Source organism: Aplidium turbinatum, chromosome 6 (genome assembly GCF_918807975.1).
Source record: "Aplidium turbinatum chromosome 6, kaAplTurb1.1, whole genome shotgun sequence".
NCBI classification, from domain to species: Eukaryota; Metazoa; Chordata; class Ascidiacea; order Aplousobranchia; family Polyclinidae; genus Aplidium; species Aplidium turbinatum.
Window position 1 is genome coordinate 10,358,381 of NC_137477.1, and position 72,089 is coordinate 10,430,469.

A 72,089-nucleotide genomic window follows, 5' to 3' on the forward strand; every position below is an offset into this window, starting at 1 on the left:
GCCATCAAATTCTATGTAAACAATTGCATTGGAAAATTATGTTGGGTTTGTTTGAGTTGGTTGGGTTAGTTTCGGAAATAATTTTATTTGGTTTAATCGTTGTTTTATGTTTCAGTGAATAAAAACTTCAGAAAAGCGAAAATAGATGTTTAATACATTTTTGTTGAGGTAAACTGTTGGTTATATAAATATAAAGTTGATGCTTTGCACTTAGTGTAAGCTCAGGATTCCACCGACACTTCCTGCAATCACTCACCTCATTCGATCTACATCTCTTTAGCTGGCCACGTGATCGGCATGCTGCGAGGCTTGGAGCATTTTCACACGTCCAGCACATCAAAGCTATAAAATATTAAATCTTAATGTTCTGTATAATCAATTCAGTTTACTTAAATCTAACATTTAGACCTGATAAATCTTATCGAACGTTTGCAGGAAATCACTACACTGCTGGGATAACATTTGTATAAAATATGTTATTATTTCCCTTAAGGAAAAACGACTTGTTGGTTGCACAAGAGGCATTGACAGACTTGTAAACTTGTTTGGTAGGCTGAGTTTTCTGGCAAACATTTTTGGGTGACCAATGAAAATGAATTTAAATTGAAATTGTTTAGTTGATGAAGGTTTTCCGAAAAAATTAAAATTTATTTTTTTATAGTTGAAAACTTTGTTCTGTATTTTTGTCCGTCGTTCTTATCCCATAGAAACAAAAAGAATCATAGTTTTTAGCACAAACTTAGTTAAAAAAAATCGAAGTAAAGGTTTATTGGAACAAGATGTTATTTTTGGCTAATGCTGTTTAAAAAACTACAAACCTTTCAAAAATGAATATTGAGCAATCACGATAACCAGGCTTTTTAGAAAATTGCAAGAATAAAGAGTTCTTACCATCAGTGGCCACAAGGGCACTTGCAAGAATGACACATGACAGAAAGAACTTCATCTTTTGCTTCTTGTTGTTTCACTTCGTGTTGACGAATTGTGAATACTGTAATCTTTGCATGGGCTTTTATAGAATTTTCATCTGAATTTTACGGATATGCTGATCACGATATCGCTCGAAGGAGTTGTTTAGGTTTATATTTTCCCAATTTCAAAGCTTCAACGTTTTTGTTGTTGTTGTTGTTGATTGTTGTAAATGATTTGATTCAATTCTGCGACAGGAAATCGACATCATGGTTGCAATAAGTAACGAAGCTGCCTTGATGAATCAGGAAAAAGCTTATTTCACATAAAGTTAATAATTTTCAGTTAATACTTTGTCAATATACACAGAGGTGAGGGGCTTTGCCACTCGTTTAAAAAAAATCAGTTTATAAACATTGGCCAGGAGCACAAAAACGAGATGGAATTTCATACAGATTACTGCTGTTCTGTAGTCGAATGTCTAACAAAGATATTGGAGAAACCAGTAGCGAATTCGTATCTTCAGTGAATATGACAAAGAACCAATTCAAAGAACCGGCAAGATCAACAGTAGCCACTCTGTCCAAACACTACAGCCTTACCAGGATTAGAGCTACTACGAAATAGCATAAGTGAAGTCTGACTGCATTGCGTTGGAGCAAAGCATAGCCTACTTTACTGATCGATTGAATGAATGTGAAAATCTTTGTCCTCTTAGTGAAAAAGCTTTATAAGAGCTTAATACTGACAATTTTGCATACTTATAGAGGCTTTAAACCTCCGGCGTGTGAATCACCAAGGTTAAGAATAATATGTTTCAATAGGCCTGGCCGAATCTCCACGATGATTGAGAAGATTACTGCAACATTGCTCGTCATGCAACATTACTGCCTATTTTATTGACGTCACGGCAGGCATACTTTGATTTCTCATAGCGCGGTAGCAACATAGACCAGCGCTTGAATGGAATGACGTGACTAGTGCCATGTGGAAGCAAATTTTGAACTTGGACAAGTAGATGAACGAACAGTGACCTAGCTAGAAAGAATATTGTAAAGGGGACAAAAGCAAGTGTTGCGGTGGCAAACTAAGCACTTATGAAACGTCATTCAACATGTAATACAATGTCATTAAAACGTTGTAATAACAATAAAAACCCATTTTTTTGGGGGGGGGCGATTGTTCCCCAAGTCCCCTGGTTACGCTCTTGTAAAAAGAAGTTGCATGATTTTTGCATTGCTTAATAAAGCGTATAGTTTAGAAATAAAATAAGTCTTATGCTGCACCGTACCTTCACAAATTAAACCAAAACCTAAGTCATCGTCCTTTCAGTGCACACTCAGAAACAACGCAAGAAAGGTTGCACTATGAAAGATTTTTATTTTTTCAATTCCACTTAGGTCATGTCTGAAAGACTAGTTCATCTCTTGAAACACATTCATGTTTAAAAATAAATATCTTACGATTCTTTATTCAGATTTTTAAATTTTCCCCGACAATTTTAATCTACAAATATTGAGAAAATTTGATATTTGAAAAAGATGTTTACAAAAAGTGATGGATCTCGTCCGCAACATCCACTTGGCACATCCGGCGCGTGCACACCTGATCATATCACGCTGATATTCCTGTGCACTTAAACTCATAATATTTATATTTCCGATATCGTCCAGTAAACCAGTTCACAGTCACCTTCATGATTTCTTCCGTCATATCCTTGTGTATGTTGCAAGATTAATGAAGTCCTGATCGGCCGGACAAATTTGCTCCGCTAGTCTGATTCATCTCACGTAGCAAAGCATTGATTTTATTTGTTTAAGGGTGCAGCTAAATGCAGTCTGACTCTGAGCTCTAGATCAAGAAATCAGTGTGAAAGTATTTGGGCAGCAGCCTGAATTGCACTTCGACAGATGTATTTTAAAGCTTCTTAACGTGTTTAGGGTAGTACTAGTGACTACAAACTTTCCTTATAGACATTCTGCAAAGGTTACTTTAGCGGCTCTACTTTCTTGGACTTTGTATCATATTTATTGTATGACTAAGTGGTTACTCCTCTTATTCTCATTGCTTTATATAAGAAGCAGCAGAGTGCGTTCCAGTTTGGTAAATTTCATCTGTGACCAGACCTAGATTATATCCGAGGCCGACCAATATTGACAATTTTGCATACTTATAGAGGCTTTAAACCTCCGGCGTGTGAATCACCAAGGTTAAAGTTTAGAATAATATGTTTCAATGGCCTGGCCGAATCTCCACGGTGTACATTATACTGCCTATTTTATTGACGTCAAGGCAGGCATACTTTGGTTTCTTATAGCGCGGTAGCAACATAGACCAGCGCTTGAATGGAATGACATGACTAGTGCCATGTGGAAGAAAATTTTGAACTTGGGCAAGTAGATGAAAGAACAGTGACTTAACTAGAAAGAATATTGCAAGGGGACAAAAGCAACCGTTGGGGGGCAGACTAAGCACTTATGAAACGTCATTCAACATGTAATACAGTGTCATTAAAACGTTGTAATAACATTAAAAACCCATTTTTTTTGGGGGGGGGCGATTGTTCCCCAAGTCCCCTGGCTACGCTCCTGTAAAAAGAGGTTACATGATTTTTGCATTGTTTAATTGAGCGTAGTTTAGAAAAAAAATAAGTCTTATGCTGCACAGTACCTTCATAAATTAAACCAAAACATCACTCATCGTCTTGTCAGTGAACACTCAGAAAGGTTGCACTATGAAAGATTTTTATTTTTCCAATTCCACTTAGGTCATCTCTTGAAACACATTCATGTATAAAAAAAATATCTTACGATTCTTTATTCAGTATTTAAAATTTACTCTGACAATGTTTTAATCAACAAATTTTGAGAAAATCTGATATTTGAAAAAGATGTTTACAAAAAGTGATGGATCTCGTCCGCAACATCCACTTGGCACATCCGGCGCGTGCACACCTGATCATATCACGCTGATATTCTTGTGCACTTAAACTCATAATATTTATATTTCCGATATCGTCCAGCAAACCAGTTTACAGTCACCTTCATGATTTTTTCCGTCATATCCTTGTGTATATTGCAAGATTATCGAAGTCCTGATCGGCCGGACAAATTTACTCCGCTAGTCTGATTCATCTCACGTGGCAAAGCATTGATTTTATTTGTTTAAGGGTGCAACTAAATGCAGTCTGACTCTGAACTCTAGATCAAGAAATCAGTGTGAAAGTATTTGGGCAGCAGCCTGAATTGCACTTCGACAGATGTATTTTAAAGCTTTTTAACGTATTTAGGGTAGTGACTACAAACTTTCCTTATAGGCATTCTGTAAAGGTTATTTTAAGGGCTTTACTTTCTTGATCATATTTACTGTATGACTAAGTGGTTACTCCTCCTATTCTCATTGCTTTAAACAAGAAGCAGTAGAGTGCGTTCCAGTTTGGAAATTTCATCTGTGACCCAGTGGCGCCGGCAGGGGGGGGCAGGCGGGGCAGCTGCCCCCCAATGTTTTGAGCATCATCTTCTTTTTTTTATTAATACGTATTAATATTATTTTTTTAATATTTGGATCCCAACCTCAAGTAAGTCAACTCAAGTTGCAAGGGGGGGGGGGGGGGGGGGGGGGAGGTAAAAGCTCTCTCTTTAAAAAAAGTATAGAAAACCTTGATGACTAAATTGTACAGTAGATAAAAAGATTTTCTACAGAAGCATAGATATAGACTTTTTAAAGTTTTAACTAAACTAACGTCACATTGATGTAGAAAAATAAGAACCTGTTAAATTTTTGATACCTCACACTCCCATGACTTCTTCCGCGCGCATTTTGGCATTGTTTGCTTGCAGTGAACGTTTTGTTTCAGCAGTTTTGAGTTGTTCGATTCTTAAGTTGTAAAGGAGACTCAATTTCTCCAATATTTATCATTTATGTTTCTTCTTTAATCTCAGCAGAGTATAAAACTTGGAAAAAGTTTTTCATCCATACGACGTCATGAATGAAATTATATCTCAAATCGGCGTAATGACGTGCATCATTTAAACATTTTACCGAATAATAAATTAACAAATTCGATCGTCAAAAGCGGTTTGGTGGCGGTAAATATTACGTAATGAAAAAAATGTGATAAGGTTGGAAGACATTACGTCATGTCTTTTCAATACAAATATGAAGTTTAAAATTTATTCTTTTGTTCATAGTCGTAATCCACCTTCAAAGCGGTACTACAAAGAACAATTTTCGATAAGGGGGGCATCAAGAATAAGTCGACATGACTTTTAACCCTTAGAAGGTTGGGCTCCTGGAATCTTGCTCAGTTTGGGGGAGGGGCTGTCAATTCTTCTTATGCTTTAGGAGTCATATCTCTGTCATTTTGGCACGGTTTCAAAATTTGGGATTCACTTTGTAAAATTATTCACGCTGAGCATATCCGAAAATTAAAACTATGTGAATTTTAGAACTGCTCATATACGTTGAAATGTAGAGGTCACTTATGAGTGTAATTTGTAGCGTGAGTTTATACATTATTTTTTGGTAGAGTAATGAAGAACGTGCATAGTAATGTTGTGATTAATTTTTTTTTACGTTATTTTACATACAGCCAATGCCCTTCACGCTGTGAAACAGTTAGGATTAACGAGACATGGGCCAAATTAATTACTTTCATCCAGCTGGTTGGAAAATGTTTCACAATAGAATATGAAATATTTCAGAGGATGTGCTGAGAAATGCCTTATATCTCTCAATTTATAACCTTTATTCGCTCAAAATTTCAGCTCAATAGAGGTGAATAAAAGTTAGGAAAAGTCAAGAAATCTCGTTGTCGCAGCCTCAGTGGTTTTAGAGATACAACTGTTGATACAAAAAAGTTGAATTGACAGCCCCCCCCCAACCTTCAAAGGGTTTGCATTGAGTCAACAGATCCATGCCTTAAGGTTTACGTCAGCTCCGGAGATCAGTAAAATATAAGGTTGTCATCTTCAGTGCAACAACACCATTGATTGATTGGTTTAGTGAGGATTCGTTGTCCCATTGCTTTCATTTTGAGTGATCATACTGATTTTCAATTTATTCCTACAAGACGTTACGTAATGAAAAAATATATAACTAAGGTTGGAAGACATTACGTCATGTCTTTTCCATTCAAAATGAAGTTTAAAATGTATTCTTTTGTTCATAGTCGTAATCCTCCTTCAAAGCGGTAATACAAAGAACAATTTTCGATAAGGGGGGCATCAAGAATATGTCGACATGACTTTTAAGGTTTACGTCAGCTCCGGAGATCAATAAAATATAAGGTTCTCATTATCGTGATTGTAAGCCGCGGGAAATTTTTTCTCTAAAAAAACAGATTCCCGGGAAGCTAAACGTTTTTTCCAGCCCTGGTAGAAAACAAGAGAAATTAAATAATATACCACTGTCTTGCATGTCTTGCACGAGTGGCGTAGCCAAGGGAGGGGTTCGGGGTTTCAACCTTTCAAATTGAATTTACGGATGTTAATACATTGTTTACAAGAAAAGTTTTAGCCTATGATGTTGACTGTCTATGACTGTCTTGCATGTCTTGCACCAGTGGCGTAGCCAAGGGAGGGGGGTTCGGGGTTTCAATCTTTTAAAATGAATTTACGGATGTTAATACATTGTTTACAAGAAAAGTTTTAGCCTATGATGTAATTTCTTGTCAAACTGTGCAAGGATGCAAGCCATTTGCAACTGCTGAGATCGCTTGTTCGATCTAGATTAACATCTAAACAGCTATTCGTTATACAAAACTTGAATATGCCAATATCAGAAATAGCCTAAAGTAACTTCATTGTCTCAAAGCTTTTTGTTTGACACTCATCAAGATGTATGACCTCTATGACGTTACATTTTCTAAACTTTGGGTTGACTTCAGAGCATAAAAGTTAGTGACTTACCGGAATAAGATCGTTTTTTGAATCAACCAAGGAGAAAATTGATAAAAAATAAAACTGTAATAATCTCGCAAAAAAAAGCAATCAACCTATATCTCTAAAACAAAGTTTGCCTAATTTTAAACGAAACTGCATTAAAAGAGCGAGTTTTGCCAATACCAAACATTCAAATATCTCAGTCTGGAATTAGCAACAAGAAAACATAGAGACTTAGCTTTATTTCCGAAAAATGCCGAAGAAAACATGATCTTATCCTTTTGCTATGCCACCGGACAGCACGATTTTACAGAAATATTCATACCCACAATTTTGTTGAAAATGCTCTCAGAATGCACCAAACTGAAAGTAATTTTTCAAAAATTTCTGGGAGAGGCCCCCCAGACCCCCCGCCGCTAAGTGTCGCCTTCGGCGAACACGCCATCGGGCTTCGCCCGCCGGCTGTCAACACCCCCCTTTCAAAATTTTTGACTATGCTACTGTCTTGCACTGTCAATATTTTGCCCCCCCAATGTTGAAGGTCTGGCGGCGCCACTGCTGTGACCAGACCTAGGCTTTAGGCTATATCCGAGGCCGACAAGACCAGACAGAAAAACTCCAACTGTTGCGTTAGTCAGCTGGTATTAGGCATGTACTTCTATAGAAGTACATGTATTAGGCTACAAGTATGATTGAAGTAAACCAGTATAGCCTACAGACATCGAGTCAACACAAAAATGCAATAATTACCAGTAAGACAAGTAGTGTTTAGCTAAATGCAAAGAGTAATAACATTTCAATCTCACGCATCAAAAGTAATGTTGCAAGAAGTGTATTAGGTGCATTTTGTTTTTGATAATCTTTATTTTTAAACCGAAAAATCTTGTTTGCAAGTTCAATTCTGACAGATTTGAATACTTGTCATAGGCTAAAGACAATGAATCACTGACATTTGAACCAATTTAAACCTTTTGTTGTTTAGGTACCGTTGAATGGAGAGCTGTCCTTGAAAATGAGTTGTTCAAGCGCACACCTAGAGAACCAGCGCTTGATGTTCCAGTTCCTGGGTTCATAAAGTCGGAAATCGAATAACCGGCAAGATGAAGCGGCTTTGGTTCGACTGTCGTAGTATGCGTTTGGTAAAGGTAGCCTTCATGATTTTTTCCGTCATATCCTTGTGTATGTTGCAAGATTAACGAAGTCCTGATCGGCCAGACAAATCTGCTCCGCTAGTCTGATTCATCACACGTCGCGAAGCCTGGAGTATGCAATAGCATTGCACCCAGAAGTTTAGCTTTATTTCAAGTTAAAACAAAATGTTTAAAATGAATAACTAAACTCAAAACGGCGACTTCGGGAGTACAGCACAAGCCAGAGATTCCATGCCAATTCAAACGAATAAATTGAATTTTAACTGTAATATTTTTCAAAAATAAGGTTAAATTTATTAAGTCGCATGTACGCGACAATGGTTGGAGAATTGCATTAGATTTGTAATGTTGGTAGGTTCCATAGCCGACCAAGTATTTCGTTTTGTGGTTGAAAGAAAGTTTGTTTGTATTGAGTCACGTAGGCTAAGTTACTCTTAGCTCATGCAATGAAGTAAGAATGAAAAAATAAGAACACACATTTAACGACACATAATGACATTGTATTATCTGTTGAATGACGTTTCATAAATGTTTTAGCTGCATTCAGTAGTTATATATTAAAAACAACTCTTTGTTTCAAACATTAAAATATGTCCCCCCAACAGTTGTTTTTACCCCCTTAAAATTTTCTTTCTAACTACGTCACTGGCTTCCACGTTGATTCTGTCTTCTGGCTAAAACCAAACCTCATTTCTTGTTTTCAAAATCTATATTTCGCAAAAGATATAAATGCCTTACAAAGTAGCCTAACATAATCACACTAAAGCTTTACAAAACGTAACCAAGGTGAGGTAACAAAAGAAGTAAAAATTTAAATATTATTACTTCTCGGCCGATGCAAGATAATGCGAAAGGTTTGTCTCAAACCAACAACCAATTAGGTTGTTGGTGCGGGTCAAGAGGCTATACTTTTTATCGCTCTTGAGCAATGGCGGTGACTCGTGCAAGACAGGTGTCTAGCAGCCATATATTTCAAAAGTGAAAGTCTGATTTTTTACTGTAGATCAGGGGTGTGGTACTCGATTTCGGACGTTTCTCTCCTGAAGCGCTTTGCGCTGACGCTGATTAATTTGTACGCTTACTTTGTTGCCACAGTTGAGTTCTGTCTTGTGTACTGAGCTGCAGTTGTTTTGTTTAGTTTAACCTTTAGTAGAAGTGTTGTTTGTTGAGTTTTGTGAGTTAACCTTATTGTGTTTTAGGTTTATGCAACTTCTTAGTTAATTAAAACCAACTTTGTTTGTGTGACTAAATGAATGGTATTACAACAAAGTAGCCTACAAAGTACAACAAACGAGTTGAACAAGTACAAGTAACAAGTACAGAAAACAAGTACAAGTAACAAGTACAAGAAACAAGTACAACAAACAACAAAGTAGCCTACACAGTACAACAAAGTAGCCTAACATAATCACACTAAAGCTTTACAAAACGTAACCAAGGTGAGGTAACAAAAGAAGTAAAAATTTAAATATTATTACTTCTCGGCCGATGCAAGATAATGCGAAAGGTTTGTCTCAAACCAACAACCAATTAGGTTGTTGGTGCGGGTCAAGAGGCTATACTTTTTATCGCTCTTGAGCAATGGCGGTGACTCGTGCAAGACAGGTGTCTAGCAGCCATATATTTTAAAAGTGAAAGTCTGATTTTTTACTGTAGATCAGGGGTCACCAACCTTTTTTGCATGCGGACCACTTTGGCACTAAGGAGAGCTGTGGTGGGCCGTACTAATAAAACTTTAGGTAGGTTGACTCTTATGCTAGAAAGGAACGCATTTTGTATCCAGCGTTACATGTTGTTAATATTTGTCTAAGACAACTGCAGCAACAAAATGAGTCGAACAACGCTACTGCCTGGCCAAGCTCCTTTAACAACACTTTTGACTTTTTTAACAATGCCTAATAAACGAGGCCACTTGTTTTGCGCACTTGTAGCGAGGCGAGCGGTTTCATCAGAATATTAATCGCCAAGAAAGAGTGGTGTTGTCACTTCGCTTCACAAAAGATATCTTGCAATTAACAGTTTCAGTAAACAAGGAAATGTTTGACACATCGCAATACAGGCAACAATAGTGACCTACAAACATATCAGCGAAAAATGGGCTTCAATAACAGGGAGAAAGAAACCAGGTGCCATGAAACAAACTCTTTTGGAAATCATCGAAAAAACGTTTTTATGGTAACTCATGAACAGTGTTCCCTATAAAAAAGCAATGAGTTGGTTTTTCATCCTTTTTGTGAGAGTCTATAAAACCACTTTTCTTTGATTATTATTAGACAACTATTTATTATGGCAACTTTCGTAATGGCGTTTTATGTTGAAGCCTACTCCATCTGTGTGATTACTTTGCATATTAGACAGGTTGCTTTACTTTTGTTAAAAACAAAAATGTAATCATTCGTCCAATTTTCATTAAAACTTCTGCCTTTTTCAGTTAATTGACGCTTCCTACTGTTAGACTACAACATTTTACTGCGGGTTTGCGCAACAGTATCCTATAACTATTCAACTCAACAATTAACACCTCCTCTAATGCCATCAAAACAATTATGACCAGTGGCGTAGCTAGGGGGAGGGGCGGGGGGGCCGCACTTTCAGACTACGATTTTTGATTTTGATTATAATCTGATAAAAAACGCATTTTATTTTCACATGCTTTTTTTCTTGAAGGAGCGGCACAATCCCTAGCTACGCCACTGATTATGACGCAACAAGTAGTTTTCGTCCATGTTTTTCAACTGCCCGGAAGCATAATAATTTCACTTTGTACGCGTTTTAATCAACCACTGGGACTGTGTGGCTGGACATTGCATTGGAATAACTTTAAGCGACCCCCAGCAAGAACTACAATCTGATTGGTCGGTCGGTGGAATCGTAAAGCAAGGCGAAAATATGCTTCCCAGAAAGTGTTTTTTGCCTTCATGCTCTTAACTCTTGAAGAAAAGTGTTTTTGGTTATACTTGTACGCTGATACTTTCCGCGGCCGCACATAACAGCGTGGCGGGCCGCATGCGGCCCGCCAGTTGGTGTCCCCTGCTGTAGGTCATAAAAGACTTGCCTTATTGATTAGTCTTCGAGTTGTGGAGTGGTCTGGATGAATAAAATTAGCAGAAGCAAGCTGATCTATATCAAGCTATAAAATTTATGAATTCAGGATAATTTTTTTTTTCAAACGTCCGAGCACGACCCAAAAATGGTGAGTTGGTTTTGAATCTTTATCCTCGGACTGACAAAGCCTTGAGGTTATTCCTGGTAGTTTCAAATACTTGTAGAGGCTTTTGACGCAGGGTCGGTTACCGAGATTGACAGAATGAAGTTTCCGATTGTTAAAGTGTTGTTGCCGGGGAATTATTCCATCCATTAGGTGTCGCTGAAAGGAGAGCAGTCCTTAACGTGCGTTGCTCAAGTGCACACCCCGAGAGTCGAACCAGCGCCGATTGATCTTAAAGCTTCTTTGTTCACTAAGTCACGCGATAACCAACTGAGCTATCGGGGCGGACATCCCATTTCAACTTGCAATTTTTATTTGCCATGATAAACCACAATTTCTTTTTTGCTTTATCCAATTTTTTAGGACTCATAAATACACGTGGCTTTATTTTTAACTCCTCTTTTTGCCCTTGATGTCAGGCTACTCCTTTTCATTAACTTATAGTCCAGTCGTTGAAGCGAAAAAAAGGGTCGAACCTTGACTTAATTGGTGTAAAGCTGAAACTTTGCACATTGCTTCTGTTGATTATGTACATTGACCAAAAAAAAATCCCCGTGAAAATCTTTTGGTGAAAAAAAGTTATCCGCTTTTTTTGAAAATCCGCCAATTTTTTTCTCAAACTGGCGGATAAACAAACTTTTCAAACAAAAATTTAAAAACAAAAAAAATTTTCTACAAAAGGTTTTCCAAAAGGTTTTTTCTAGTAGGCCTATTTAGGCTATCATCAAGAATAATATATTAAAAATCTAGGAGAATCAGAGCACCGGAAAGTTGTCATTTTCAAGATGGCCGACAAAACAGTGTAATGACAATAATTCACTTAATATTCATGCTAGAGCTTTAATTCTGGCGTCTATCCCTAAGCTTAAGGTGGTAAAGAATTCATTAAAACAATTGAAAATGAAATTAACTCATTAGTTTAATGGAAAGACTTATATGAAACAAAACCAATAACGTGAAACATTGGCTGTACAGGAATGGCAGACCACTTATTAAGTTATTTACATTCAGTTGAATACTGAAAAGTTTGGGTGTTCATTAGGACAATTATCGCTTCTAGTACTAGTTGCAACGTTCATCTGATGAAATTGAAAGTAAAAGCTACAACAAACAGGATGGTTTATTGCTTTACTGACGTTTCGCGCACCATGAGAACGCGCATCCTCAGAGCGAATAACATTCAAAATAAAACTTCACAAGGTTATATACTGTAGTGCGGTTGAAGGCAAGAAAAAATAACAGATAACTTAAAATTGAACAACTGGCCAATGATGTGTGAGCGGTTACTTTCCACGTTAAATTACGTAAAAACCTCCATCAATTAGTCCTGGTCATCATCTTCATCCAGTAATGACTGATTGTACGTATTGTTACAGGCATCAAGTTGCACTGTCCACATGATGCGGTACAGGGTAGATTATTCTGCCTACAGCTCCACCTGGCAGTGCTACAGCCAGTTGTACAGTTGCTGTAGGTTCTATAAGAGGGAATCTGGGTCAGCATCCATGTCCGACTCTGTTGTCACAAACTGACTGCCTTCCAGTTTCCAACCCCACCCGTAAGTTTCCATATCACCTCCTGTCCTAGCCAGACCATTATTTGGTAGTAAACCCTTAGACAGTGAAATTTTGTCGATGATTCAGTAGGTGGTAGGCGTTCTGGGCGTTCTGGTAGGCGTCACAAATGATTGGGAAGAGACTACTTTTTTATTAGTAATCTGTAGCAATGACGAGAGGAAATCCGTCCGCGTGCCCCCAAAAATCACAACCATTGCTTGACAATCTTTGTTCACAATGGATGCTGCTGTCTGCTTTGGAAGAAGGAAGTAATTGGCACAGTCTTTCAGAGTAGCAGCACCCTTTACCAGCTTGTGAAAGACAAATTGCTTATCAACACCAAAGATTCTTGATGCTGTGTCACATCCAGTGTAGGCATGTAGAAAAAGTAATTGGGAACATAATTCTTCACCCATCACCATTTTCAGTTCGTTTATTTGATACACTTTGTCAGCATTTTCCTTGTCGGAACGGAAATATAGATCTTTGTTTGCTTGTTGCGCATAATGAAGAAGCAGGACCAACAGATCTGTGTCTTCTTCAATCAACGTTGTCGAGTATGACATTACATTAACAACAGTAGCCTTCACAATCGGAACATCAGCATCTCCTGGGACATTGATCACTTTGCAGCCTTTTGACTACCCCGAAGTGTTTTACTGATCAAGTCAATCATTTGTCGTTTGTTTATGCCTACATTAACGTCATTCTCGGCCACAACACCATTCACAATATTCCTCAGGGTTTGATCCTGAGAAAAAGGTACATAACCAGCCAGTGATGTATTCTGCGCTTCAGGATGCCTTCTGCGCTTCAGGATGTCTTCTGCGTCTTCAGGACCGAGATTGAGTGTCGGTTGCGTAGCGAAGTGGTGAGAACGTCTGCGCGACGTTCGAAAGGATGTGGGTTCGACACCGCTCCAGAGCACGCGACTGTGTCTAGACACAGACACTTAATGGCAACCCAAAATAAGGAGAGAAGCTGACTCGAAGACTAAGCCTATATGTCACTTCGCTGCCTCCTGTCGTCTGTTGTAGGCTATCACATCTGTGATCGCAGTGTCATTGTATGTTATGTATCGCCTTGGGCGCAAATGAAACACGATTATTATTATTATTTAGGAGTGCGTCTGTGCTTGGATAGTGATCATTAACAGTTGGAACACCATTATTGATGAGCCTTGCCGCAGTTTTAACTACTGTATTTCTCTCTTTTGTGACTTTTCATCATCCTCATGTCTTGTTTTTAGGTAATGAGATCGGAGGATTTCGGATGTCTTCTCTCTCATAGTGACAATGCAATGAAGGCCCTGACCTTCAGCTATATAAATAGATTCACTACACTGTTTCTATAATTGGGTCTTCAGATATTTTGATCCTTAAGGAAGGCAATCATCATTTGCTAAAAACTCCTTCATTTTAGATCTGAGGTCTGATATCGTTAACTGTTCTTCATCATTCCGTTCAAGATGGGAACACATCTTTAGAAATGCCTGGTCCTGTTCCTCATCCTTAGGTCGCCCAGATTTTAGACGTTTTGCCTCAGGTACTCTGCCGCATTGCAAGGGTACGTTAAATCCACATATAAAATTAACACTACAAGAATGATGGTATAAACAGTCTGCAGCATGCAAATCGCTACCGTAATATTCAATACGACCTTTCATGGCGCATGACCAATTGTCAGAACGTCTCTCACAACACTCTAATATAGTCCTTGCAAAAACATCTGTTTTAACAAAACTAAAGCCAGGTCTGTCCGTGAGAACTCCAGTCCCACAAAACAAACAATGAGTCTTACTGTGGAAATTGCCATCAAAAATTCGAACACTTTGTTTCCCCGTGAGGCAGGACCCACTTTCCTCTCTGTTCGTCTTAAGCTGCAGTGTATATCGATTGGGTTGGTATAACGTTTACGACAGTCTATGTGTACTTTTCGACCAGCTGTCGCAACAGTATTGTCCCCTCTATTAGTACTAGCAGCATTAATCCTATCAGCACCTTTTTGACGCAGTATAGCCTACTGGAGGCTCCAGAAGCTTGAATTTCCTTGTCACAGACGGTAATTTCTTTGCAGGCATTTTTTCTGAACTCTTTTTCCGTGTATCCGTAAACTTCCTCCGGCAATCACGGTGGACCAAAACTTTGCCAGTGTGAAATAATTGCAGTATAAAATTTACTTTTAAATGAGCACCAACACTAACTATAATTTCATAAAAATTGAATAATTCAGTAATTGTATATCCGCCATTTTGAAAAAAATGGCGGAATTTCGAAAATAGCGGATAACTTTTTTTCACCAAAAAATTTTGACGGGGATTTTTTTTTGGTCATTGTACATAATGAACAGAACCAATGTGCAAAATTTCAGCTTTACACCAATTAAGTCAAGGTAAAACCCTTCAACGACTGGACTATTATTCCACTCCCAAACACCTTCAGCGCTATCGTCGTCGTATACCTTGTTACGTTACATCAGAATGCCAGGTACCCTTTTAAAATACTTGTTTTGTTACAGAATTTATCTGAGTAGATGATTAAAAGTCTTCGAGTGATTAGGCCTACGACTAGCCCATATTGTATGAATTTAAGCACAAGAGTTAGACAAGAGTATCACAGCCAGACCAGAAATGCCCGATGTTTGCACCACCAACAAAGTTCTGTAGTTGACGTATTTCAGTGGACTGTATATATAGGTAGTCTATTTTAATTGGCAATCTGACACCTTTTTAATTAAAAAATGATCGTTTTTCAGTTTTTTTGATGGTTTTTGGAAGCGTGATCCTGGCAGTTTCTCATACTTGTAAAGATGTTGAATTACTAACACAGATTCTATTACGATACCGAGGATAATGGTGTAAAGTTTCCGCTTGTTGTTGAAAGGCAGTTACTTGCAAGTCGGTGTCGTTGGTAGATGCGGCAAAATGGAGAACTGTCTTTGATGGCATTGCATAAACACATACCCCCCAATAACTGAACAACAGTTAGAAGAAATAGTTTCAATTGTTTTCGTGGATCCATTGTAGGTTATTCTTCGATAGGATATGACATATACAGGTAGGTCATGATGTAGGCTAGTTATGTCAAGATATTCTAGGCCATCTTTCACAAACTTTATATGGACATTTATTTGCCCAGCAATCAGCATGCACCAAAAATATCAGAACGTGACTAAAATCTTTGGAATAATGCGATGAGTAAACATGTAAATATCCACAAGCATACATTCAACAATTCATCCTCTCTGAGGTTGTTGTGTATTCCACTCTAGAAAATTTCTGCGCTACCTTCAAATATGTGCGTAAGTACACGCGTACAGAAAAATCTGAAAAGCCATTTCACTAAATCCTGGGTTTGTTTATCACATGATTTGTGTGAAAACTCAAATCAGCGAATAACGAAAATGTGACAAGGGCGTTATTCAAATTTTGATAGGTTATTGCCTTCTGCAAACCTATGGATTACTGGACTACAAAAGTTTGAAATTATAAAAAAGTGCTTCTAAGAAATGGATAAAAAATTAACTGAAAGCACAAACACGCATGATACGCGTTAAATACGCACGAAAGGCACGTTATACGGTCTACACATAGCCTATGGCCTTACGTAATGAGCTATAACCTAGGCTAGTCATGAGCTACATACACAAAAGCATATTAAACAGTAATTTAGGTAGCCTACTCTATGATTTGGATTTAGAAGTACGAGGCATTATGATCAACTGCAAGAAGTGAATATGAAACACAAGCGTTTCTTCTTTGCTCATGTATTAACAGTATCACAGATTCACCAAGACATTTCTTTCGCAGTAGGCTATTATTAAACGAAAAAGTTTTTGAAAATCTTGATTTCTACAGCAACATTTATCACCTCATGCATAAAATTCTATTGCGACTTTAAAGCTAAATTGGTTAATAATAATAAACGAAAAAAAAAACGAAACGTTTGACCATGAAAACTACAGCACAAAAGGAAAGATGTGCTTTAGCTGCAAGCTTGTTTCATGCATTACCTGCAATGCAGTAGCACTTTTATGTGATAAAGCCAACCAAAATTATCAAAATAAATATTAGGCTACATTCGATATTACGTTTTACAATGCTTGTTCGAAAAAAAGTGATTTTGTTGCCTAAAGTTCTGTTTTGGATCTGCAAGTTTTAACACAACGTGAAAAGAAAAGCAGTGAACTGCACAGATTGTCTGGTAAATATATTTACGTTTCAACTCCTAGTTTAGGCTGAGTGTAGAAAACGTTTTCAATCCCTTAATCTACAATGCACCCCGCAAGATGTTAAGGTTTTATTAGTAATGTTAAAACAAGGTTAATTTTTACAATAAAAGCCTAAAAAACTACTGCAGCCTATATAGGAAAAAAATGTTTTAGGCTAAATCTATGCTAAGCTTCACTACAATTGTATTCAAAATGTTGTCCTACAGTGTTCAATCGGATCAATAATGAGACATCTCAAGTTCACTTTCTCTTTTGTTTAGCGTAATCTTCCTCCCCTGCAGAAGTTGAGGCGGTTCCTGGAGGTTCAAAATAACCAGGAGGAGGATCGTAATGAGGAGGTTGATCTCCGGATGGTGCTGTTGGCATGGCAACAGGGTAACTTTCTACAAACCCTTTAAATAGCTTCACTTTGTCCTAAAAAATACAAACTTTATCTTAAAACAATTGCAATTTTAGGTTTAGCAGGCTATCCCTACCACTAAGTAGAAAAATAATGTGAAAGTATAGGTATAGCCTATATACAGTAGGACATGCTAAGTTGCAAGATACTGGTGACTGTATAAACCACTTATATAAAAAATTCTAGGCAATGAGTTATTAAAAATCATAGACTGATGATAAAGAAATCAGGAAATGGCCTAAATCCAAAAAAATCAACCTACCTGGTTATTTTTCTTCATAGCTTTGTATACAACAACAATGGCAATGATTACCAAAGCAAGAACTCCAATGGATACACTTCCAATCATTATGCCCATCCACGTACGAGGTAAATCAAGTAGAAGTCCTACAAAAGATAAGTGATTGACGATTAAACTATGAACTTCAGTAACTTAGTTAGAACTTTCGAAAGCATCAAGGGTAGGCAGAAGCAAGCATCACGCATCAAAATCAAAGCATAAAACTTCTTTCAAAAGCATTAAGACTATAGGCCTTTGCAAAACCAGAGATTTGCAGAAAAAACGAAATCCAGAAGAATTTGCTAAGAGCAGAGTCCGTCAAACAACATTTTGCTTTTAGACGTTCTTTGAATTTTCTTTCATGAAAGCTTATGGGTCTTTCGCTCATCGTCATGGTCTAGGAACCCATAGAAGCAGGAGCGTAGCCAGCACAAATTTTTAGGGGGTACGGCAAATAAATATATTTTGCACATGTGAGTACAACGGCAACGAGTCACCAAAAACGGAGCACCCATGGGGGCTTTCCAAAAAAATGGGAAAAAATATCTTAAATTTGCGCTGTCTAAGAGTAATTTCAGCCTAAATCAATAGTAAAAGTTTATCAAATATGCTGTTACAAAGTATGAAATATTCATTTAAAATATTTGGAGGGGCAAAGAGAGCATTGCTACCTTTGCCCCCTCTCTGACTACGTTCCTGCATAAGAAACCCACGCTGCTTGAGTTTCCCTCCAAATCAACGCTCTCCCTTGTTATTTTATATTACCTGCAGAACATTCCTTCTGGTCTACACATTTCTTTTTCTCGTTGAAGACTTGACCAAATGGACAGACGCAGTAACTTGCTTCATCACATGACGTATTTTTGCAGGTTTCCTGAGTGTCCTCGTGGTTCTCGCAGTCGGGAATACAAAGGCTATTACACAAGTGCAACCAATGTAATTCAAAAATGACATCGATGCTACTAAAACGTGTTTTCAAGTAATGCTTGTGTTTATTTGTGCTTGATGCCTTCTTTTAAACTAATCGCCCCCAGATACCACGGTCTGGTTATGGCGTAAGACAAGTTAGGCTACATGCTACAACATCGCAAACGTAAGTTACTTTCAAAACATATGTCAAGAGATTTTGTGGAGACTGTTATATCAAGATTTGCTCCTACCTCGAACACAACTTCGCTTCTTCTAATGGATAAGCGCACTTTTGAGAAACTTGTGTTGTCACGGTTACAGTGGTTGTATCAACTTCCTTTGCATCGTCATCCATGTTAGTAGCAAAAACTCTTAAGAAAAAAGAAAATCGTTAAAAACTTTTCAAATTGTGGCAAACTTGAAAAATTTGTGTAGTCTAAAAAATATAGGCTAACTTTAGTCTGTAGTTGACGAAGTGGCAGATTAAATCGTTTTTTAGTTTGATGTTTCGTCTTTTTGCGACGAAGTTAATGTAACTAACTTTGAGATCGATTTCACATAAATTCAGAGGTGTTTCTGTGAGAAGTGAGTTTTGAAAATGTTGAATTTCTGAACCTCTAAACTATCTATCTTAGTTTGTTAACATATTAGTCCTTTAAAAGTTAAGAACAAAGTTAGACTTACGCAAAGTATCCATGTGCGATAGAACAACCACATGTGATTCCAACTTTTCCGTTTGCTTCTGTGGAGATTTGAGTCTTCGTCACTTTGCATCCCGACGGCATCCACGCGAAGTCACTCCAACGACGACACTGTCATATAAGAAACGAAAGACAGTAGTTTGAAAACAGCATAGGCTACAAACCGGAAATGTAGGCTACAGCAATTACAGCATACAGCGCTAGTCTGAAGAGCGAAAAAAATAAACACAAGTCTGGGCATAAGTAAACCACGATTAAAAGAGGCAGGATTGAAGAACGGTATTTGAGTCTCAGCGGACAGTTGAGAACGCACTCGAAGTACAGCTCTTTATCCAACGACACTGTTTGAATAAAAAATCTACAAGCAACAACGCTTCAGCAGCAAGCAGAAACTTACACTGTCAACTTCGATGACCATACCTGCGTCAATGGCTCAAAGCATCTACAAAACTGAGCAGCTCTCAAGACGTCGGGATAAGCTTCATCAGTTCGTAGAATATGCTTTATCAATTTCTCAGGTTGGTTGGCTAAAATCAATCATGTTGCTCGCAAGCAAAATGTTTCAGACTCACGTTTTTTCTTTAAAACTCACCTCGTATGATGCTGAGTAATTTTTCTCTCCAACCTCAGCAAAATCAATAGTTACGGATTCAGCATTTGTCGGAGGTATCATATCCACAGATTTTCGACCAGTCTCTGGATTATGTATAGACACCTGTGGTTTAAAAATAAAAGCGGTTATTTTACCTTAAAAATACTGATGAGTTTGAACATAAATACAATACAGTAGACAAGTTTGTTGTACTTCAATGTCATTAACGGCTCTGTGGCTGATTGGTTAGAGTGTCTGTAATAAAGTCTCAATCAATTAATTCGTAAACCACGATTTCTCTCGCTTGCCGTGCCCGGGACCCCGACCATCCTCTCCATGCAAAATTCAAGCCACCACCACTTTTAAAGCAGCGGCTCAAATCAAGACGCCACTTTGTGCCTGCCGCGCAATAACTCCTTTAGAACGCAGAAGAACTTAGGTTAAGTGCGGAACACTAGACGAACCACATGTGGAACACGGAGTGGAAAAACCGCATCTATACGCTCCATGAATTCATACCCGATGCCGAGCCCCGTCCACCGGGGATGTCCTTTGCAAGGCTTGCGTGGGTCAGGCTTAATCGCCCGCGAACTGCGTCGGCCGCTTTCGTTCGGACATGCATGTGGAGCCTAGCTCCTCCATCAGAATGCGAGTATGGCGCCACAGAACAGACCGCAGACCATGTCATTCATCACTGCCTAATCCACCGGCCTCCACACGGTGCGCATGGACTGAGGGTCCTGGATGACGAGACAGTTGAGTGACTGATGACTTTCTGCCCCCCAGCAATGTAGCCTGGAAATCCCTGCTCATACGCCGACGACGAAATCAATCAAATAAAAGTGGTACAGTATTAGACATTTTTCCTACTTAGCAAAGAAAATAATGCACTCGGCTGCTCCAATAGGACTAACACTGTCAGTTTTGCAAAGTGATAAGAGCAAGCCATCTCTGCATTATTGATACACCGCTATTTACGTTGTAAACACATTGATTACGTTTTTATCCTCGGACTGAGAAAGCTTCTTTAAGAGCTTAATTCTGGCTGCATCACATAGGTTGTAGAGGCTTTGAACCACTGACGCAGGCCCGGTCACCGAGATTGACAGAATGAAGTTTCCGATTGTTGAAGTGTCTATGAAGTATTCTATCCACCAGGTTCCTCTGAATGCAGAGCTGTCCTTGAAATGCGTTGCTCAAGCGCACACTTCGCGAGTCGGACCAACGCCGCTTCATCTTCGCTCATAAAATCAGGCGCTCAACCAACTGAGCTATAAGGTGGATATGCAAAGATGTACATTATTATCGTCGAAACTATTCAATGCAGCGTGAGTAGTTTTTAACTATTTGATTGTATCACAAATATAATTCTACGATGCAAATTGACTTTGAACGACTTTACATTGCTTTTTAGCTAAATGAAATACGGTACTGTAAGTAATTTAAAGCAGTATGAGATGAGATGAAAAAAAGGAAAAGAAAATCGCTGATAAGCAACATAAGATAAAGGCGTGTGGTAGCTTGCTTATAGCATTTATCAACTCACCAAAATTATATCGCTCAACCGTTTTTCTTCCGCGTCTGTTTGAAACCACGTGACCACGTTTTCTTCAAACATTCCCACGCTTAGACATGCTCCAGAGCACTAAAAGTACAAGAAGACGAGTGGAACATATATACAATAATAAAATAAAATACTGTAACTTATTTAAAAAGTTAAACGTAAGGATAAAGACTATGAAGAGGCAAAGAGACAAAAGCGCGAAATCCTTAAATAACTCTTCGCCATGTGGTGCGGAGCTAAGGGTGACATTCTTACCCAAAACTTGATGATTTTTGCAGCTGATTATAAAGGAATTAGAGCTCTATCAAAACTCGTTTGGTTGCATAAATGGGCAAGACGCTTTTTATCAAGACCAGAATGAGAAATTTACCGGTGTCCTACATCCAGACCAGGCCCATGCCAAATGGTGCAATAAACTTCGTTAGCGTGGAACACCACCAAGTATGTGAAAAATACCAATGGCTGTAGATGCACAATGTACCTTACTATAAAACATATAGAGCCTATTTGACAACATACAACAAGCAAGAAAAACGTATTATACGAAAAAAATGTTTTTTACAGAAAATGAAACAGTTGCATTTTCTTTATTATTCTACAAATTTATTTTTATGCGACAAGTGGGAGTGCTTTGTCATTGCGTATAGTGACTACTCATTTACCTGCTGGGTTGGCAGGCATGCCCAATCATCGTAAGTTTGGCTGACGTCAAGCGAAAAGTAAATCTGCAATAATAATAAGCAACATCAAAAATACAAATTCAACTAATGATGTTGTAGACGTGGAGAGATGTTGCGTACTCAACTCACCAACTGGCCCATTCAAAAGATTAACTTTGGGTGTATTTACAAAAGTTTACATGGGACACGCATGAGCTGGCTACATGTTACAAAATTATTCATATGGTACGTCCTCAGAAGTACCCACTTGGTGGTTCCTGTCGCCAATCATCGTGTTTTCTGATATTTTGGAGTATTTTGCAACCGTCAATTTAGACGATGACGTAACCACGTCAATTGGTGGCTCATCGAAGGCTATTGATTGGCATAACAGATTCTGAAGATAGACAATGACAAGCATCAACATTCTTATACTTTGATGTAGGCTATAAAATCTTATGCTAAACTAGGTCGAAATTTTACGTTTTTAAAGTACTACAGATGTGCTATAGGCCCACAATACGCGTCATGCATTGTATAACACTCCAGACAATAAAATCCGTCATTTTTACATTGATTCAATGTCTGCAGACGTTGAATCAATGTAAAAATGATAGATTTTGCTGCCTGGGACATGAAGCTACGTTACACAGCCTACCGAAAGCTACGTTTTGGAAAATTGTATAATTGTATAAATCAATATTAAATTAAGTATTAATTAAGAATTCATATTTTTTATTGGAATGGTGAAGCAGATAAGACGTTGGCTTTACAATAGCGCAATCTGAGTCGACACTTGGCTTAAGCTGATTGCTGATGAACTTCGCTCATCTATATAAGTTACTCAGAGTGTAATAAATTGGTTGGACGTAATTGTTAAAGGAAAGGCAACCAAGAGAAAGGAACTGGCCACCTTACTCTCGTTAGTGCCGAAGGCCTAGTTAATGTGATGAGAACCATATGTTTTCATTCCGCGAGACTCAACAACCGAGTATAGAAATACCTTTGCATTTATACGTTTATTGTTAGTTGTAAAAATACTAAAGTACTTAAATACTTAAGTGTGAAAACACTTAAAAATAAGTTTTTAACTAAACTTATTTGATGTCATGTGTCTAAGTAGATGTAAACATATTAAAACATTTACTGTGATCACTGTGGCGGTTCGCTGAAAAATTTCACGGGAACCAATCAAAACACTGGATGCTGGATCAGCTGACTCAAAGATTGCATCATAAGTCGTTAGAATATCAGCAGCCTGAAAATAGAATTGAAAAAGTGATTGCAGGTCATAAAAGCTGAAAAGTTAAGCATTGAAAAATAGAAATGTTATGAATACGGATGGCTCTGGATTAGGATTAGCATTTTGTATTTCAGGAATTTTAATATTTTAATGTTTCAGATGTTGATTTATTCTAGAAAGTTTCCATACTAGATAATGGTTTGGTGTGTTTCGAATAAAAAAACTAACGTTTTTTTTTAAAGATAGATGGAAAAAACGTCTTCCCGTCCAATTTATACCCTGTTCTTTGTATGTATCTATTGCTAGGTTACCATATACACTTAAAGTTGTCCTACCATGTCTACACTCAATTCTGGAGCAGCGTTGTAGTCTTCAGGCTCAATATCTCGCTTCTTTCTTGACAAATCGGTTGTTGTTTCTAAAAAAAACTTGATTGTTCAGAACTTTTATCTTGGGAAATCAACAGTAAGAGATATTAATTTTACAAGAAGTTTTACAATATTCACACAAAACTGAGACAATACAAACAACCATTAATCTCGCCAAGCGGTAAAAGTGTTTGATTGATACTCAAAAGGACAATGACTTGAACACAATTGTATGATAAATTGACTCAGCATACCATCAACGTAGATTGTTTTGAGAATGGTTTCCGGAAGTTGCGATGCAGCATCTACTGATTGGTCAGAAATTTTGACACGTGATATGACGCTATTGGCTGATTGGAGAGTCTCAACCGCTTCTCTGTAATTAAAACAACTCAATTTAGTTTCTTGCATTGTCGTTTGTTCTTGAATCGTGGGATATTTTCACTTTATGAAATGTGCAGGAAAATTTTTTTTTTCCGAATCCAACCAACCCAATTCCGTTCAGAGGATTGGGAAAGTTTGAAAATGATTCTTGGTTGGCTGGTTTTGGTTTCTTGCATAAAAGTACGCTGGACCAAAATAGATATTAGGGAACGTTCAAATATTACGTAACGCTTTTTTTCCGAATTTTTGACCCCCCCCCCTCCCCCATGTAACGCCAACGTAACGCTTTTTTCAATCCCCCCCTCCCCCATGTAACGCTTTTTCACTACGAATTAGATACAAAAAACTACCATTCCGTACTCGAAAGCGTTACGTAACGTTTTGCTTGAACCCCCTCCCCCCCGATGTGACGCTAACGTAACGCTTTGCATAAACCCCCCTCCCCTCGAAGGCGTTACGTAATATTTGAACGTTCCCTTAGAAACCTGACAACACACTGAGCTTTAAACTGAAAATAGAGAAAAACGTCTTTAGCCACAATTGTAAAGCCTTTAATTGATCGAATCATTAGTTATCATTAATAAACGTCATTCAAAACTCTTAGTGGTTCAGGAACTCAGGATCTATCCTTTACCATCCGATGTTGTTGACGTTTGTCTGGATTGCAATGAGAAGCTGCTAAAGAGTAATTAAGACGAAAACGAACTTTTAATGGAATCAGACGTCACACGCTAGAATCAAATGAATGAGAAAAAAGAATAGATTCTCAACCAGCAGGGTTCTGGCAAACTAAAAAATGCTGTTGAAATAAGTCTTTAAATGAATATCCTAATCTTGGAAAGATTTTATCACCACCTTAGCTATAATAAAAGAAGGTTACCACCTAATCTCAAAAGATAAAGCAAAATCTACACACGTTTCAGTAGCAGGTTGAAAGTCTTCGATGGACTGCACAAAATCATCAGCAAGATCTCGGATGATTTGCTTGTGTCCATCAGAGCCAGTTTCGGAAGCTGCATCATCCAAAGCAACTAAAATAGCCGCCCCTTGATTTGGATCGCCTAAAAACGAATGATTTGAAAGTAAAGTAATACATAGTGTCTAGGCAGCGGGTTGTAGCAAGAATTGACAGCGATAGACACCGAGTTTCGCCCATGAAGCTGGGCTCGTCAGTATTGCACCACTAATTCATGCCCCAAGGGTATTCGACCACCGCGTTTACTAGTCAGTTTAACTCTTATCCTGGTTGTAACTCTTATTCTCTACACCCTTATTGTTGGCTGATCGCAATTGCTCGTTGTACTAGTGAGTACTCGGCCTTGTACTGATGGCCAGGAAGAACGCTCCCTTCTTCGCAATATAGTAAGCTGTTAATGCTTCCTTGATAGACAATATAAAAGACGTATTCTGTTAATTAACTGTATTTTACCACATCTCCCTGATCATTATAATGATGCCAGGTGGCATATTGTGGTTAGTATTTTTTTCAGTTCGGATAGGTTAGTACGGTCACAAAATAAAATGAAGTGATTATAAAGTCGTCTATATCATACTTATCCTAGTCACCATTGCACCTGCCTATTTATAACATGACATTTTATAACATGCTGAAAGAAATGGATGTTGACTTCATCAAGTTTCCATCCACTTAGCCTATACTTTTATCATCAGAAACAAGGCAGATGACTAAAGAAACTACTTCTAGGTTGATAAAACAGCCCGTGGGCATGACAAAAGCTAACCTGTAATAATTGCCTCTTTTGCCAAATTGTTCACGTTATCAAATGCTTCGTCTATGACGTCTTTGGACATTAATGGGTGTACTGAAACAGTTGTTGTAGCTTTTGCTGAGAAGCCGCGGGTAGTATCTTCAGGGTTTTTCACGAATACTACCAAGGTAAGATTATAATCTTCTCCTTCTCCTAAACACCAACAACACCAAATATGAAGTAGGCTTTAAGTCAAGTCACTGAACTGGAATAGTATGGCTTACCGGGGTGCAGTAAATCGCGGTGTGCTTTTTATAACGGTGTATCAAATTAAAAATCTACAAAAGGTCTTGCCAAAACCACAAGCATTATGCTTTCATTATGTCAAATTGTTGAAGAAAGCACCAGTCATACTTCTGAAAACAACAGTCTACACCTGCTGCAAGGCAAAACCACATAGGCCTACTTCTGCATTGAAAAAACTGCATTTCAGCTAAAACACATTATTTCATTCCAAAAATACTTTGCATTTTTAGTGTGGATATACCTACCATGCAGACATTCCAGCTAAAGTATACAGCTTAAATACCTGGAGGAAGCTTTAAATTTGAGACTTGGAATTGCTCAGAGTAGGTCATTAAAGTGGTAACCCTTTGCTTCCCATTCACAGTTCTGTAGTAGCCAAAGCGATAAACATATTTATCTTGTGATACGTCATCCTCATCAGTCAACGTAGTGATTGGTCCAGCCCATCCTGTAGTGCGGACTGTGAAATCCGTCGACATTGCCGATCCATTTATTGGATACACCTTGAAGTTAACAAATGAAGATATGACATGTCTACAGTAAATGATATGTGAAAATGAAACGAAGACAGATCAGATTTTGCTTCATTAAACATAACAAAAATTGTAACATTTTTCAAGGAACAGTTTTCATTCCACCTTGGCTCCGTGCGTAAGAATTAAAATAAATTTTATTGGGCTCAGATGCTGAATCTTAGCAAGTTAATACGACTGCTACAGAAAAAAGAATTGACGAAAAAAGTCATACTGATGAGAATCCTTTTCACAATAAGCTACTACGTAGATTACATAAAATACGACTTAATTGCCGTTATTACCTGATTTTTTTAGTAGTAGGCCTACTTCTGTACTTGTAGTAATACTTCGTTATTGCCTGATACTACTTCTACCAAAACAAACAAACATTGCCTGATAAACTACTGTTCGGTGATTTGTTGCAACTGAGATGTAGTGCGCAAGCGCAGCGACATTTTTTTAAATTTTAGGCCAATTGCGTCAATCTTGGTAATAAAAATACTTTGACAGTGATCTAAAAAAATAATAAACAAGCTTTGTGGAAGCCTGTTACCTGCAACATTCCGCCAGTAGGTTTCGATGATGTCACAAAAGATATATTGGCAGACGAGATAACAAGCGAATCGTTTTCCGAACTTTTAACTTGCAGTGTAATGGAGTAGGGTAAGCCAGGACGAAGAATATTCGGTTTGAGAACAAGGTTAACAGGCAGACGTCGTTTTCTATAACATATCACACAAATAACTCAAATTTGTACTACAGGGTGAACAGAAAGCCCTTGGACCAACTTATAAAATATTTAGTAATTGAAAATAAACAAAATTTCATCGGAGTGAGAGCTTACAATACCAGGAATAAATTTATTTAATTATTTTCAATGTGGCCGCCCCAGGGATATCTCTGGGCCGTCCTTCACTTGATCACTTTCTCAATTCTTTGTCGAAAGTTTTTGACTGAGGCACGTGGCTCATCCTGGGGTATTTTGACTCATTCCCGCAGGAGTGATTGTTTCAGAGCATCAACACTTGGGTGAGCAACGGTACAGGCCTTTGCCTACAATAGCGACCAAATCAAGCAATGAAGGAGGCCACATTTCCTTTCTTTAGAATCTTGGAAGTTTACGTGAGCACCAGTCCTGAGTCTTTCTTGAGGTGTGGGATGGTGCACCATGTTGTTGGAATGTGAAGGACTGATCTTTGTAGTGTTATTTCATTTTTTCAGGAGCAGGAACCAAAATGTAGTTGATGTAGCTATCTGAACTGATTTTAACCCCTTGTTCCACGAAAATCAGAGGAGACTTCCAAGTTTTGAAGATGGTGGCCCACACCATGACAGAAGACGGTTTTTGACGGCGATAAACTGTTTTCACTGAATCTTTAATATCTGCTGAATACTTTGCATCAATTCTACCATTCTGATTATTGAACTGAGCTTCCATTGTGAAGAGTTTTTCGTCTGAAAAAATAATCTCTTGCCTTTCCACGCCTGCCTTCAGTTCTCTGATGAGAGTCTGCAGGGGCGTTGACAGGGGGGTCTAGGTGGTACTTTTGGACCCGGGCCCGGAATAATTAAGGGGCCCGGATTTAAAAGATTCTCTGCGACTTCAAACATTATCAAGATCTTAATATAATCAGATCTAAAGGAATTGCCATCAGAGGTTAAAACAGCCATTTCAGCCGTCAGATGGTAAAGTACCGGGCCCATTTTTGGGTACCAGGCCCACTTCAGCTTTCTGGTAGTAAAATAGCTACCTTAGCAACCAAATAGTAAAATAAGAATTTAGTCTAGTATAGTGATTTCCTTAATCACGAATAGCCTACTACCCGTAGCACAAATTTCAAAATAAATAGGCTAATATTTGTTTAAACTCAAAAACTGAAATGGCACAGGTAAGAAGATTGCTATCCCTATTTCTGCACTAAAAATTAGACCAAAAACGCTTTTCAAATTGTAACAATCAGCAAATGTTTGACCTAGGCCCAAACACCTTTCCCAAATCAAATTGAAAACTTTCTGACTGTCTGCAGTGCTGTAAATTCTCTTCTGGTGAGCTTAGAATGACCAGTGAAACATCAATGGAATCGGGAAGTAATACTCTAGCGCCATGTAACAAATAAAAGTTCAAAAAAGAAACCGCTAAGTAGAGATAGTAAGTTTTGTGGTTCAAGAAATTTTAAGATTGCGCAAGATTTGTTGAATAACCATGCTTAAACGACATCAATAAAAGTTTGTACACAACCGTTATACTCATAACATTGTCGATGAAGGGGGCCCGAAAATAAATTGGTACCGGGCTCAAAAAATCCTGTCAACGGCTCTCATAGTCTGCGCTTTCAAGTCTCTTTTATTTAGGGAGATGTAAGGAACTGCTCTTTCTCATCTTGTAATGAGACAACTGAAGATATCTTTTCCACAATGGTTCTCAATGAAGTGTTGCTCACATTCATGTCTTTGGCCATTTGACAGATGGATCTGTTTGGGTTTCTCCTCACCCTTTCTCGGACAGCCTTAACCACTTTCTTTGTTCGAGCAGTGCGAGGTTTTCCACTCCTAGGACGATCTTCAAATGCACCAAGTTCTTTAAATTTATTTACAACATGGTAAACGGGGGGTTTGGCAACTTTTAAGAGCTCAATGATCAGAGTTGATTTCCCCGCACAATGGAGCTGAATTATGGCTCATTTTACACCTTACAACTAATGCTTACAATTAAACCTAAGTTTTAGAGAGTTTAGCAAGTTTATTTAGCATATTAAAAGGCATAAAGTGACATTGCTAATTTGCATTCATCAAATGCTGGCATTTGCACAACAATTCGACATGTTTACTCATATGCTGGCATTTGCACAACAATTCGACATGTTTAATCATAAAATGAAATAAAATAGAAATAAAATAAAAATGAAAGTAATAAATACAAGTACCGTAATAAAAACGTCTATAACATTGGTAGATATAAATAACTTTGATTCAGCTTAAGCAGTAATAGAAAGTCCTTTGACCCAGAAAGAAACACAGAAAAAGGTTTGCTAAAATCTAACCAACATTAAACAGTTTCTTGTGCGGTAAGCAGAACTTACCCTTTTATGGTGATGTTCGATACAATGCTGGTACGAGAAGCGATAGCTAAGTTAGGAACTTCGTTATACAAAGTGCTAGAGACAGATGCCCAAGCTAGTTTTCCGCTGAAAAAACCTCCTTCGTTGCTAAAGAAGTAAAAATTGTAAAAAAAAAACAAAAACAACAATAATGTAAAAATAGCAAAGTACCGTAATAATAAAGAATCGTAAAAGAATACTGAACTGGGTGCATGGTGTTGTGTTCTTCTGGTATGTATAAGGCAAGCCGTACAACTTGCATGTCTAAAGTTTTGTTAATCTGACAAGATTGACTTCCTCCGCAAGAAGAACAGCAATAAAAAACAAAAACGCGTTCTCTCAAAATGGCTGATTTTAGATTGCACTAATATGGCATTGTATCAAGCATGATCAATGGACAATAGACATGGTAGTAAATCTTCTTCAAAACTTAACAAATTTTGTAAAGCTTTACTCATAGTTTATATACTGTTTATCAGCACAAGCATACGTACTCCTAGAAAACATAACTTTCAAGCATAAGTAGTCTAACTTCAAGGTTGTTAGCTGAAGTAAGTCGTAATTATAAGTAAAACATACAGAAAGACGACAGCTTTAATTCTGATGATCTCATCAATCCTTTTGGAACGATCAAAATTGGAAACAAACTGTATGCGAGGAAAAACTCCAGAAAGCATTTTGATTTTGACCAGTTTTGAAACTGCACTTGACCGGTTTCCTTTGGCTACCCTAAGTGTGAAGTTGTATCTAAAAAATTAAAGCTTTGTTAGTCTACATCACGTTTCAACAACAACTTTCAAGACATCCGCAAGGTTACAAAAATGTTTGGTGACCTCTCCTGCAGATGAAAATAAAGTGAATACTTTCCAAAGCATGGTTGAAGCTTTTTTTGTTTAACATCATTCATTTCATGCAAACTCTCTCTTGTTGGTAACGCAAAAACACGCAATCGATAGTTTGTTTAATTTCTAAAAAAAACTAAACACAACGATTAATGTTCTTTTCTTTCGATCGCATTCTAGTCAGCCTTGTCTTAAAACCAGTTATCTATTGAAAATGACATTCCAACCTATCTACTTAAAGTAGCCCTGACCTGCCGCCGACTGTGCATGAGCCTAAAGTAAGCCAAATTGCGAATATAAAAAAAAGTCCATAGCAAAACGTAGCAATAAAATGCGTGTTTGCAGATAGCGATAAAAAAAGTCTGAAATGAACATACTTTTGGTTTGGAGTGAACAATTTAGCAGGTATGTTTATTATTGCTGGATCATCTTGCTTTGAGAATACTTCGTCAGCTCTGACAACATTATTCGTTCCATCTTCAGCAGGGTCTTTTAGGACACAACTTTCTCCAGCCATTGTTTCACATGACCAAGTGTATTGCAAAGGTGCTGGGTGTTGGTCTGGGTCATAAGATTTCAACCCGTTCAATATCTGAGAAAATAAAAGTGCCAAGTGATGCTTTTTTATTTTTGTGCAAAGTTTTCCTGTTAAAGTAGAAATACGCTTAGACACATGCTACAACACTTGAAGTTAAAAATAATTTTTGTAGGTAAGGTCTACGTCTAAACATTTGCAACCTATTCAAGTGTGTTACACTTGGGCTGATGAAGAAGGTTCCAACGATAAAGATGATACAAAGACGTTGACATTTCATAATCATAAATAAATAATAAAATAACTTGATCGAAAACAATGTCAGAGAATTCTTTTTAAATTTAACATCAAAACGTACCAAGTTGGACGACATGTTGACAACACCATCGGAGTATGATCGCTGAATACGTGCAACCAGTGGCGAACTTTGCACAAATACTATTGCACTATCGGAGCTTATTGATTTTTTTCCTTCTGTTCCACTATAAAGAGCTAAAATAAATTGTTTACTGTAGATTATGTACCTAAAATATTCAAAACATCTAGTTATTCTAATGAACTATGCACCGCATAAAACTTGACATAATAATAGAAAGCACCAAGCGAAGATATTACTTTTACTTGAAAAGCCTAAGTTTATTTGAAGATTGGTAATTTCTCTTTCTTAACTAATGTTCAAGTTTTCAATACAAACGACTTGACGAAGCCCTGAGATCAAACATCTTAGCCAATGTTATTGTTTTAACACCTAATTGATCATAAAAAAAATCAATTTTTTTCAAAGAACTTACCAATGACGGTAAAGTTATAAGTCACTTTGGCTGTTAACTTCTCGGAAGAAATACGTAACTTTGACTTGGTAGGAGACGTGAATGCAAAGTCAGGCATTGGAGAAACCGTCCACACATAAGTAATGGAGCTATTTAGAGCATTTGAAGAATCAACGTTTCCGTCACAGTTTGCTAAAAGTATCTTTGTGACAGCCTGAAAGGAAGAGCTTGCTTGTAATAGCTGATTATATAAATCATCTGCGGCATGCCGCTGTGGTGCTGAGGAACAGACAGCAGATCACATCCTCTACCACTGCCCGACGTTTACTCCACCAAAGGCAGTTGATCTGTCAACGCTGGAGGACTCTCTACAATCAAGTGGCTGCTCGAAGAATGCCCAGACATTTGACCACAATGAAACGTAGTTTAAAAACCAACCTCTCATACGAAAGAAGAAGAAGATATAAATCATTACATTGTAAATAAATACAAGGTATTATGAATTAGAGAAAATCAAACTTTGTAATGCGTAGAAGTAATATTACGACAGCTTAGTCAACGAACAACAGTTCATAGAAGATAACCCATCGAGCTACTGCAGCTCTATCGCTCCTGGCCAAAATCACTCGGTAGATATTCCACAGAGAATCACTAAAGTAGCTGGAGAAGGTTTTTAAACAAAGAGATATTGCAATTGCGATAAATTGTAGACGCAGTAGCTTGATAAATAATTGTTGTTTGAAAGGCATGGAAACAAAGTATACAACTTGTTTGTTTCATAAAACTCGAAATAATTTGGTTGGGTCAAATTTACCTTCAGCACCAAGGGTTGCTTTGACAGAATTTTTCTTTGTTTTTGCCCTGCAAGAAACATTTTGACAACTCTCGGCTTACTGTCAATTAAGACTGTATGTGTAGCTCTTTCACTAGTCATCCCAATTGCGTTGGTAACACGTAAAGAATAGGTAACATTCTTCCAACTCTGAAACAATTCGAAAAGTGAACAAAAAAGATCAAAGAAAGGAAAATGAAACAATGTTCAACAATTTAATATTTTTGTACAGTTATTCACTTACTAAGAAATTTTAAAAAGGTGCAATTACAATAATCTGTAGTCGTTAGTCAGCATTTCACAACCACATAACGCTATTGACATTGTGACAATAGTGCCAGACACTTTGTTGTCGAATAATATGTGGGCTATATCATAAAAGTGAAACCTATCCAATAATTGTCAATTTGTCATTTGTACAAAATTTTGCTTTCAAAACCAATATTTTTTTTACTTACGGTGCAAGCTGATAAAGTTCATCACCGAAAGACAATATGAAAGTTGGCTATGGACATAGGTATATAACTTATTGCTAATTTGAGAATTAATTCTAAAGCAGGTCTTGGCAAATTATATGCTGCATAAAGTGTTTAGTGTGATAATAAACTTTGAAGAGAAGAAAACATTTTGCCAAAACGTCAAGAGTTTCAGACTAACAATTATCGCTTTATTGGTATTGGTGTAATACTGGGTTGTGGTCTATTGAAGTTGACAACTTTTATAGAGTACAAAATATTGATTGACGTCAGCAAGCCGTGCGACAAAATTAATGTCTTTCTCTTTGTCATATTGTCACAAATATAAAAATAGGACAAAACACAAAGTATGACGTATTTTGTATTGATCTAATCTATAATCTAATGACAAAAGCACACAGATGTTAAATATGTAATCATTATATTTCATCACAAAACATTTTCATATTACTGTCTGGTGTAATAAGTTTAATTTGAACAAAATTTTTATTAAATCCTCTATTCTTGTTTAAATTAAGAAGGATTGGAGTGGACAATAGGGTAAAATTATGCGATGATTTGAAGTGAAAAAAAAAATGTAATTTGAGATTTCAACACAATCAAAGAAAAACTTATTTGTTTTCAGCAAACCTTCTCAAATGTCATGATCATCTTTCCAACAGGAGTCGAACTCGCAACGCTGAATATTTGCAGGTCTCCAATATCGGGGATAACTTGCCATTCCAACAATATGGGCCATTGCCCTACAGAAGAATCAGCGAAGAAATGGAGAATTAGCTCGTCGCAGTGACTGACTGACTTTTGACCCTCAACATACGCTTTGGGGGGAACCTGGGCAAAAACACACAACTCACATTCCGCTTCAGTGATGGAATATCCAACGCATACACCGTTCGAGAAAATTTCACAATTTTGAAACAAATAAAAAAAAATTTGTTCATTTTCAAAATATTGAACATTGCAAGATTAGTGACAAAAAATAAATTTGTCTCCAGTAGTGGGTGTGACCGATTTTTTCCTTGCAACGATTGCCTTCACTCCTATTCTTTATCTCATTCTATTTATCGCATCTTCTTCCTTCAATCCGACTTTGTCTGCCACATTCTTCACCTGTTTTTATCATGTTCTTTTTGGACGTCTCCGTTTCCTCTTCCCGTCTACCTTTAAAGTCCTTGCCTTTCGAAGAACACAATATCAATTAAAATTTATAAATAAAGTACAACTTACTAGATTAGTGGGATAGTGGATTTCAATCGTAGTATCAGGGAAGTTTTTAAAACTTCCAGTGTTTGATTCTCCCTTGATAGCTCCTGCTAACAGTCTTAGTGTTCCAAGAGGTTCTGGAGCTGTATCTCTTTTCATTCGCGTTTGCCATTGAAAGCCTTCATGTAAAAAGAAGTATATTAGCCATGCCAGAATCCGTTTTGTTGATGAAACTAAAGATTAGGCATAAAACTATAAGCAATGAAATGGACGCTGATGTCTATCAACCTCTGCTCTGGTTCCTCGATGATATTGAGGATGAGAGGATCAAAAGTTGCACAAAGATTTTTCATTGAGGATGTAACCGAACGAGTAAACATAATAAGTCAATAAAATCAGTCAGGTTTGGAAAATTGTACAATTCTTGATAAAGCTTTCGCAACCGTAAAGGCGGCTTCTTCAGTATCTTATTCAAATAAATATTACTTTATAAAAACATAGATGATCAACGTTATCACATCAAAAACATATAAGTTCAATTTGCAACATTGCGCTGTTGTGTCTGTAGTTGATACAAAAGCTAGTATTGAGTATTATGTGCTTTTCAAAGAGTCATTTCAGTTTTTTTTCAACTAAGAATCTATGGATATCTACATTTGTTTTTTTGTCAACTTTAGTTACAAGATAAAACTAGTGAGAAGCTTGCCTGAAGGGCAAATTAACATCGAGTTGAAGCACTCAATTTTAGGAACAAATTGTAACTGACAGTATAAAACAGGCCACAGAAGACAAAATAAGATTGCTGCCTTATTTTTTTCAATTAACTTGTATCTAACGCAGATATGATACGTTAGATAAAGAGAACTTGAAATGACTTGAAATACTTTCAGTAAACAACAAGACATTTGTTACAAACTCTGATATGAGATAGTTTGTCCAAATCAAATAGAGCCTTCCCTGAACGTAGCTAAGAACTTTACAAATATTAAAATAAACCAGTAGGTCGAAAGTTAGTCAGAAATTAAAACAAATCAACACAGCACAGCAGTTGCCTACCAATTTAAAATAATTGTGTTACACATACCTGTAGCACTATCGTGCAAAAGACTAGAGTCGCTTGAAGGCTTTATAACAATCTGATCAAATTCCACGTTTTTACAAAATGCATGCTTGCCAAGTAATTCTAACGAGCGTTTGTCAAAAATGTCAGAGCATGCAAGTTGCTTGTGCCTTTGAATGGGTTTATCAAATTTTATTATCACGTAGTTCAAGGTTTTTGTCAGGCTGGTGTGGGTAACTTTCGGAGCAGGCTCTCTGAAATGAACAGAAATAGCCTAGTGTTTAGTTAGAGCAGAGCGATTTTTATTTAAATCAAATTGATCAAGCTTTGATATGGGCATGTTTACTTTATGAGAAAGCAAGAAAATTTTTAGAATACTGTACATAAAAAGAATAGGTTTTTCGACAACTTTTCTGCTTTGAAGCATGTTGTGAAGATTTTGATTGCCACTTGCCATGAAATGATCACTGACAAATGATAAACAAATAAAACAACAGACTGAATTTTTCTATGATTCGTTATACCGTAGTGTGGGTTCAAGTACCATACTCCAAAGGTAAAAAAATGACTGTTTTTGGCTTTTATAATTTTAAGTGACAACTGTTGTTACAACACCACGTTGGCCAGAAGCTTGAACATTTTCAAAGTTTCTTATGTAAAATATTTTGCGCAAAGTATGCTATTTATTGTAAGGAATAAACCTAAAAAAAAGCAGGTTATGTACTCACTTGAAATAAAACTTAACTCCCCGATTTCGAAGATTAGAAAAAAGCTTGAACGGTTCCAGCATTTGATATTCCTTCTCTGTTACTAAGTAGATATCAACTTCACCGGATAGGCTTGATACAGGGAGATCGCACGTTATCTCGGTGCGGTTGATATAACTGTTGAGGATATAAAAGGGATTGTTTAGTCAGACAAAAAACATTAAACACCTTTTTTCACTAAACAGAGATTTTTAAGATTGTCACCGACATAACATCTCGAAAGCCATCCAGATTTTATCACGAAACATCTTGGGACTTAGGCCTACTGAAATTCGAAATTTCAAGGTTATAAGCAAGCAATCATGATTAACTGTTCTGATATAGTTAATAGCCTACCTGGCTTTACTTATTCGAAACAAGTCTTGCTGTAAATGTGATCTTCCTTCGGTTGCATTTGCAGGAAAGTTAAACAACAAGCATTGGTAAGATACATATTTCAAAAATCCTTTTCCTGTAAAAGTCGCTTTTACGTTTCCTAACCCTGTCGGAACATAAGCTGGCTGGATTTGATCGATTCTAGGATAACCCGCCCGCTGAAAGACGATGGCGGTGTCGAATTGGGCAACGTAACTGTAAAACACAGTTCGATAAATAAAAATAAAATAGTCACATACATTAATCAGTAGCGTTGATAAAGAGGTCCAAGAGGTACTTTTGTACCCGGACCAGAATAAATTTAGGGGCTCTTTTCAGGGGGGGGGGGGTCGGAAAATTAAAGAAAACGTGGCATATACTTTGCTATAGTGTATTTTATTAGCGATGTCTTGAGTTGAGGGCCTTGTCATTAGTGCCGTGCCCAATGTCGTCTCAACGAGCCTGACTTTACTTTTTGATGACCGAAAACACAAAATAGATTTTACCAGTTGACTAAGATAGTTACAAGAGAGTGATGTCGTTTGATTGGTTACAAGACTGGATTTGAAGCAATGATGTTGTCTTAACGATAAATTCTTGAAACCAGTCGTCTGTTAACGTTTCTCACTATTTTTTGCTTACTAAATTTATGAATTTTATTTGAGTTACTGAATTTAAACAATTAATTTTACAGACATGTTCAATTTTTTTGGTATTGCGATCCAGTTTAGTTTCATCCGTCTGGTACTTTAAGACTATTTTTTATTTTTTTATTTCTAGAATCGTTTTTTCAATTGGCGTTGAGATACAATGGCTCCACCATTAGTTCGATGAATTAGAACAAAATGTTGGTGTTTCTAATTCTAATGTAATTTGGTAAAAACTTGTTTACTCTAATTCTAGTTCTAATCTAATCTCTGGTTTTTGTTAAAAATTCTCATTTGTCCAACAGTGTTTTTCAGCAAATGAAGAAAACTGCGCTTTTATCAACCTCATGCAAGGAAAATACAATAAAATAATCAAGATTAAAGTGTCATACTGTTATTCCATCGCTTAAGCAGCGAAGTCATTAAAAACTCGATTAATTCATCTACAATTCGACAATATGATGTCTACTATGACGTAAGAGCTTTGGTGTTGTGATGGTAGAATGACACTTGATTCAGAGTTGCCACATGGCATTTTTATCCAATTAGAAAAAGATATGGGACAACTGCGTCTAACTAATTCTAATCTAGTTTAAATGTTACTCTAATTTGTGTAAAATGGGGTAGCTTTAATTTTAATTCTAGTGCAATTTGTAAAAATTAAAATAACTTTAATTCTAATTCTAATCTAAAATGTCAAAAAGCTAAAAAACTTCTACTTGTACAACCCGCACTCTAGCGCAGTACTGAATGGTCGACTGAACGTATTTAGAATATGGCATAGCCTACTCTCGTTCCAAACAAAATTTAGTTATTTTCGTAAAATTTGATATATTAGCTGAAAATAGCGTTAAATGCGATTTACACTTTATAGAACATCGAGATTTTACGCAATTCAAATGTTATTTTGTTTATTTTATAAAAGCATGGCAAGTTATCTTACTTCTCCCTTGCCGGACTTTCCAAAACACAGGAAGGAACTACTGTTAAGAAGAGTTGGTCTTGGCTTTTCATCAAGAAAGAGACTTTAATCACCAAAACAATAATTTGTGTCTTTGGATGCAAGGTTTTAAGTTCTGCAAAGTTTTAAAAATAAAGTTGATGAACAACAGCCCACAACAGTTCCATGTTTTATTTTAGCGTATCATTTTGCTTTCGCTGTGGAAGACGAATTTGTGAACATTGTGTCATATCCACAACCAATATTGCGAAACAAAATATTAAATTAGTATGGTAAAAGTTTACAGTTTTATTGCGGCATAATAATAGGCTTTAATTGGTTAATCTATTTTTGCTGAGATATAAAAACAAACGCAATTGAACTGCAATTTAATATAGCCTAAACAAACTATAAACACTTCCATAAAAATACAACCAACTAATTTCAATAATAAAATTAACCTTTTTCATAATCTTTCGTAGCTGCTGTTTGCTTGGTTTTAGAAATAATGTCAACAACATCCAGTTGGATTCTGTCCAATTCAGTTGCAGGTTCAGCTAAATCTCTTTGAGCAATCCCTTCTAAAAGACAGCGAGCGGTGGCAAAGTTGGAGAACTTTCCCGTCAAAATAATTGCCACCTCATTCAGCTGAGTCGACAGGTAATAAAAAGATTTGAGAACCGCAAGATCAGTCACATTTCCCGAACAACCTAAAACAGAATTGTTATAAAATAACGATAAAATTGTCTCTTACTTAAGAGGTTGCACATATTGCATAGTTAAACTAAAAATGCTGATTTTTCATTCCTTTTTTAATCTCATCTTCCACCTTTTGTGTGGTTCCTCCTTTTACTTACGGTATCGTTACATGAAAACTACAAAAGATCAATGGAAAAAAAAGAATTGGCAGATAGTATCGGAAGGTAGAATGGCGACAGTGCCATAAACTATTGATAAATTAACAATACAAAAAATAATCCTTTGACGCTCAGTCATTCAATTTGAACTCATTGACGAAGATGTGAAGCATTGGTGTGAAGCAAGCGAAGTGAGCAGATAGAGTGAACCTTCCAGTAAAAGTGGTGCGTGTGGCAGGACTGCGCAAACGCCGAACGACCAGCACTCAAAATAGGACTAATTTTCCCAATGATTACTTGACCAGATTACTGAAGATATAAAGCAACATAAAACTTAAACAAAAAAGTATTGCAACAGTTAAAGAACTTTTCTACTGACAACCACTTTAACCTTTGTTGAAAGAAGAGTTGCTTGGATTTAAACAACTCCCACAATCGTCTTCAATGAATCCGCTATTCACAATTCCATCACAACCAGTACAGGTTGAGTTATCACCACCGCATACACCGCAAGCATCTTTTACAACGATTGGTTCCGTTTGATTCGGTTTCACGCAAACGTTGCATCTAATTCGAGTAAATATAAGCAGGAAGACATGCTTTCGAATTTACAAATAACTAAATTATTTTTAAGTTAAATCTCATGATTAAATCAACACCTATTTCAAATTCTAACCCAAAGGACAAAAAAACCCCGAAAGGTTTCTAATTTTAATAGCTTTTTGCAAAAATTGTCATATAGCCTACCCTACCATTTACAAAACGATTTAAAAAAATGCAATTTAAATGATTTGATTCTGAAGTAATTGGTCGTATTAGTCAGAAACAAACAGAACTAACAGATTATTTTTGGCTATACAACCTTTTAGTGGAAAAAATGAGTGAATGGCCTTTTATCATCGGTGTAATATTTCTACTTTTAAATGGCGAATGAAAGACAGTTTTTTTTTTATTTTATTCATGAAAATCGCTACTATACTGACATTCCTATCAACCTACATAATATTATAAAAAAATAAATAAACCTTTTAAAGAAGATATAAGTACGATTTGTGGACTATCAATAAAAATTTAAGACGACTCCTTAAAATTAAAATGATTAAAAATTGCATTTATCTGTAAAGCTCTTCTTATATCTTTCAGCTCCTAAACTTACTCGTTGAGACGAGCTTTTCCATGGCATGTCCCAGCGCAATCTTTCAAATGTAGTTTCAATGGTCGAATCCTGGGAAATAAGACACAATACGTCAGAAACAGCTAATCAGTTTTATTTATATGTTTAAAACGATAGTATTGAAATTAAAAACAAGTTAGCCTACTCTCTCGCATCGTACATTACATTTTCAAAAGAGCGTATGAAATAACGTCTGAAAAAAAATGCTTTGACTCTAGATGTAATATCGAATCTTGTTTCATTCTCCTAAAACCAGATTTTTAAGAAGGCAAAATATTTTTAAGGAGTTACAACAACATAGCAATATCATAGGCCTACAATGGAAGATTACGGTGGAATTAAATGGCGTCATTGAGAAGCAAACAGAAGCTCACCTGCTTTCACAAAACCCACAGTCGTCCAAGAAGTTTTGATTGTCACAGGTGTTTCCGCAATCTAACTTGGCGTTCGGCTTCACATTTGTTCTTCCACCAGAACAAACGCCACATTTATCTACTTTTGCACCTGAATAACAATTTGTTTTAACAGTTCGCTCTTTACACGTTATAGGTTTCTGATGTACGATAGACAACGTACCGGAAGCTTACGGCAACGGTTTCTGAATTGTAAGAATTTACAACGAACCGATCATATTTATAACCTAACAGCAACGCTGTTTAAAAATACTAAATTTATTTCATGTGATGGCTTGATGTTTGCGCCGTGTATCAAAAAAGGAAAATTTATGGCGGTTATCGGAAAATTGTTCGTAGAAAACCAACTGAAATAAGTGTTGTAATTGACATTTGTAATAAAATAACGCTTTCTGAAATGTTCACATCTTTGTAGAACAATGAATTAAAGATGTGACACCCCAGCAGTTTCAAAGTGATGCACTACGACTCCTCATCTGCAAACCAAGTAGAAGGAGAAGCTACAAAACCAAGTTGAATGTCCACCCTGAAGCATGTCAGTGTCTTGCTAACGACAAAGTCGTGTGCTCTCGGATAGGTGTACAACTGTACAATTGACGTCTTGTTGACCATCGCGCAAGCACTCTCACCTTTCGGCAATGCTAACGAGTTACACTTTTATTTCTTCTAGTCTTTAGATCATATCAAAGATAGTTGCCATAAAATATCAGCTGCCCACTACCAATGTGATAAACTCTATCTTACAAGTATTCACCGAATAATAACACAAGCAGGCTACCTTGCAAAGTGCAAAGCTGTTTCAACAAACCAAGCGTTTAGTTAAAGCGAGATACATAAACATGGTTGTCAATTCTTGCTACAATCGGCTGCTGAGAAACATTTGTTGATCGGATGGTCTTGATGGCTAGCGAGTTGCGTGGAGGCTACACCGTTATGGTAAACGAAACGCAGTATGAGCCACAGTAGAACTGATAACCCAAACCTCATGGGCAAAGTATTTGTCTATCGCTTTCAGTTCTTCCTGCAACCGGCTGTTGAGAAACGAATGTATAATAAAGTTAATTTTATGTAAGAAAGTCTTAATTTGCTGACTTCTCACCTCCGTCCCTGTCGCCGTTGCAATCAAAACAAAGGTTTCGACCTCCACACACCCCACATCCGTCCAATTGAATTCCAGGCCAAGAAGACTTTATTCCGTTGCATCCGAGTCGCTCCACAATAACAGTTACTAGTTTATGTCCAAGTAAACCAGGGATTTCAGTAAAAATATCAACACAATTTTGATTCTGCAAATAAACAAAAGTTTCACGATATTTTTAGCAATATTTGCTTGCGGTTGTTATAGCAAGGTATTTGTCAATGATAGCGCTTCAATCGGTTCACAATCAATAAGTAGTTATTTTTGTATTGTGAAATGTTAGTTACCAACAAACCACACATATCGCTAGAAAAAAATTGTCAATAACAAGTGTAGGCTTAAGAATTTGAATGACAAGCATGATCAACAAAGAAACAAATGTTGAGCCTTCGAGATTCTGCTCACGTTTCCGCAATAGTCGATCAAGACGAATCCATAGTTTGTATATTGAGCCATGGTCCCAAACAAAGTCAAGTCGTGATTAGTTTCAGACAGTTTAAGAGCGTTCCACAACCTCAGATGGATGCCCGTGTAAAACCTTGCTTCGTAGGCCGACCAAAATTGATCTTGAGAAGATGGCTTGAACATAATGCGACAATTTGGATGCAAAAATACTGAATAAGTGTGCAGAAAAAAGTTAAAGAGTGTTTTGTTTGTACAGAAGCTGAGGTGACAAATTTTTTGTTTTCAGAATAATTGTTTAACACTTATAAATACATTTTGAAAAAAGAAAAACAGTAGGCTATGTATTAGGTAGGCTATTTTTTTTAAATTGCAGTATAGTCTAATGATATGAGCAAAGCTTGCTCTTGTATAACAGTATAGCCTACAAACATTAATTTTTTTTCAATAATAATATCAAATGAATTTTAGCAAACAAGATGAAAGCAATTTAGTTTTCGAAACGATAGTTGCACATCTTTATTCATTTTTTTTTTCATTTCCTTAATCAAAGTGTCTTGTTAGCAATATCATGTTGTAATATTCATACTATGTTCCGTAAGAGAAGCAAACATTATTATCGCACTTGAGAAAATTTTACATGTTACTTACAAATTTTGCCTTCTACAACATACAAGTTTCTCCAATCGCCATTATTGCATTTGTATTGCCAAGCTCCTGTGTAGAAGCAAAATTGCGACAGTTATGCTGCAAAATTTCAAATTAAAGTTTTATTACAACTTAAAACTTTAAAATCCACAATTAGAAAATGTACATTTGGCATATGACAAAGCATAGCCTACAGTATCAGGCCATAGAAATACCACCACACCTGCATATCAGATGTGCACAGCAAAAACTTAAACAAACGGATAATGCCTTGCAAACTCGTTAGCCTACAATACGTTAGCCTACAATACGTTAGCCTACACTACTAGGCTTGCAGCACAATAGCCCTGTGCAGCATGAAATCACTGGTGCGATACTAATGAGCTTAACCTCATGAGAAAAACACGTGTTTATCGCTAGCAATTCTTCCTACAATCGACCGCCAATAAACTTATTGCACAAATTAAAAAATTTAAGTTGCTTAATAAATTGCAAACATGAAGCTCACCAAATTCCATTTTTCCGACTTTTTGTATAGCTATTCCTAATTGATCTTCTGGCAAGACTGCGAAAGAAATTTTTTGTGCAAGTTCACCAACGATGGTGCCTTCATAATTACTTGGGAATTTGTAAGGAAAGGAAGGAAATGAGACATCTTTGCTTTCAAAACCTGGCTGGACTTCGATTAACGGATCAATCTGAAAAGTGTGTTACTGAATCTGTAGCAAAAAGCTTTTTTCCGTTAGTCACAAAAGTCCAGCAAGCCATTTTGTTAATTTTAATCGTATCATACCTATGTGGTGGAGACAATAATTCGGGCCCGTGCTAATGAGAGTTCTGGGAACCGAAACTTGATAACGTGTAAAATGGGGAAGTTTACACATAAAGTGTGGATCGTTTCTTTCTTGCAAGGACAATGTGCAAAATATGAATGTGATTGCAAGGAAAGCAATAAATTGAAAGCGAATTGCTATTGAAAGCTCTTGAGCTGTTTAAACGCGACAAAGACATATCACAACAAGGTCCCATGTTAACTATCAAATTTTTAAAATGTTCTGTTAGCTGCAAAATAAAGTATGAGATTTAACAAAGTTGTCTATGCTTCTATTTTACATACACCTTTTTGGCCAAAAACATAAATACTTACCTTGATGTGGAATCTTGTCCAATTTCTTTGATATTGATACTTTGCCAAAAAAGTGTAAGTCTCAGAGAAGTTCTTGCTTTCGGATTGAAGCAAGATCTCTCCCATATTTTTTAATGTTATCTTATTCGAGTTCTTGATACGTTTATTTTTACCAAGTCCCTGCAAAAGTTTTAACATAACTCTTGATAGAAATGGGATCAAGACTATAGGCCTACTGCATTTAATGACACTTCACTGTGTTAAATAACAATTCAGGTTGAACAAACTTGGAAAATGTCTTGTATTATTTATATTTATGTAATATTTATTTATATATATCATATTTTATTATTCTCGTAATATTTATACAGTATTTATGGTCTTTAAAATGTGAAAGCTTCGTATAAAAGTTACAAAGTGACCACATATAAGTTATATTTTGCCCTGTTCTTACGTATGTCCAGCAATTGAAGATGTAGGATTTAGATTTAGTAGATAGAAAGGCAAAGAAAGCAATTTTTGTGTCCATCTTTAATCAGGCCATTAAGTGTATGGGTAAGAATGGGTAACAGCTAATAGGATCATCAGTAAACACGCTCTCACTGTCCAAACTCTACATAGATGGGGCACTTTCAGCAGCTCTGGATTCCCACACTGCAAATCCAGCATTCAGGATGTAGATCACCTTGTCAAGGATTGCCCAGACACCAAAATCAGTCGCGAATATGAAGCAGTTCACGCATGTGGTGACATTTTTAAATAATGGTTGAAGCGCCAAAGGCACTGTGAGATGTGCACACCAATCGACTCTACTACTAGTGCCTGGTTAAAACACCCTCACGTGGTTTTGATAGGTGTAGAACGCCGATGTTTGTTGAGCGTCGTGAAAACAGCAGCACAACATGAAGACACAATAAAAACAGCTTTAACTAACTTGATAAACCACAACAAAATGTTTCAGTAGTTTATTCTCAAGTAAATAGTCGATGTTTTCATTGGTCACTTTCAATTTTGTGAAGAAATCCTGTGTTTGGTTACTGTAGATTTTGAGTTCCTTAAGATTTTCATAGCCTGAAACAATAAAGCTCAGTGGATAAATCAAAGTTGAAAACATGTTCTTGTTTATTCGACATTCTCTCCCACTGCGACTTCTTGAAATTTTCATTTGTAGGTGCCAAATAGAAACTAACTCTCTTTAATGGAACAAAAATATCATAATATCTTTCATGCACTATCGCAGAATTTTCAGATAGCAATGGCGAGAAAAAGGTGGTTGATGAAGTAGACTATTTTCGTCTGACAAGGAGTTTGTCGTCAAAATGAAGACTTGACTGTGGTGAGGCGAGGTAACTCAACTGAAGTCTAAATAACTCGTTGCTTCACCAAAATTATGCTAACTTCATTCTGACAAGCTCTTGAAAAGAGTCAGACAAAAAATACTTGGCAGTAAACCATGAACTCTCTTTTCATCATCTTCAAATTCGGTACCACAAATCAATTCTTCAGATGGTGGTCCACTTACCTTCAAGATGATTACGAAGCTTTTCTTCTACTTTTTCTAAATCAATTTTGACTGGATTGCCGTCTAAAAGATGTATTGTTGCGTTGTTTTGTATGTATTTAGGACCCTGTTCATCAAAACCTGATTCTTCGTCTACCGTGGGAGGAAGTAGGAAAACCCACACAGAGAACTCTAAAACATTCATAAGCTTTGTTATGTAGATAAAAATATAGCGTTGAAAGAGTAAAAAGTTGTAGTTTAATTTTGTGTTACTAAAAGTAAAATATAAATAACGAAACGTGTTGAACAGACATACAAGCGGTCCAATTCAATTTGTGAAATCTGAAAATATTTTGTTTTATATGAATAAAACTTTATTTTCCTCCATGCCCGTTTAGTGTGACAAGTCACACAATAGTTTTAAAATACAATATCAGGCTTTATTGCTGCTCTTACGCCGTTCAGTAGAAGTTGATGTCAAGATTATCTTGGTGGCGCCAACAATGCTGTCGCTTAGGGAATCTCGAACAAAGCGAATCACGCTGTTTGGTTCAAGCAGTGTGCCTAAAAGAAAAACATTAACATTTTTTAAACGTTAAATCAGTATGATCAGTTTTTTATAACATGGTATAAAAACATACAATCGACTGGATTGGCAAGAAAAGGAGAAGGTCTTCGCTCAGCAGTGAGCTAGCACATGCTGAAAATGATGATGGTGATGATGATAAAATCAGTAAGAATGCAACAAGGTTTCACAATTACCATGAAGAAAGACCACGCAAAAATATTCATATACCAACCTACCTATGGTGACGCATTTCCACATTCCTTGATCACAATTACTTTTTATGGGATAGACCTCTTGTTCTTTTTCTACTTCAAAACCATCTTCATATTCCTTCTCTTCATCATCAGCATAAGCTTTGTCGCCATCATCACTGTCGTCATCAGTTTCTTTATCCTTTAATTCATTGACATTACCTTCGACGTTGGGTTTGTTTCCAGTAGAAGTTTTTTTGTCGACCAAACTGTCTTCCACCAAACTTGGCTGACTTAATCGGTTTGTCTGCTTCGTTTTTCCTGAATCTTCAGTAACATCATCATCCTCCTTTTCGTTAAGGATACGTTCTGAAACAGCAAAGGTCTTAAACTAAGCTATTTCATACGATAGATGGAGAAGGCATCGAACCCATACCTGCCGATTGAGACGCGGACACACTTAGATTAAACAGCTACTCTTTACTGTGTAGAGTGTTTGTTCTTAAAAGCAACTTCCTAAAATAGCGTAACCAAAAAAATGGTTTGGCAGCCCATACTAAACAATTTGTAGAACTGCTGTGGTTAGATATGCTAAATGAAAAGAAATCATTGCCTTTCTTTTTTGTGAAATTAAACTTTCCAAATTCTATGTAAACCGAGTTAATCATTTATGAAAGCCGCTTACCTTTGTATTGGAAATGACCAAGCTTATCAGAAGGAAGACCTGAAACTATTACTGTTGTCGTGATTTGGGGAGACAATTCTGAGACCTTTAGACCTTCATCTTCTGTATCCATCTTCACCTGATATTTGGAGACAACGATAATGTCTAAAATGTAAAAAATACATGATAAAACAAGTAATTAACTTCCTATAATCGAAAGATATCACATTTTCCATTCCAACATGTACAAGTAAAGTTTGGCTCCCTCATTGGCCTGAGAATGCGGCGCGGAGGATCAAACTGCTGATAATGTCCTAAATGTTCTTAAATATTTCATTTACATGGCACCAAATTGAATGCATGATTTAGCAGCACTCAACGAAGCTACACTCAGCTGGCTTTCCATCACCTGTCCTGAAATCTGAACAACCTGTCTCAAACGAAAGAAGAAGTTTTCAATTACATGTGGCATTCTTCCTACAAAACTATTCAAGCGATGGTAACGTTATGTGAGTTCTTGGAGACTTGAATGCTTCAGAAGGATAAAATGGCTGCCATTGGTGATGCACGAAATCAAAAGCTATTTTCAATCAGTCTCTTCAACAATTTTTGACAGTAATAAACAGCAAATCATTGAGCACAGTGCAAATAATAGAATAACCTACTTCTTAATTAAAGTGAGGAAAACAAAAATTGCATGCAGATTGGTCATATTATGCAAAAATTCAGGAGTAACCTATTTGACAAGAAAATACTTTAGGGGCAATTAAGTCCTTCACCTCATAGTCTAAATATATCAGAATTAAAAAACGTTGATCATTCTCTCTATATACTGTAATTGCACTATTACAACTTCTGAGAAAACATTTATTGTATCTACTGCGAACAGTTAATATCAAGATCAGGTCAAACTATTGTGAAAAACATTCTTTGCTTTCTAATGGATACAAAACAGCAACGTCGAAATTATTTAAAATCCATATCGATGTGATATACAGTATAATTGCAGGTATCGGCTAATATTATTCAAAGTTGTTTAAATGGTAAGTGTTCCAGTGAATAAATGTCAGCAACGATTGGCAAGAAAATACAGTAGCCTACTCGTGGTTTGATTTTACCAAGCCATTACTTGTAGCATATTTCCTTTGTTGATGATAGCTTTATCATATACTTTATCGTCACCTTTTTCATTATGTTGTTTTGCAGTTTCATTATTTGGCTTGATTAAAGGATTGTAAGAGGTGTTAAAATGTCGAGGAGGCATGCAGGACTTAATACGTCTGGATGCTTCTTTCCACAAAGTGGTGAAGTTTTGGAAATCTGCAAACAGCTTATCTTTATGACTAAAACAAGATTTTTGTGGTAGTTAATAAACGTTTAAAGAACATTAAACAATAAGCTCCAACTTATCTAAAGAAAAAAAAAACAAAAAAACTTTAAAGTCTGTTTCCTTTGCCAAATAATTCAAGTTTATAGTATGCTTTTTCATTAACTGTGTTTCCAACAGTCTGCTTGCTTTTTCAACTGTCTTCTAATCTGAAGCCTCAGACATCTCAGTATCAATCTTTAATCGATGTTATTTGAGCAAATGCTTTTTAGTTGTTGTTTGTATACTTTTGTGTTCTTTATTAATTTGAGTGTCGCAAAAAGTTAGCTACCTATTATGCAGTTCCAATATTTTTTTACGAACTATTGAAATAAACCCTTGGAAGTAATAAATTGCAGTAATCAAGTATTGTAAGTTACTCAAGCTATTCACAAGTCACAACGATTCAGTCTAAGAAATTGCACAAAACAGACTGGAAAAACTAATAAAGATAATACACTAATAAATGGCTTTTACTCTTAAAAACTCTACTTGCTTGTGAAAGTACTATGTTCTTACCAGTAGTATTGCAAGTGTGCTTCATATTTTGTGCTATCATTGGAGTGAATTTCTCGATAATCAAATTCACCGCAAAGCTTCGGTTGATAAAGCGTGACGTCACATCATCGTCAAAAAACCTTGAGCCACCTATGGAAAAGAAACAGAAGACATTCTATGTTGTAGCCTACGTCTGTATGAGATTCACACGAAGCCAGTTAATAAGAAAAGATTTATGAGCTTTCGGCAAAGGTGAAATCTTTATCGATTGATACAGATTATAACGCGCAATTGGGGAGTACTTCAATAATACGTTGAAGGATACGAACCATAAATAATAATTTCATATTTATGGTTCACATTTGCGAGGCAAGAAAAGTTAAAAGTTAAAAACAGGAAACCCCGACTGAGCTTACAATTGAAATTTGACTTTGGACTATTCTATTCCTTTATCAATGCAGCAGCAACATTTTTGAGCGAAATGCTAGACATTTTTGTCTTATTTTGAGCGAACGTGCACACAGCGAAGGGTTTTAACCATTATACATCTATCTAGCTATCAAACAAAAAATCAAAATTCATCGTTCTCACACAGATTTGTACGCTAAAAATCTTCAATCATAGAGCACTTGGACCAAAGAATTGCAACGAAATAAAAGTGCTTGAGATTTGCTTTTAGCACAACACGCATGGCTACAACTATAGTTTGATGTCCATTCTGTCAACGCATTAAAAACAAAGGCATTTGCAGTGCCTAAATTGGTCTCAACACAAAACATTATCGAAGAGAATCTGAGGTCCGCTATAAACCTGATAATGGGTCTACAAGTGTGGTCGCTTACGTCACGAGAAAAATCTGCGTCACAACGCCTTTCATTAACTTCATAAGTGTGTCACGTCATTTTTGGTAAAAATTTTCTAGGTAAAAAGAGTTGAAACGGCTTGATTCCAAAACAATGATGCATCCTCCAAAAGTAATGAACGAACTATCAGAAACAGTAGCCTATCGGTCACAAAAATAACATGCAACAGAAAGTAACAAAACCTTTTAAGAGATTGCTGTTAATCGTCAAGTGACCTCAGACTGTCATACGTTTCATTACCAAAAGAATCGAATTATTGATTGTTGTAAGTTGAACAATATAAGGAAGTGAAGAGAGATTTGAGGTGATGGACAGTTTTAATATATTACTTTAAAACTGACCTCGCCATCAGTATATTTCATAACCTTAGACTCTTTAATCTTGTTTTTAGTTAAAAAATCGCTTGCAAGAAGTATTTTAACGTAGCTAGGATCAGTCTTTAATAAGTTAAGAATCTAAATAACGGAATGAAATAGTCAGAAGCTGCGGATACCGCCACGCAAGACAAAGAAAGGAAAAAAACTGAGCAAAAATAACTTCTCGGAAGTCTTTACCTTTGACGAAAAGGTACCAGGTGATTAATCTACAGGTTTAAGTTTATGAAATATTTGTGAAATGTCATGCCGTTACCGAGCATTCTATTTTACCAGCTGTTTATTACTGTGTGAATGCTTTTTTTGGTACGGAACTTTCACAAAAGAATTGTGAAGAAACTTTAAACAACAATCATACTTTGGTACATAACAGGGCCATGTTAACCGCCCTCAGTTAGGCTAACCCGTGGCGGGGGCCACAGCCATTTAGGAGCCCACTCGTTTTTAGCACATTGTGTGTAGCCGGAAGAGGTTCTAAATGAGCTCAAAATTGGAAGAAAAAAACGCTGAAATTTTGGAGACAACTTATTTTGAAACAGGCCTAGTCCTTTTTCATCATATGTTGATAGCACTTTGCTTAAACCAGATACAGAAAATTAAAACAATTGACTGTTCGATGAGGAAAATAAAAAGTAGGTGCTGGATAGTCATAGTTCTAATAAAATAAATTTCAAAATCGATTTCTTTTTGGAATTATTAAATCACGCTATTGAGTTTTTAAAATATCTTTGATAAAGTTCATGATGTGGCTGATATTTTTTTTCAATCAATAACATCTTTTAAGGTGACAAAACATATCTTGTAGGCTACAGCGCTTGCCAAAGTTATAAAAAAAGTAAAGTCTGTAAAGTAAAGCAAAGTCTGTAAAGTAAGTAAAGTAAAGTCCTCTTTCCAACCTTTCAGTTTACAATTTGAGAAAATTTTACCCATTCTAGGTCAACGTCGAGTCAAAACGGCAAAAAAGAGAATTCTGCATGATGAGTTGATCATTCAAAACATGAAAATAAATACTCAATAGCCTGATCAATTTTATTCATCAAAACTTCTTCACACTGGCAGCGGATTAACTAAATTTTTATAAAAATTGTGGATACTATCCGTTTCATAAAATGTGTATTTTTTAAGTTGATTCAACGCTTGCAGACACTCAACAATTGACAGGTTTTGATTACAAACTATGTAATTCTTGTACACCAGCTCAGTGGTCGAGTGGTTTCGCTTTCGGCTCTGGTGCTGGGAGATCTGAGATCGATTCCAGGTCGGGTCAAACCGAAGACTTTCAAAACAGTTCCGATTGTGTTCTTTCTTGCATAACGCAATGAAGATAAGTCGGGTGATAAAGTGATGACATAGTAAACCTGATATAAAATTTAAAATGCGCCATGTCGCAAAAAACCCTTAGCTGTTGTAGAGAGACAATAAATAAAACCATAACATTACTACGCAATTCTTTCACCAAATAAAGTAATGCTAACCACATAACTGCGCAGAAATATGCTTGCTGGCATAGCAAAGAAGAGGGCCTCCTACAAAGGAACACACGGACTCGACAATCAAACACACTATGTTCTGGCTGAGAAGGGAGTGGTTAGTAAAGGCAAGACAAAACTCATATGGCAAGAAAGGTTCCCACCGGTGGGCTATGTTGTTTGGCTCCATCTTAAGTTTTTGTAGCTTTCCTGACAAGTGTATGCTATGCTATTACACTGTTAAAAAATTTTACTGTCCTTTCGACAGGCAGCAAAATAACTTCCGAAGGTAGTAATTTTATTACTCATGTATTACCTTTAATTTACTAATCATGCCAGTTTTGTATTTACAGTTATGGAAGTATTTTTACTTTGCTTGATAGTCATTTTTTAAATGTCTCTGATCAGTAAAACTACTAATTATGCTAGTTTTGTATTTACTGTAATGGAAGTATTTTTACTTCCTTTACCAGTCATTTTTTAAATGTTTCTGACCAGTAAAATTACTGCTCTGAACAGGCAGCAAAATAACTTCCCGAATAGTTTTTGTGATAAACAGCTTTATGAGAGTAAAATTACTTTCTCTACAAGTCAACATTACACATGTGCATTTGCAGATATAAATTTATTGAGCACAGCAGACCTCACTGGTGACAATGTTTCACAATATATCGTGCAGTTTACTACTTGGCAAGAAAAATACGCATCACACATATGCAACGTACAAACAGAAAAAGCAAGGGTGCATTTACTGCATGTCTAAACTTGTCCGGCATTTATGAATGAATGGAAAAATTGGCTTTGCTTTGAGATTCACCCTGCTTGTACAGATATTATACAGGTGCATTTTGCACCATTGATGATGCTTTACAACACTGCCTTCATGTACAAATGGTTATAAACAATACTGATAAAAGAATTGAAAACAGAATGTGGTTGTACAATGTACACCAGGATCTATATACAAAGTTCCAGTTTCTCTGGTGTGAAAATACTACTTTAGATGTTACAAGTATAGCTATCTGTTTGACGTTTCCCCAACACGTCGATTCGCTTTTTTAACCGCACAAAGTTCAGCCGAGGCTATATTTCGGTGAAGCATGAAGCAACAGTTAGCAAGCTTAGTAGTCTCGGGATAAGCTTGCTAGTTGCTGCGGCATGTTTCAGCGAATGTAGCAACGGCTGAAGCTGCAATACCATCAACGTGTTCGTGAAACATCAAATAAATGGCTACTTGCAACATCTGGAGTGGAAAAAAAAAAGTTCAGATTTTTCTTGACTTGCTTCAATCTTCATAACAAACATCCCTGCCGAAGCATGACCTCGTTGCACAGTCGGAGTACTTTAGGGTGCACATCCCACTTTCTCTTGTCATGACGGATGACCCCAATGCGAGCAAAGTATCTGAGGAAACAACACAAGTTATATCAGTGAATCTTTTCAAATTTGACCGTGATATTTAGCAATGTTTGCAACTACACCACAATACCATCGTGTGGTGAAACTTTCAAATTGATCAGAATGCGTTGTCATTTCCACAAACCTTAGAATAATCGTCATCCTCTGGAGTTGTGGCTTGGAACTTGCGTACATAACTAGTATTAACAGTTTAACACCTCTAATAATCAGTCTGGATGGCCGAGTGGTCTAAGACGCGATCCCTCCGGTAATGGGTGCAGTTCTTACTAGCTGCAGTACAGAGACACTGTCAAGAACTTCGTGGATTTGAATCCCACTCCAGACCAGCTTGTCACTGGTATGAATGACTTTGTGAAGGAGGGAGTTCCATTATTGTTATTCCCTAGCTTATACATAAACAATTGAACACATTACAGGTTTACATACCTATGTATAAACTCCAGACTTGCAGCTGAACTATCTGGATATGACATTGCAAAGACGTAATATGAGCAGAAGAAGTAAGCCAGCGCTACAAAAAAACGACTTGGTTTCCATTGCAAGGTTGCCTTCGATGAATACGAGAAACTTCACTGCACTGGCAAGAGTGGGCCCTGCAGATGCAATGAGGCACAAATGAAACTACGACGACTAAAATTAGTTCATATTTACATTTACCAACTTCGTATTTAGGTGAGCAATTCAAAAGTTCACTTGTACATCAGTCAAAATTGTACAAACGCTCATTCACAACTTACCAAAACACACAATTATTGGATGCTGGTAAAGGAGTTTCTTCAAACTGGGAGATAGCTGAATCCTACAAATTGAATTCAACATTTTTAAGATATTGAAAATAATACAAACATTGTCAAACACTCATATAGCCGCACTCTAGGGTGCATCAAACGCCCTTAGGTTCTTGGATTTTAATGCCTATTCTCTCAAATGTTACAATGATTGGTAGAAGTGTGTATGCCAAAAATGAGTGCAATCGGAGGTGGTCCTGGGGGGCCACCGGCCACTTTTATATATTTAGGGCCCCTTATTGGATCCGCGCTATGCAAAAATTTTGATTTTGTTGTCATACATCCAAACCTAGTCATGTTTGGTATCAAATTGAAGGTCTTGATGAGAGGAATACAATGAAACTGTCTAAGATTCTATTTAATTAAACATTGCAAACTTAATTAGTCCACCCAACGTAATTTTCACCCTACCAGCCACTCTGAAATTCCTTTGTAACAGTGAACCTAATTAATCTAGAGATATAGTCACTACCTGGCATAGATCTTATTTGTGAACCACTTTGTTATTGCTTAGTAGCAACCTATATAACCTGCGACACTTTAACCTGGTTCTTAAATATGTGAAATATTGTCAAATGATTGTCTGTAAGAACCTTCCAGAAGCCTAAAAGGGTCCTTTCAAATACCTGAACAAGTCCACATGTGGCATTGATTAGTTAGATTAGTTGATGGAAGGATGGTAGATAACACACCTTCAGGCAAAAACTTATTTAATAGACCTTTTTATATACAGCTGGTGCAAAATGATTAGGACCTAAAGTATTTTAAGGATTTGCAGTACAGTACAGCTGTACTGTATTGCAAACCCGTAAAATACTGCTAGGTCCTAAGTCATTTTGCGCCAGCTGTATATTGCCAGTATAAATAAATAACGAGGTCAAAAAAAGCTTAGCATTTATTTATTATTATTAAATCTTGAGTATTTAGCTAAAATGTGAACTTGCTTACAAGCTGTAACAATGGAAGCTAAGAAGACAAGACTCTCAAGGGCCATGTTTGGTCTTGGCAATGCTGTTACAGAAGAAGATGGCACAATGACAGGAGTCCGCCTCCCAACTTGCTGGCAGGTTCTTCGATGTGTGATGTGGCATATCCAGAATGAAATTGGTGAAGGCAAACAAACACCGCCTCTCAAATGGAAAGCTGCCAGCATAATCCTTAACCAGCTGAAAACATTCTATGGTAAAGCAAATATTCCTATACTTTCTGACCAGTAATGCTGCAAACTAATACTTGACCTTCTTAATGACAATAACAAATTGCGTCAAATACCAGTTTCTCACCGAGAATCTGCTAACACTTTGGCTAAGTTGCATTCCATCAATGAACACCTTGATTATGATAAGACCTTTGGTGTATGGACAAAAGATGCAACGACAAGCATTAAGAATGAGGAAGATAGAGAATTTTTAGAATCTATGAAATCTGACAGAGCAGCCTCATTTGGTGGTGTTGACAACAAGAAAGCTGCTAAAGATCGAAGAAAAGAAAAACGCCTCTTAGCGGAAGCTTCAAAACGGCAACGTCATGAATCATCCAGCATACAAGTGGTAAAAAGTTCTGTAGCCTCTGATGATAGTGCCTCTGCACTGCAGATAGCTCCGAAGAAACTAAAGAGGTGCTTGGTGGCTCTTATGTCAGTCTGCTTCAAATGCCCCATGGCTTGATCTGTGCTTATACAAGACTCTGCTCAGCTATAAAGCTGTCAACTCAACAATTTCAGTCAATGCTGTGACTGCCTTTGATAGACATTTGTAGTATCTAACTCCGGACCTAGTTGTTTTGGCACTATTCAGCAATGTAGTACCTCAAAAGGAGCGCCGTGCCCTTGCAGATGCGTTGCTGGCCATACAGCCAGATGAGTTGCCAAGCATGCCAAAATATTGCCATAGTTCTAAATATGGTAAACCTTGGTTTGCAGTCAAACTTCTTCACCTGGATATTACCTTCCTAGCAGAGGATGTTGACACTTGGCAGAACAGTGAACAATTCCAGGCAGCCAAGGCCATTGTGGATGGGCTTAATGTTGTGAATGACCATGCAGAGAGAGCAGTGAAGCTCACAACCGATTTTGCCTCAGCTGCAATAAGAGAAGACCACTCCCAAAATCCTCTTCAAGTAGTTGAATGCAACCGCAAAGCGAGGGCTAATTTGCGGAAACAAGCAAAGTTGGAGTAGTGACAATTGGCGTTGTGATAAATTTTTGATGAAAATGTGAAAAAACGTAGATTTACCATACATTGTATGACAAATCGCGACTACATAATTGTGACAAAAATGCACATTTACTTTGTATGACAAATTTTTATGCCTCATATCAGACAATTCCTGAAAATGTATGTTTTAACTATTTTTTTGAATGAAAAAATCCATCGAACCATCGTTTCTGAATAAAATTGTTACATAACTTTGTTATATTTGTATTCCTCTCATGAAGACCTTCAATTTGATACCAAGCATGACTAGGTTGGGGTGTAAAATAACAAAACCTAAATTTTTGTATAGTGCGGCTCCCAGAAACGACCCCAAATATATAAAAATGGCCGGTGGCCACCCAGGACCACCTCCAATTTCACTCATTTTTGGCATACGCGTTTCTACCAACAAGTGTAACATTTGAGAGGATAGGCATTAAAATCCAAACATCTTTTTGAAATCATGGGGCGTTTGATGCACCCTACCGCACTCTTATCGCTAAGAAGGCAATGAAATATAATTTGTTAGCAGTAGTAGCATGGTGTTCATATCACACAAGTTATACATAAGCAAATTTGCAAAGTATGTGTCGGATGTTCTTCCGGGAATGGGAAGGTTGGGTATTAAAAAATCTGTGTTGGCAAGTTAATAATAGGCAGTGGCTATTTGACCGGCTCCGGTCTTTGAATCTGAAACACTATTTGACCGATCATGACGTCACTATATACAAAGGCACTTTTTTCTTTTTCTCTTTCAGAGCAAAAGACGAGAAGCGCCTATATAAGTTCTAAATTTGACAGTTTTGTTTAACACGTTCTCTGGCGTGTGCGATACGTCTTCGACTCCCACTCTAGAGGGAATGAGTTCGATACTACGTGGAAGCGTTCTTTTTTTTTTTTTCTTTTAACTAAATTTTGACCCGAAGTGCATTTTTTTAGTCAATTTTTAATTTGAGTTGCCTACAGAGCAATTTTTTATGTCTTTTCAAATGTGAGTAATCTCAATAAAGTTAGAGTTTTTTTAATTTGCTGGGATTTGAGAATTTCTCTGGGTAATTTTCCAAGAGGATGTTAATAATGGTAATGGTATGTAAATGCAATGCGTCGTTTGGCAAACACAGTCACATCCTCTTATGACGAACGGAAAATTACCCAGAGAAATTCTCAAATTTCAGCAAATTAAAAAAACTCTAACTTTATTACTCACATTTGAAAAGACATAAAAATTGCGCTGTAGGCGACTCAAATTAAAAATTGACTACAAAAATGCACTTCGGGTCAAAATTTAGTTAAAAAAAAGAAAATAAAAAAAACGCCTCTAGAGCGGGAGCCGGAAACGTAACGCACGTGCCAAAGAACGTGTCGAATAAAACTGTCAAATTTAGAACTTATATAGGCGCTTCTCGTCTTTTGCTCTGAAAGAGAAAAAGGTGCCTGTATAGTGACATCATGACCGGTCAAATAGTGTTTCAGATTCAAAGACCGGAGCCAGTCAAATAGCCACTGCCTTAATAATAATAAATGTACGTTACCTCAAAGCATTGATAAATCGCTGAGCAATCTTCTTTAAAATATGTTGTAATCAGTTCCACTAATCCCACTGAGATGGGAAAGTTGTCTCCCAGCCGCCAGTTGTCTCCCGGCACATCATAAATACACAAGGATATCCAAGTATCAAGTTATTCAATGAAATGAAATACAACACATGCTCAGGAAAGCACGAAAAAACCTAAATTAGTTTAAAACATGTAAGATATTGTCACGAATAATACCGGTAATAAGTAGGCTACCGGTCCTCTTCCTGTAGCCTACTTGGGATTTTTCTATCTCGATCTTTGGCCAGGGCTGAGGGTCTATCCTTTACCACCCTGGATCTGCTGCTCAAATTATTCATGCTGGTCACACACAAAAGATCAGCTTACCACAAGTTTTATCACCACAGCTGGATAAACCACTCAATTATTTAGTTCTCACTTTTTAACAGTCCTGGGCATTGACTAGGCCTATAAACTGCAACTGACGACAGAGGTTTCACTCTGAGGTAAAATGGAGTTGCATCTCTAATGTCGTTACTCCCTGGCTACTCATGGGCAAGGTGTAGCACCAGATAAGGCAGATATACTCTCTAGCTAGGGTCACAGCTTGTTTTTTGAAATCTGTGTAGGCTACCTAATATTTTCTCATTTTGAAGACAGTGCAGCAGCCATGCCTAGTAATCTTTTTATAGTACGATTCCAACACTGGATCTTCCAATCCAGAGTCCGAATGCTAGAAGCTACTACAACAGAGCTCGACTACTTCAACGTTGTGTGTTCAGTACAATACTGGTATGCCGGGAAGATGTGTTAGGTAGTTCTTCACATTGACTCAGGGGTGCAGTGGTTAGAAAATTGTGGGGAGGGGGCAGAGCCTCACTTCATTGACTGACAGACAGACCTGCCTGATCTAAGTCATTGTTGTTCAGTGCATATTGCTTAACTATGTAATTTCGTAGCAGTTTAATGCAGTCATCTAACTAAAAGCATCGAAATAAATTAATTTCAATGGTACCGTAAGCTATTGTTCTCATTTGTCCATGGTAAACTTTAAAAAATCAGCGAAGGTACCATTTGTAGGATTAAACTTGTTACCTGTTCAGTGATACAGGTTTAACGATGCTACTTTTGCTATTGACACGCTTCTTCTGTCTATCTGAAACCTATGACTGCAACAAAACCGGCTATGACAACAATATGCAACAAAACCTGCAACCACGCTTGATGCTTGCAGCCTTGCACAGTTGTCAGATTCAGTGTTGCCAGATGCTGGAAGCAGCTTGGCACCAAAAAGTAAATAAAATTTCACTAGATTGCATAAAACTTCACCAGATATGTAAAACACTCTAAATAAATCAATTTCGCCTAAAAATATAAATAGTTTTTAAGACATAAGACACTGCCGTCACGCATGCGCAAACCTCTTGCTAAACGTTTTCTATACGAGCGGGATTTTTCGCTTAAAATTTAAAAAAATTGAAAAAAACTTTCTTGAAAAAATTGATTGGGGGAAAATTTCACTAGATTTCACCAAAAAGTTTTCTGGTCCCAAAGTCAAAAAATTTGGCATCAAAGACCTCTAAAATTGAATTTCACCAGAATTTTTTTAAATTTGGTATCCTATTTCCCCATCTGGCAACGCTAGTCAGACTCTGCAAATTCTGAGCGGGAAGGCGGGAAATTGAGCGCGGACCAGGATAACATTCGCCAGCCCATTGGCTGACGACTGATAAGTGATAATAATTCTCGGGTTTTAGTCAGAGAGTCGAACCGTTTGACTATAAAACTCCGATTCGGGTTCGGTTCGACTCTCTGGTACTTTCAGTGCATTTTTAAGGAACCGATATTACAAACAATTAAAACACTTTTGTTGGAGGCCCGTGAGTTCGGATCTCTAGCAATAGCAAACTTCCCTTCCAGTAATGATTGTTTAAATTAACCCATGAACTCTATATTGCCAGCCAAGGTATATCAAAACAGAAAGGCATGACATAACGTAGCAGCCCACTGTTTCGAGAATGTGCTGGTGTGACTGTAAATATGTTGACCGGAAAAAAGGTTGACGTTTCGTAGAAGTGCTAAATATATTGCTGCACACGACACACGTGCATAGGAGTAGCCTATAGTAGCCAAATCGGACTATAGCCTAATAACGGTGTTAATAAAATGTTACTGCCCATGTAGCCTACCGTACCTATTAAGGCGATGTGAAAATCGAAAAATTTTTAAAAATCAAAAATCGAATTATTACACAGGGTGACTATTGCTATGTAGAGTATTTCTGTAAAATTTCACGCAAAAATATTCAGTAAGCTTAAACATGTAGTCAATTTTGTCCTTGGCATTTGTTGCCAGCACAGAGTTGCCAGGTACAAATTTTTTAAAGAAAAAAACTCTGTTTATTTTTTTAAATTGTAAAAATTTCTAACTTTAACAATCACAACAACAATTACATATGACACGACTGCTAGTTGCCCTTTTAGGTAAAGGCTAGCGGTGTACGGTAAGATATTAAACAATCACCTGGCAACCCTATTTTTGATTGGTCAGCAAAAACTGATGATATTAAAGCTTTTTTTCACTTCTATGGCAAGAGTAGGAATGCACTGTGCATAAAATGACACTTTGGTTTTGTTGTAGTAATAAGTATGACATAATCACACAACGCACTGCATTAATATTCGATTGTTTTCGCCGATTTATATTTGTTTTTTGACAGACATACTAACTGCAACTCAACCAATGGTAGTTTACACATCAACCAACCAACTTTATATGTGCTTGTAAAACGTGCACAAACGAATGAAGAATAAAGACAATGAACAAGAAACAGTGATGAATGTCAAAACATTATACTGCAGCCAATGAAAGAAAGTCGTATTTCGTGTCTGATTTCGACAAGACCCTACGCCGAGCAATTCCCTCCCGAATGAAACCATCCCACCGTCGATGGCGCAAGCAACACTTCCACAGGCGTTAGTGACTTCCCGAATGAGGCGCTCCACAGCCTGAGTATGGGCAGGAAAATGAGGGCATTCGAACTTTGCGTTTATAAAACCCTTTAGTTCATCCATGGTCAAGTGTGAAGTAAGGATAGACTCAGTAAGCGTGGCATTGTCGTAATCAATTAAAGAGCACAGTGAGTTGGCATCAAAATTTATATTTTGGTGGGTTAAAAGTGCGGACATGAAACATCACCAGAGTTACTGCTTTTGCGAATATTTTCTAACATGTTTACAGCAAAAGATCGCAGAGCAGGATAATCACTGGATACCGGGGCATTGTCACATTCAGATGTAGGCCTACCAGGTGCAGCTGGTTCGAAAGGAGAGTCATTTTCTTCATCAATTGCTGCAGAAAACTTCTGTTTTTTCCAGTTCTCTTCCTCTATCACTTGTGACTTCTTTGCTGCAGCGAAGTCATCTACTCGCAGTTGTTTGAGGCTCTTGAAAAACAAGTTTTTTGTGTGAATGATAAATGTAAAGAACACAAAATAATCCATGTAAATCAGTTCAGTTTGTTTTTATTTCTGACTGTCACAACGAAAAACACTATCATATGCCAAACATAACAAATAATACTCTTTTGGACAAATGGCAGCAAAAATCAGTGAAAAATCTTTTCGACATAGCACGACTAGCTTTAGTGAAAGCACAAGCCTGCCTTTACAGACATAGAAATCAGAACATCTGAATCACTTTCCCGCAAGGAAATGCTTTAGGAAAAGGAAAAATCTTTAAACCACCTAGTATCTAGAGTTGGTTGCACTGCATCTGCAATGGTGATGTGGGGTTGTAGAATTGGCAGTAACCCCATTCTCTTTCTCATATGGCTCCAATCAACAAATGTTGTTAGAAGAGCCACAACAATGACAACAACTGACCAACCCCAGTACACAACATGGGACCTGGCTCTGTATGACCATGTTATCAAAGAATACACTCATACAAGCTTGTGATCGAACAAAAGTTTGGTACATTCATAGAAAATTACTAGACAAAAAAAATTGAAAAGATATGTAAAAACTCACCTTTTTGTAAACTCTCTTTTTAAGCGTTTTCGTTGTTCTTTTGTCAAAAGGCCCAATTTGGTGTAACGGTGCTTCTACTCCACGATAACATTGGGACAGGAAAAACTTCAATTCTGATTTTCATTTGAAAAGAAAATAGTTAGCTTTTTTCCAGCTTCCTGAAAAAATAATTCCTCATGAGTCCTCTATCTCTGTGAACGTGCAATTAATTATTTGAACACATTAAGGTTTTGAAAAGTGTCTGCTAGTTGGTTATTGTATGTGTACTGTTCACTCATGTAAGCTATATAATATGTTAGTATTTTTAACAACTACCCTTCATCCATATGAAAATATACGAGTTGGTCTATGTTTTATGCCACTACCTTAATCAAAACATGTCAGAGAAAAAGTTACAGTAGTAAAGTACTTGAGTATCACCTTCAACAAAGCACAGAATGCAAGAACATATTGTAGTGTTGGTAAATCAGCAGTGGGAAGCTCCTTGGAGGGTCCAATGACAGAAGAGCTTTTCGTGCTTCTTACTCTCTTTTTAGAACTTTTAGGCATGATTTAATAGTTAACAATGCTACCCACAACAAGGTCAGCTTGATGAATTAATAATAATATGCCATGTGATGAGATTAATGCAATTTTTTGAAAAAAGGGTAATTTACATAACCTATATACAGTAGACAGAACTAAGAATTTAAGTGCTGAAAACTTAGTTGTCTGAGCCTTCCGTAATACTATAAACGTTATTAGTGTCATTCTCAAAGCTACATAGCAAAAATGCAGAAATGTCAGAACCACAAATAGCAAATTGACCTGAGTAAGCCGTTCTTATTCCAGAAGACCTGATAATTACAGACATTGCCTCCTACTTTACACAATTTGGAAAACCTAGCCTAACCGAACTTTGAATCGAAGCCTGAATGATTAATTAACAACCAAGCATAAAATTATAGCAAACAGTCGGCTGAACACAACTTCTTATCTGAATTTTGCAGCCTTATCTTCAGTAATCAGCATCAAGCTATAAATCTCTAGTCTCAGGCTCTCAGCAGCAGACAGCAATCGCTCGCTTGCGCGTGTGTGCGGCATACAACGCGTTTTCCCAAACTAGCCATTCAGAGCGCGCTATCTGGATCACGTGGATTGATGCGTTGTGATAGTATTTTTTGTGGAATCACCTTGCAAGAATTAAAAAATACTAACCTTAAAATGATTACATGTTTACGGATACTGGATTTTATTGCATAAAACTTCACAAAAATACTCCACACAACAGTAGTCACCCTGTGTGATAATTCGATTTTGTCCATTCAAATTTCACATCGCCTTAGTACCTATAGTACAATTACTGCCAATGCAAGTTAAACAAAAACTATAAAAAGTCAGTAAAATTTTACTATTTTTGGCATTAAAATTGCAAAACACTTTCACAGACCAGTAAATTCACTTCCAAAAAAGAAGTGAAATCATCTACTACAAAAAGAAGTAAAATTTAAAACTGCTCAATCAGTGATTCTACTATATTTGGAGTAAAAAAACGTCTTTGTCTAGTAAATATACCACGAAATGGCCAGTAATTTCAAGTACTGTAACAAGATAGTAATATTCTACTGCTCTTTTGACAGCAAAATTACGAAAATTTTTAACAGTGTAGTATTATAGCTTACAAGGTGCTGAATGTAATTTCAAACGTTGTCTCTTGCTACATTAAAAAAGTGATGTCATTTTCAGATGTCATTTTAATCAATTCTTTAACGTAGCAAGAATTAGGGTTAGTATTTTTCACTTTTTTGCACCTTCATAATTTGATTATTGTTTGTAACTGCTTGGTTTCAGCTTAAATGAAGGTGATCTAGCTGCTAGTTGATCTAAATCGATTTTTAGCTGTTTATGATTAAACTGACTCATGTTGAAATAAATTCGTTAGTATTACAAAACATGTAACCGAGTCGTTCATATCAAGCATTGTTGTGTGTTTGACACTTGTCAGAAGACATTTCATTTCTTGATTGTGTATTTCAAATACTGAGCAAGTCGCTATTGAGGTGGCGATGGCTTCATTTTAAAATATTAGTAACTAAACATGATCGATTTTTTTGGCTAGTACAAATGAAGATTATTTTATAATTTCAGATCAGGTTTTGTGAAGAAAACCCCTCGCTTCGAGCAAGCTTATGCAGTGGAATTGCTTTTACTGCTATTTTTATTGCTAGTTTGATAGTTTGCTTTGTTTTGAAAAGAGACTTCTTTCTCGCTTTAGTAGCTATCACTGTAGTTTCGTTTATAGGATTTTTTATATCATGGGCATGTTTCTGTACAAAACGCCACAAGGTCATGCAATCCCGGTTAAGAGCAAAGAAAAAGTTAAAAGCAGCTAATATGATACCACGTGATCTATTGGGCATTGAAGACCCAGTCATGAGAAGCGCGATAACTCATTTAAAATTTCGTTGCTGCGAAGATACGTGGGAAGTTTACAGATATCCATCCCACGAGCCAAATATCCAACAGGTCATACCGGTTCAAAAAAATAATTATGAAGTAATACATTCCTCGTTTCAAGAAAATATCAAAGAAAAAGAGCAGGTGTCAGTTGTGTAGGCTCCACAGTTTTTTCAAAGGTTTTTGTCAAATTTTGACACAAAAACGTCCCAACACAACAGCATTCAGAGACAAAATTGTAATTTAATAATTAATTTCGTTTAATTTCAAAATTGCAATCTTTGATTTTAAGTAACTTCGATTCATAATTTTTTTAATTTATACACTCAACAGTCAACAGGTCAGTTACATCACACCAAAAGTCACTGCCAGAACTAGGGGAACAGCCAGTACTTTGGGACAAGTATATTTTACCAAAACTGAAGTATCTGTTATATAAAGATAGTTATCTGGAAATCGTGGACAAGAAAATGTTTTAGAAAGGTGTTATTATATTTACCAACCGTTATGGTTTAGAATTTTATGTGCATGGTTGTAAAGGTATTTTGTTTACTTTTCTTGCATAGTCCAGGTGTCAAAACTCATCTAATCTGTTGTATCATGTCCCAACGTAACAAAACACCCGATTAAACGACCTAAAACATATTTTGCATATTTAATCCAGAGATTTATAGAACTAGAATTGATATATCGAACTAGTGATCAGTAAATCCGTGGTTTAATCATTATTCACTCAACTGAGGAGTTTAATAGGCCAGAAAATCAATCTTTTCTACATTGATTCAACTTCTGTATACCGGTACGTAGAATGAACGCAAAACTGACCACGTATAGCTTATCCCAGCTTTACTAGTCGATAGACATGAAAATTGTATCAAGAATATTTTGCACTGTTTATATCCAACAGAGCAGTATTTTATCTCTCGTACAAACGTCACGTTCGTTTTAATCTGTTAAGTTAGTGTACAGTATTTATTTTAATCATAAAAACAATAAAACATGAAAATGGTTGTTTTACTATACAATAGAACATCCAAACAAATAGTCTTTAAATATTATCATATAGAAAACTTCACAACTCATGATTAGCCGCTGAAGAAATGTATGGTTTGTAATAAAGTCGCAAAACCAAATGTGATAATAATACACGCATTTTTTCTTTGCAACTCCTTGATTTGTCCCAAATCACAAGAGACATTTTCATTTTTTCGAGATAATTTTTAACTTGCGGTTTTACACTTACAACCAAATTGACAAAGGAAAAAGTCATAAAATTACAATAACTGTTGCAATCTTGAGAATAAATAGGTTGGTTTCAAACAAGATTGCACGTTTGCGACATTTATAAACCATAACATGAATAGTTTTTCTTAGAATTTTAGTGTTGGAATACTTTGAACTCACGATTATAGTTAGTTCTCAAACAGCTGCTGTACTTCATTACTACAGTACAGAGACTACAGACAGGCTATATGTCTCAAAAGTTCTCTGGAAAATATAGGTTTGGCTTTATAGTATCAACTACGGAGCCTAATTTCAGGCAAACGTTTGGTTTTGTAGCTAAAATTTGATTTTAAAACTGGAATGTTATTTGCTAGACCCCACTAGATGTATGGAACTAGGCTTACAGAAATAGAAGATAGCAGCCTACTTTCTGTCGAGCGTCAATGCACGGCTGCAATTAAAAAAAAATAGGCAACAACCTTCTCACCTTCTGAGATTCCATTTTGACCGTAAAGTATTCGATCATCTTCAGTGTGATTTTCATTCATGGGATTTCGAAATACTTGGCTTGACAAGTTCGTCAATGCAATTTTATCCCTTGTCTCTGCAAAGTTTTGTTTGTTCAAAGAGTCGTTTGAGCTTGAAACATGGTGGCTTGTGTCGTTGGATGTTGAAATAGGTTTTCCAGGTTCATCGGTGAACGGTCTATGCAACCACTTAAATCCACTACTTGGTGAAACTGGTACACTGTTTTCACCACTTGAGGGTTGGAGAGGTTTCGGAGATTCGCTGCTACTTGGTGAAACTGGTTCAATGGTTTCATCACTGATTGGCTTGAGAGGTTTTTGAAAATCGCTGCTACTTGGTGAAACTGGTTCAATGCTTTCACCACTGATCGGCTTAAGTGGTATTGGAGATTCGCTGCTACTTGGTGAAACTGGTTCAATGCTTTCACCACTGATCGGCTTAAGTGGCATTGGAGATTCGCTGCTACTTGGTGAAACTGGTTCAATGTTTTCACCACTGATCGGCTTAAGTGGCATTGGAGATTCGCTGCTACTTGGTAAAACTGGTTCAATGTTTTCACCACTGATCGGCTTGAGTGGTTTCAAAGATTCATTGCTACTTGGTGAAACTGGTTCAATGCTTTCACCACTGATCGGCTTGAGTGGTTTTGGAAAGTCGCTGCTACTTGGTGAAACTGGTTCAATGCTTTCACCACTGATCGGCTTTAGTGGTATTGGAGATTCGCTGCTACTTGGTGAAACTGGTTCAATGCTTTCACCACTGATCGGCTTGAGTGGTTTCAGAGTTTCATTGCTACTTGGTGAAACTGGTTCAATGTTTTCACCACTGATTGGCTTGAGTGGTTTCAGAGTTTCATTGCTACTTGGTGAAACTGGTTCAATGTTTTCACCACTGATTGGCTTGAGTGGTTTCAGAGTTTCATTGCTACTTGGTGAAACTGGTTCAATGTTTTCACCACTAATCGGCTTGAGTGGTTTCAAAGATTCATTGCTACTCGGTGAAACTGGTTCAATGCTTTCACCACTGATCGGCTTTAGTGGTATTGGAGATTCGCTGCTACTTGGTGAAACTGGTTCAATGTTTTCATCACTGATTGGCTTGAGTGGTTTTGGAAAGTCGCTGCTACTTGGTGATACTGGTTCAATGCTTTCACCACTGATCGGCTTTAGTGGTATTGGAGATTCGCTGCTACTTGGTGAAACTGGTTCAATGCTTTCACCACTGATCGGCTTGAGTGGTATTGGAGATTCGCTGCTACTTGGTGAAACTGGTTCAATGCTTTCACCACTGATCGGCTTGAGTGGTATTGGAGATTCGCTGCTACTTGGTGAAACTGGTTCAATGTTTTCACCACTAATCGGCTTGAGTGGTTTCAAAGATTCATTGCTACTCGGTGAAACTGGTTCAATGCTTTCACCACTGATCGGCTTGAGTGGTTTTGGAAAGTCGCTGCTACTTGGTGAAACTGGTTCAATGCTTTCACCACTGATCGGCTTTAGTGGTATTGGAGATTCGCTGCTACTTGGTGAAACTGGTTCAATGTTTTCATCACTGATTGGCTTGAGTGGTTTCAGAGATTCATTGCTACTTGGTGAAACTGGTTCAATGTTTTCATCACTGATCGGCTTGAGTGGTATTGGAGATTCGCTGCTACTTGGTGAAACTGGTTCAATGTTTTCATCACTGATTGGCTTGAGTGGTATTGGAGATTCGTTGCTATTTGGTGAAATTGGTTCAATGCTTTCACCACGGATTGGCTGGAGTGGTTTTGGAGATTCGCTGCTACTTGGTGAAACTGGTTCACTGTTTTCACCACTGATTGGCTTGAGTGGTTTTGGAGATTCACTCCTACTTGGTGAAACTGCTTCATTATTTTCATCGCTGATCATTTTGAGTGGTTTAGGAGATTCGTTAGTGCTTATACTACTGGGTGAAACTGGTTCTTTGCCTTCTGGTGTGTTCGAGTTTAAAGATTCCATTTCTGTCAAAGGTGGCAAGTCACCACCTCCATCTTCGGGCAAAGGTGGTTTGGTTTGATTAACCCTTTCTGAGCGAAGATGGCTATTCCAACTCATGCTTTCAGGTGATAGAGGCTCAACTGGTTTGGAATTTTTAGTCGAAAAAGAATCTGTGAGATCATTGTTTGATGATAGAGGAATATCCTTTGATTCATGTCCGCCAAAAGTTGAAAACGGTTTTTGCAGTGGAGTCATTACCGCATCGGAATGCATAGGGAATTTATGCGCTGATGAAATTGTAGATTCTTGAGCTACGTCTTTGATACGTCTGGCTAGCATTCTAAACATGTTACTTTTCAAAATTGTTTCTGCTTTTTCTTGGAGTGTTTCAATTAAACTTTGAGAGTTTTTAAATTTTAATTTTTGAGTTAATGTCTCAAAATTGAAAAAGTTGTTTACTACATCAAAAATGATCGATGTAAGGGATTCTGCTTCAATGTCATCAACAAAACCTAAAAAAGCAATAGGATCACTTAACGCATGTTTTTCATACCTTGTAAAAAACCCGTCTTCAGCCGATACGTTTTGTGTCTGTGCATAAGATTGTTTATGACTAGAAGAAACTACATGCAAACTTGATCCATTTTTCTTTGAGTCGACGTAGTTGAAAATTGTGCTGTTGATTGGGAAACTTGAGTTGGGATTTTTTACAGGGAAGGTATCTTTGGCTGAATGTGCTCTTGCTTGTCCAAAGGCACTATTTGCGCTTAAGTTGTTCTTATTCGACATACCGTGAGAGAAACTGGGCGTAAAATCAGGCTCAACAAAAAGATTATCATTTGCACCATTCCAATTACTTATGAGGATTTCTTCAATCTCATCAAGAAGAAAGTTTGCGAATATAGGCATTCGGTCCATTTTCTCTATATCTCCAATTCCTTCCATCATCATGCGAATCCATATATTGCAAGTCATATTCAAACGTCCATTAGGTCTACTGATGTTAAAAGAAGAAAGTATGTCATAACTGTCAGATATCATCCTCTTTTCTGTAATATTGTATTCGGTGATTGCCTCATCTTTTTTTCCCGTTAGAAGCCTACTTTGTCCAGAAACAAAGTTTGACCCTGAATCAACTGTTTTATTTTGCTTTTGAAAAGGCATGAATCCAAATGACATATTAAATAATCTATTTTTTTGATTCTTCAAATAGGCATGCATATTATCAGCACCATCCAAAAAAAGATCAGAATCATTAAGATTATTTGCATTTTGTAGTTTTCTGAGGTTGATCCCAATCTTTAGAAGTTCTTCTACTTTTTTCATTGCAAAGTTAGAATCACTACCTTCTAAGGTTACATTGTCATTGCCTGTGAAGTTTGATGATTTTAAATCTTTTAGCCAGCTGGCATTTTTGCAATAGAAACTTAAATGAACGTCCTCAAGAGTAAACAAAGGTAAGTTGGTTTTATTAAAACCAAATAGGTCTTCAGAGAGACTGTTGTTACTTGCAATTTGAAGTAAAGAGTAAAGGATCTTACCAAAGAGAGTTTGATTAGTCTGCTGATGGTCTTTTATATTGTAGCGTTTTTCAAATTCAGTGTCATTTGATAGCAATGTTTGGAGTGAATCAGCATACTTTTTGGAGATGTCAGAACTCCATGGAGAATCAAATTGTGATGCATTTTTAAAGAGTTCAAAGTCGATGGATTGGTTGAAGCGATATTTTGGATAATTTTTTCCAGAATCAGATACGTTTTTTGCTGACATATTGTCAACAAAATCGGTGCTGATTAGCTTGTGCAAAAGAATTAACACTTTTCTGTTTTCGAAGTACTTGAAAAGCTTCCATTTCTGCATGTTGCAATTTGTTTCTATGATACTATGTTGAGTCATATACGGAAAAAGAATGTGAAAAGCCTTTTCTAGATTTTTCAGAAAATATGCTGCGTTCTCCAACTTGAGTTGACGTTTTTTTCTAATGATATCAAGAAAACGGTCGTGCAAACTCTCGTTGGTAAGAGCACTGATGATGGTAATCTTCAGCAATTTCCGTCCTAACATTTTCTGTAATACAGGGTGTGATTTGACTTCTTCCCAATCACTGCTGTTTTTCCCCTCTTCGTGTTTAGATTTGCTGCAAAAAGTTTGACCGTCCTCAGTATTTATAACAATATGCAAGGTAAGTTCACCAAACTGTTTTTAGAAATAGAATTTTAAAAAAAACTAATATAATATGTTTTTGGAGCATTTTTCTCCCTTTTTGATGCAAGAAATGCCCGATCATGCACTAACGAGGTGTGCTTATGCTTTCAGAAAAACTATGCTTGAAACACAAGCTGCAGCACACCACAACGCTGCAGTTGAGTCTCAACCAAGAAGAGTGTTCAGCATTTACTAGCAGACAAATAAAAAAGTGACTCCATATCCACGTGAATTTGTATTGTTTAATAGTCCTACCTAGAGCTTTTGACATTAGATGTCCATTGTTATCGCGTTTGTCCTGCCTATTGCAAAATGTAGAATATTTTGCTAAATTTCTTACTCAGTGAAGATTTTTTCGAGCAGATCGAAAGCGAACCATTCGGCTTTGTACCACTCTGTTCGCAAGTCATGGCCGAGGCAGGACTTGTCTTTTTGCTTCATCATCTCCGAAAAGTCAGTGCCTACACAAAATCAAGAACAAAAAAATTGTGTAACAAAAATGGTTTTGTTTGCGTATCTTTCCTACTACTGTACGTCGTAATTTTGTTGCACACTGTATCAACAATTAAAAATAAATTGGACTGATTTGAAGCAAAAAGAGGTAGCCTACGTCTTCAAACATCAGTTGAATTAGTCCGAATCATACAATTATTTTAACGGGTAGAGTAAGACGTGGAAAAATGGGAGACTAAAAGTACAAATTAAGTTTTAGAAAAAGTGTGAGCTGCTGGTTGGATTTAATTAAGTTTTTTTTTAATAGAAAACTCTAGTTGTAGGCCAAGAGAATATTTGGTTCAAAAATCGAGTGCTATCGTCGTACTGTTAGCGCATTTGTAATCTGCTGGCCGCTCCAGCAGATCAGGGTTACTAACCAATCAAAGATTTAAATCAGATGATTGCAGGCATTAAGTAAGTGCTTTCCCGTGGGCAGCATAATCTAGCGGTTTGAGAGAAAGAGTTGGGAAATAGTCGTTTTCATGACTTGGGTTCGATTTCCACGCCTGCTATTACTATTTTGTCTTATGTATTTATCAAACAAAGTTCAAAGCAAGAATCAACTCTCTGGTTGAGTGTTAGAAGGGTCACAATGCTGCAATTAGCTGGTTCATGGAGAAACTTGACCCATGTTCAAAGTGTCTACCCTTTAAAACATTCCATTTGCAGCAGCGACCTGCAAATTACAAATACGCTACCCGTCAAATCACCCCATATACTGTAGTGAACTACAGATTACAAGTACGCGTACCATTGTAGTCTAAATAATAAATAGTTTTTTGAAAGGTTCCCGCAAATTAAACTTCAACAGAAATCCAGTTTTCAGTTTGATAAATTTGGTGAAATAAAAGCGCAGTCGTGAGCAAAAAACTATTAGCTATTGCTCCTAAATTTGCACAAAATAAGCGAAAAATTTTCTGGGAGCAAGACCTCTTATCATACTTTTTGAATCTCAACGTTTACACGCCCATTATTCCTAAAATTTTTGCTTTGTTGAAAAATAAGATTAATTAATGTCTTTCTCTCAACAGAAAAGGATAGACTTCTTTAGAAGAAAACTTTTCTCTCACCGTTTTCACTTTCAAGCGCTTTCCTGCAATGCCCACTTTTGCAGTCTGATGACTTCTTATCTTGCCAATGCACCTTTTTCCTGGAAAAATATTTTCGCAAAAAAACGTTTTAAAAGGAAACAAGAAAAGACAGAGTTGGCAACAAGAAGTGGCCTATAGGAGAGTTCAAAACAATTCTTTGTCAAAATTCAGCTAAATGTCGTTCTAAACACTCATCGGATAGCCTAAACCTAAATAACGATGTTGGCTACGTTTCACTTCAAGGTCATAACGAAACGACATTGTTTTTCTTGCAAAACGAAAGCAATACAAAGTAATTTTGTGTCAATATGAAACAAACTATTTGTGTTTTGAACTGTTCTGACCAGAAACAAGCAACGGACATATGCATTTCTATGCAATATTTATTGTTAGTTTACACATAATTTCCCATAGCTCAAATCTTGACAAGTAGCCTAGGCTAAATTAATAAACACACCAACAAAGACACACAGTTGGGCTATTGCCATGATTCAACATACGGTACCTTGCAGGCCTAGCCAAATACATTCAGGTCTAAGTATTTTTGGTGACAACAAATAAACTAGGCTACTGCTTAACAGAAATTTATTTAACTCTTAGCAGCACCTTGGACGAAAGGCATTTTGCACAGAGCTGGATACTTACCCATCAGTGACAAGTCCTCCTTTCTCTTCTTCCAGTCCAAATGTTGGTAAGGAGTTTGAGTAAAGAATGACGCCTGCGATGCAAAGTGATTAGATTTCAGAATCAGATATGTTTTAAAAACAGGTATTAGCCTATAATGTATACGGGTAGTTGAATAAACAAGCAACTATGAGAATGCAGTGAATTTCCAGGCCTGAT

The 72,089-nt window shown here is 36.8% G+C and overlaps 2 protein-coding genes and 1 long non-coding RNA gene across 3 annotated transcripts in view; all 3 read right to left on the reverse strand.

Annotated features, from left to right (window-relative positions):
- Nucleotides 1-974, reverse strand: part of LOC145772133 (uncharacterized) — a 9,332-nt gene extending 8,358 nt beyond the window's left edge. The window contains exons 1-2 of the mRNA XM_082583972.1: nt 892-974; nt 257-342 (exon numbers count right to left, since the gene is read on the reverse strand). Coding sequence (XP_082440098.1) covers nt 257-342; nt 892-946 — 141 coding nt within the window. The 5' untranslated portion in view covers nt 947-974. The remainder of the gene's footprint in view (nt 1-256; nt 343-891) is intronic.
- A 14,747-nt stretch (nt 975-15,721) lies between these two features.
- On the reverse strand, nt 15,722-46,918 carry LOC145772392 (uncharacterized). Its single transcript, XM_082584269.1, has 42 exons — nt 46,794-46,918; nt 46,154-46,477; nt 45,806-45,913; nt 45,371-45,541; nt 44,783-44,919; nt 43,870-44,028; nt 43,231-43,420; nt 42,726-42,791; nt 42,078-42,286; nt 41,634-41,820; nt 40,496-40,625; nt 40,104-40,172; nt 39,339-39,514; nt 38,552-38,800; nt 38,094-38,226; nt 36,486-36,719; nt 36,111-36,266; nt 35,407-35,636; nt 34,347-34,501; nt 33,750-33,950; nt 32,626-32,793; nt 31,833-32,025; nt 31,400-31,533; nt 30,884-31,098; nt 30,244-30,411; nt 29,647-29,772; nt 27,120-27,288; nt 26,335-26,554; nt 25,779-25,958; nt 24,953-25,097; nt 23,907-24,028; nt 23,620-23,702; nt 23,189-23,299; nt 22,310-22,438; nt 22,045-22,107; nt 21,365-21,463; nt 19,819-19,941; nt 19,210-19,337; nt 18,777-18,896; nt 18,382-18,530; nt 17,599-17,723; nt 15,722-17,350 (listed from the first exon to the last, which is right to left on the reverse strand). Exons 1-42 carry the CDS (start codon nt 46,903-46,905, stop codon nt 17,177-17,179), a joined length of 6,540 nt encoding a protein of 2,179 aa, XP_082440395.1. The 5' UTR covers nt 46,906-46,918; the 3' UTR covers nt 15,722-17,176.
- A 5,804-nt stretch (nt 46,919-52,722) lies between these two features.
- LOC145771664 (uncharacterized) lies at nt 52,723-53,545 on the reverse strand. Its single transcript, XR_014289250.1, has 3 exons — nt 53,499-53,545; nt 53,188-53,354; nt 52,723-52,746 (listed from the first exon to the last, which is right to left on the reverse strand). It is a non-coding gene; the product is annotated as an uncharacterized LOC145771664 (long non-coding RNA).
- Between the last annotated feature and the right edge of the window lie 18,544 nt (nt 53,546-72,089).

Excerpts from the sequence above, each read along its gene's own strand:
- LOC145772392 (XM_082584269.1), bottom strand. The coding sequence starts at position 46,905 with ATGGATACAGAAGATGAAGGTCTAAAGGTCTCAGAATTGTCTCCCCAA. Across the intron at positions 38,227-38,551 it reads TACGAAAGATTATGAAAAAG|AACTTAAAACCTTGCATCCA; the intron begins GTTAATTTTATT and ends AAAACTTTGCAG. Across the intron at positions 17,724-18,381 it reads CCAGAAGGAATGTTCTGCAG|GACTTCTACTTGATTTACCT; the intron begins GTAATATAAAAT and ends TATCTTTTGTAG.